General features: G+C 33.3%; 5 protein-coding genes, 1 long non-coding RNA gene and 1 pseudogene across 7 annotated transcripts; 2 read left to right on the top strand and 5 right to left on the bottom strand.

Moving 5' to 3' along the window:
• The first annotated feature begins 4,846 nt into the window (after positions 1-4,846).
• On the top strand, positions 4,847-12,252 carry LOC129921018 (uncharacterized). Its single transcript, XM_056002632.1, has 6 exons — positions 4,847-4,886; positions 10,138-10,179; positions 10,246-10,398; positions 11,383-11,619; positions 11,676-12,202; positions 12,244-12,252. The coding sequence occupies exons 1-6, from the start codon at positions 4,847-4,849 to the stop codon at positions 12,250-12,252; spliced, it is 1,008 nt and encodes a 335-aa protein (XP_055858607.1).
• A 2,779-nt stretch (positions 12,253-15,031) lies between these two features.
• Positions 15,032-15,732, bottom strand: LOC129920706 (uncharacterized). The gene is made up of 2 exons (XM_056002244.1): positions 15,346-15,732; positions 15,032-15,281 (listed from the first exon to the last, which is right to left on the bottom strand). The coding sequence occupies exons 1-2, from the start codon at positions 15,640-15,642 to the stop codon at positions 15,087-15,089; spliced, it is 492 nt and encodes a 163-aa protein (XP_055858219.1). The 5' UTR covers positions 15,643-15,732; the 3' UTR covers positions 15,032-15,086.
• A 3,192-nt stretch (positions 15,733-18,924) lies between these two features.
• Positions 18,925-22,410, bottom strand: LOC129920693 (homogentisate 1,2-dioxygenase). Its single transcript, XM_056002190.1, has 5 exons — positions 22,286-22,410; positions 20,001-20,451; positions 19,691-19,942; positions 19,170-19,633; positions 18,925-19,110 (listed from the first exon to the last, which is right to left on the bottom strand). Exons 1-5 carry the CDS (start codon positions 22,298-22,300, stop codon positions 18,982-18,984), a joined length of 1,311 nt encoding a protein of 436 aa, XP_055858165.1. The 5' UTR covers positions 22,301-22,410; the 3' UTR covers positions 18,925-18,981.
• Positions 22,411-30,951: 8,541 nt separating this feature from the next.
• On the bottom strand, positions 30,952-42,185 carry LOC129920678 (MPN domain-containing protein CG4751). The gene is made up of 6 exons (XM_056002146.1): positions 41,934-42,185; positions 41,499-41,850; positions 38,272-38,371; positions 38,014-38,183; positions 34,026-34,274; positions 30,952-33,968 (listed from the first exon to the last, which is right to left on the bottom strand). Exons 1-6 carry the CDS (start codon positions 42,054-42,056, stop codon positions 31,246-31,248), a joined length of 3,717 nt encoding a protein of 1,238 aa, XP_055858121.1. The 5' UTR covers positions 42,057-42,185; the 3' UTR covers positions 30,952-31,245.
• A 762-nt stretch (positions 42,186-42,947) lies between these two features.
• LOC129921010 (formin-1-like) lies at positions 42,948-43,560 on the top strand. Its single transcript, XM_056002618.1, has 2 exons — positions 42,948-43,265; positions 43,381-43,560. The coding sequence occupies exons 1-2, from the start codon at positions 42,948-42,950 to the stop codon at positions 43,558-43,560; spliced, it is 498 nt and encodes a 165-aa protein (XP_055858593.1).
• A 6,270-nt stretch (positions 43,561-49,830) lies between these two features.
• Positions 49,831-52,002, bottom strand: LOC129921005 (cyclin-G-associated kinase-like; annotated as a pseudogene).
• Positions 52,003-54,904: 2,902 nt separating this feature from the next.
• Positions 54,905-56,625, bottom strand: LOC129920718 (uncharacterized). 2 transcript variants are annotated; one of them, XR_008773297.1, is made up of 2 exons: positions 56,580-56,625; positions 54,905-55,212 (listed from the first exon to the last, which is right to left on the bottom strand). It is a non-coding gene; the product is annotated as an uncharacterized LOC129920718 (long non-coding RNA). The 2 variants fall into 2 exon arrangements; XR_008773296.1 differs by lacking the exon at positions 56,580-56,625 and adding an exon at positions 55,273-55,364.
• Between the last annotated feature and the right edge of the window lie 4,323 nt (positions 56,626-60,948).

Below are 60,948 nucleotides of genomic sequence, written 5' to 3'. Positions count from 1 at the left end.
CATTTTAAACTTTGTGAAAGTTGCTATAAACGAAACAAAAATGAAATATTATGCCTATTTTGTAGACAAATCGTTACTTGTGCCAATAAGCTTCATTTGTGAATTTTGTATACATTTTTTTTTAATTATTAGAAGAGATTTTGTTTACTTTACTTGTTGTTGATTTTGTTTACGTTTGTTAAAACGTATTTTCTCTGTATTTTCATTCCCTAATTAAACAAATAAATTCGTTGAAAAAATGTTTCGTTCCTTCATTGTTTAATTTATGTTTTATTTGTTTTTTTTTTTACTTTTAACCCACTTCCTTTTTGAAATTGGGAATTTATGGTTCACTTTTTTATTAACTTTTAACCCACTTGGGTGAGTTAAAAGTCCATAATTTAATTGTGGACTTTTAACCCAAATCTATAAAATTAAATATAAATCTTTCTGGAAAATTTTAAAAAGTTGAAAATTGTTATTATCACATTTGTTAACCCTACAAAGCAATGCTGCTGTGATAAGCAATGCTCTTGATAGACGTTTTTTTTTATACAGGAAAATACGTTAACAGTTTTTGCTAAAAATTTTGCGGCCTATAATACAAAACAAGCATTACTGAAGACAAAGAGGACCGGTTGGACCAACGTAAGTTGAATATCCTACACAATGGTATACAGTCTTCTTAAATCAAGAGTTTTGCAGACGGGTACTAGTAAATTTTGGGAAGAAGACATACCCAAAAACTAAGACCAATTTTTCAAAAAAAAAACTTTCGAACTACAAGCGAAATTTTGAAATTCTGGTTTCCATCTTCGAAACTTAAAAAAAATGATACCCAATTTAGGAAGTCCATACCACTTCCTAAAAGAATAGCGATAGCCTTGTATACACTCGGTTCTTCCGCAGAATACCGAAGCGTTGCAAATCTTTTTGGAGTGGGAAAGTGCACCGTCGTCGGCAACATTTTACATGAATTCTGTGAGGAGGTTTGGAAGGTACTACATCCAATCTATTTATCTGCATACCCACTCAAATAAAAGAAAACGTTGAGGGGTTTTCAAAGTTAGGCTTCCCACAATGCTTCGGGGCTATAGGTTTGTAGATTTATTTATAATTAAATTTTAAATACTAAGTTTTTTCTGACAGCAAAATAATCATATTCAGATGGTTGTCACATAGAGATTCGACCCGCCGCGCCGCCGAAAATGCAATAGACTACTACAACTACAAGGATTGGTATTCAGCCGTATTACTTGCTGTTGTTGACTAACAGGTTAAAACATTCCATTAAAGGTCTATTTTCTTTATTAACTTTTTGTAATGAAATTTAGATACAAATTTCTCTAAATCAGTGTTGGCAGCCCCGGGCGTTGTAACGACTCTTCAATTTTCGAAAACTGTTCTTTGACAGTGCACCACCAGGATTCAATACTCAAGGCAATGTCAAAAAAACTTATGCAATGTGAATATACCAGTCGTACTTATTGGAGATTCGGCTTTTAGATTTTTCGCCATTTTAATGAAACCGATATAGTACGTTTCTGACACCAAGGCAGAAAAATTTCAATTTTCATCTTTCCAAGAGAAGAAGAGTGATTGAAAATGCTTTCGGTCACCTGAAAGCCAGATTTCGACGAATTGGAAAGGTGTTGGACAGCCACATTATGAACACAAATCTTATTATAAAAGCCTGTTGTGTATTTCATAATTTTTTGAACTCGCATAGTGATGAAATTAATTATCAGTGGTTGCAACGCTCAACGGAAGATACAAAAAAGGAACAACCAGAGTTCAATTCCATCATAAACGATACAAACCCAACGGCAAATGACATCAGGAATGCAATAAGTAATTTCTCAGGTGAGTTTCGAAGTATACAAAATGAAACCAAGTCCGCATTTTATAAACAAATTCAATATTTATTTTGTACATGCACAAAGTGCATTTAAGGCACTCTTCATCCTTAAAAAAAAGATAATTTAAAAAAAATTATAGTAAAAAAATTAATTCTTATTTTTATTTTAGTGTATAAATTCCACTCCGATGGGGAACAACAAGAAGGTCCAATAATTTTTGTTTTCCTTTCTGCAAGTAAATATTTTCAAACAGCATTATAAATCTACATAATATGTATTTCAGGAACATATGGGAGATGGGACTTACTTGTAGCGATTGGTGAGGTTGTGTATTTTCACCCTGATTTCTCTGAGGAATGTCCTTTGAGGGCGAGAGCCATCTCTTTGAAAATGTGAGAGTTTTTTCGGCTCCCACGGAGCTGGCCAATTTTGTCGGCCCAAATCTCCACCAACAATTCCTCTTCTTCTTGCCGCCACGTCTTTTAAATGAATAATTTGTCAATCGTATAAACCCTGCATTACACTCATATCTTCATATATTACTTTATCTTTTGAAGGATCTTAGAAAATCTATGAGATTTTATCTCATCTTTTGCTTCTGTAGGGCTGTAAAAGTAACGACAAAATGAGTACCCGCATGTATACGTTACTTTTGATACTAGTACCCGCATCAATAATATCGTTACTCGTTACTTTCGTATGTTTCGCATTATTCGCATATTTCGTATGTTTCGGGTGTTTCGCATGTTTCGTTACTTTCGTTACTTTCGCATGCTTCGTGTGTTTCGTACATTTCGTATATTCCATGTCTTTCATACGTTTGGTATGTTTGGTATTTTAAGTAGGTATGTTTCGTACATTGGTATAAGGGTGTAAAAATTTTTTTTTTGAAAAAAACCAAAAACAATTTCTATAATCTAAGCTACATTTTAAGGTCATAAACATTAAAATTAGTTGCGGCATTCTCATGTAATAAGAGTTTAAAGGTAGCTATATTGAATTTTTTTCGTTTTTTTTTTAATCAAACGTGGAAACTTTTTTGATTTTTTTCCAAATTTTTAGACAAAACTTGAGTAATTTTTTGTTTATATTCTTTCAGTAATCTTATCACAGTTCTTTAGAGACCTTTATTTCAAAAGTGCAACGCGCAGATCTCGAAGTATTAACACTTCAATACAACCATGTCGAACAATTTTTCATTTATTTTTTCTATTGAGAGTGATTTTCAAACCTCGTTTTCTCTGCTTTTTTTTGTGTTGAAAATTTTGCACCGATAATAAACTAATTTTTCGAAAAACCAAAAAACTTTTGTACATTCTTAAGCTAAATATCAACTATTAACACAAAGGCCATAAACAGATTGGTTGCGTCGTGGTGATGAAGTGATGATACCGATATCGAACCGATACGAGATGCGATAAATGCTGTTCAATTCAGAATGTTCTACCGAGGGGAACCGCAAACGAATACGTAAAAAGCGTACTCAGTTTTAGGCAAAATTGCGGAACGCAAATTATCCTCATTCCCGAACACGCCCATGTTTCGTTTCCTCCCGGTCCAAACTTAAAAATTGTCATTGCAGCCAACCTAAAATAAAAAACCATTCAATCATTTCATTCAGTAAAATTCATTCCATATTCTCATTCAAAGTTGTCGTCACTCATGTCAGACACCACCTAACCACACACAAGCAAGAAAGTAGTACCTACTTGAAATCAAAAAAAAAAAAAAAAACAAAAACTTAAAACCACGAATAAAACCAAAATTGTAATTATTTGTTTGAATCAAACTAAAGAATAAAATAAATTAAACAAATCAAACAAAGGAAAAGAAAAATTCTTTTTATTAATTACAAAAGGAGAAAACAGAATACAAGTACGGCTACGCCCCAACAGATGCAGTGTACCATTTTGTTTTTGTTTCACATTTCGTATACCTATCCAAATTGGTATTCTAATTGGAATGTATCTACACTACACTCAAACACACTTTCACATATCTCACTCCCACATGTCCATAAAAAACAGGTACGAAAGAGAAAGAAACAGAATTCTTATTTACCCGTTTTGATATACATACACAAAAACAGAACAACAAAATGGTAAAATACATAAATGATGATACCGAACCGATACGAGATGCGAAATAATGCGCACACGACAAATGCAGTGTACCATTTTGTTTTCGTTTCGCATTTCGTATATCCAATCCAAATTGGTATTGGAATTGGAGTATCGTCGTTACTAGTATGTTCCGTATTTTTCGTATGTTTCGCACGTTTCGCACGTTTCGTATGTTTCGCATGTTTCGTTACTTGTTCAGTACTAGTAACGAAACATACGAGTAACGAAATTATTTGGGCAGTAACGTTTCGTTACTCGTTACTGAAGTGAATACCCGCATTTAAGTAACGAATACAAACGGTTTCCTACAGCTATACTTCTGGGGGCAAATCTTTCAACATGGAAAGTGCAGTCCGCAAAAACAATTCATCGTTTTCATCATCACCCGCTGCATCGCTTGTTTCATCTGCTCTTCAACTTTAGAAATGGTACATATTGCCGAATTTCTCACAGAGGCCATCAAATGGAGTTTTCTTTTTTTTAGGTGGCGTAGTTGATGCAGTTTCTTCGATAAGCATATCGGATATGACATCATCATCTGTGCAAGCACGAGGAGGAGATGACGAAGAAAGTGCTTCATTTTCATTCCAACGTGTTCTGTAATAAAAGAAACATCATGAGAAATTTTATTACGATCAGTTTCAGTTACAAAAAAAAGTATTTCCTGAAAAAAAAACCAAAGGGCATTTTACTGTGTTACTTTTTTAGCTCGGTCTCGGAGAGCTCTGAGCGCCAAAATTACATTTTTTTAGCTCTGAGCACGTTCAGGCTTCAGGGCTCGATCGCTGAGCTCGGAAAAAATTAACCGAGCACATCGAGCGAGCGCGGCTAAATTCAGTAAATTTTTGTAGAACTAGATTAAAAAAAAAACACAAAATCAAAACAATGGCGATAGCGGGTGAAACTGGTTGCTCGCCCAGCGAAGGTAAGGAAAATTACAAATTATTTTAAGGTGATTATATTTATTTTTATTAATCCTTTTATTGCTGGGGTGAAGTGGACAAAGGAAACGACTATCTTTTTAATCTATTTAGAAAAAAAGAACAAGTTCGGACAGATACCGGTGTAAAAAAATAGCGATCTCGGAAATTTCCCGGGAGGTGAATTTGGCATTTGGCATCAACTTATCTTATGACCAAATTCAGGGGCGGACTGGGACTTTTAGGAAAAGGGCCACAAAATACTTAGGTATATAATTATTTACTTACTCGAAATATTTAAAAATAAAAGTTGATATGCAGAAACAGTTTTTTGATATTTGTTTATTATTCTTTTCAACAATTTTCAATTTTATTTTTTCAGTAAATCGCTTTTTTCTGCCAGTAAGTTTAATTATGTAGTATCATTGGAAATATTTTTTAAAAACTGAAACTCTGCTGACATTAACATTGCTGTTAGATGATCTTGCATGATCTTGCGTCATAGTGTTTCTCAAACGATTTTTGATATATTTTAATTTTGAAAAGACCTCTCACATTCAACTTGCGTACATGATAAGGTCATTATCAATTTTTAATGCAAGAAAAACATGTTTGTATGTTTTTAAATTAAAAGAATAACGCTGCCAAACGTTTTTTGTTTTTAATTGTTGGTGTTCCTCCTTCCGAATACGTTGGTGCGTGTGTCGATAATCTTTCATGCCCTCCACGAAAGTGTGCCTTTCATTTTTTTTTCCAAACACTAAACGAACAGAACAGGTAATTGTTTGAATCCGAGTTCGTCAACCATTTTCTGGTTATGTTATACCAAAGATTTTGCTGGAAACTGGCAAATTATCGTCTCCAAATGGTTGATGTGGGTGAAATTCAAAGAAGCTCTCTAAAAAATTAGAATTGGGTGCCGATAAAAAGTTAAGTGTGGTGATGTGCATTGATTGAGATTAAGTTGATGTTTGGGATACTCGATTTGAACAAGAGGCGATTTCATCGCTAAAGTCGGTGTTTTCTTGAGTTGAGATTTGGGAAACGCGATGTGAACAAGAAGTGATATCATTGTAAGAGTGGGGATTTACTTGATTTGGTGATACACGATTTGAACGATTTGAAGGAGCGAATGCATTATTAGAGTCTGGGTTTTTTTTTTTGAGTTAATGTTTGGGACTCTCGATTGAACAAGGAGCGAACGCATAAACGCATTATTAGAGTCGGAACTTTCATGAGTTAATGTTTGGGATACCAGATTTGAGCAAGAAACGATCTCATCGATAGAGTTGGGATTTTCTTGAGTTGATGCTTGGGACACTCGATTTGAACAAGGAGAGAACAAATTACACGGTGTAACACTCAAAATATACGCGGGCGGAGACCTATCAGGTTTTGTAGAGCTAGTCGCACTGAATACGAAACGGTATTTGAAAATCCGCTAACACCCCCAAAATCTGGAGTTACGGGCAAAAAACGGTTTTTTGGGCCTTCACCCATTGAAAAAATTCTAGCTTCGACTATTTTTTACCCATTTTCGATTTTTTTTATAGTTTCTGATAGAAGATAAATATACCTTTTTAACAATGTATAAAACATGTAACTCGGTTAAACCACTTAGAATTTATAAGATGTCAAAGTTCAAAAATTCAATTTTTTTTGTCATTTGCCCAACTTCGGCATCAATTTAAAGTACATATATGTTTTCAAAACAACATGCTATTTAAAAAATATATTCTAAAACTATATCTATTTCCCAATTGATCGATGTATTTTTTATGAAAATCACTTCAAAATTGGCTTAGAAAAAAAAAAATTTTTCGATTTCAACCCAGATACAGAAATTCGAACTTTTAGGTATAGAACAAAAATGTTGTTTCGGCACGTAGAAGGATAAGTTGGACGCCAGGATTTGATGAAAGGTTTTTGTAGAGGAGCTCAATACAAAAATTTTTTTTTCTTTAAGAGGGGGGTCTATCTCCCCCCGTTTAGGTGGGAGGGGAGTTTTTCTAAAAAAAATTATCAAAATAAAAAAAAATTATTAAAAAACAACGGCAACACTTACAGTAATAAATGATACCATTTCCAAAAAGCAAAATTGTGCATTTGATTCTAATTTTTAAATCAATATAATATTACCAATAGTTTTTGAAATAATCGATTTCAAAGTTAAAAATAGGGGAAAAAAATTTTTTTAAACTCATTTTATACTATTTTTGTCCAGACTGCGAATTTTAGTAAAAAAAATTACTCACAAAGAAAACTGCCTCAATTGATTCTTTATCGAACAGTGAAAACTATATGTTTCTATGTTTTCTAGTTTTTGGGAAAATTGAAAAATTATTTTATCAGATTTTTCTTTTTTCAAAATATTTTTTGTTTTTATTTGTTTTTATCAATTTTCTCAAAAACTAGAAGACATAGAAACATATAGTTTTCACTGTTCGATAAGGAATTAATTGAGGCAGTTTTCTGTCTAAGTAATTTATTTACTAAAATTCACAGTCTGGACAAAAATAGTATAAAATGAGTTTTCAAAAATTTTTTTTCCCCTATTTATAACTTTGAAATCGATTATTTCAAAAACTATTGGTAATATTATATTGATTTAAAAATTAGAATCAAATGCACAATTTTGCCTTTTGGAAATGGTATCATTTATTACTGTAAGTGTTGCCGTTGTTTTTTAATAATTTTTTTTTATTTTGATAATTTTTTTTTAGAAAAATGCCCCTCCCACCTAAACGGGGGGAGATAGACCCCCCTCTTAAAGAAAAAAAATGTTTGTATTGAGGTCCTCTACAAAAACCCTTCATCAAATCCTGGCGTCCAACTTATCCTTCTACGTGCCGAAACAACATTTTTGTTCTATACCTAAAAGTTCGAATTTCTGTATCTGGGTTGAAATCGAAAAATTTTTTTTTCTAAGCCAATTTTGAAGTGATTTTCATAAAAAATACATCGATCAATTGGGAAATAGATATAGTTTTAGAATATATTTTTTAAATAGCATGTTGTTTTGAAAACATATACTTTAAATTGATGCCGAAGTTGGGCAAATGACAAAAAAAATTGAATTTTTGAACTTTGACATCTTATAAATTCTAAGTGGTTTAACCGAGTTACATGTTTTATACATTGTTAAAAAGGTATATTTATCTTCTATCAGAAACTATACAAAAATCGAAAATGGATAAAAAATTGTCAAAGCTAGAATTTTTTCAATGGGTGAAGGTCCAAAAAACCGTTTTTTGCCCGTAACTCCAGATTTTGGGGGTGTTAGGGGATTTTCAAATACCGTTTCGTATTCAGTGCGACTAGCTCTACAAAACCTGATAGGTCTCCGCCCGCGTATATTTTAAAACCTCATTTTTGTAACACCGTGTTATTAGAGTCGGCGTTTTCTTGAGTAGATGTTTTGGATATCAGATTTTGAGCATGAAGGGATTTCATCGTTAGAGTGGGGGTTTTCTTGAGTAAAGGTTTGGGATATCAGATTTGAGTAGGAAGAGATCTCATCGTTAGAGTCGGGATTTTCGTGATTTAATGTTTTGTATACCCCATTTGAGCAAGAAACGATATCATCGTTAGAGTTGGGGTTTTCTTGAGTTGATGTTTGGGACACTCGATTTGAACAAGGAGAGAACAAATTATTAGAGTCGGGGTTTTCTTAAGTAGATGTTTTGGATATCAAATTTGAGCAAGAAGGGATTTCATCGTTAGATTCGGGATTTTATTGAGTTGATGTTTGGGATACCCGATTTGGGCAAGAAGCGATCTCATAGTTAATATTTGGAAAATCTTTACACAGAGTTTTAAGTTTTGATGTCCAGGACTATTTTGTTCTACAAATTAATTTTCTGGGACGCTGATATCTTTTTCTTGATAAGAAGATTCTGATGTTATCTGCAATAAATAAATTCTTCCATATAATCAAGAAGTAAGTATATTTTTTAAATGAAACTTGACATTTTTTGAAGCACCTTACAAAAAAACTAAATGAAAAGATCATATCACTTTAATTTAATCCATCTACACTAATCAACCGTGTGATATTTTTTAATTCCAGCTGAAATGTAAGGTGGAAAAATTTAAAAAAAAATTGGAAATAATTCTTGAAAAAATCCCTTAATTTTTCAGATTTTTATTCTGACTCCTAACACCCGATGTAAGCACTTGAAGGTTTTTTCTTTTTGATACGGAAACTTCGGATAAACCGAGCTTTAGAGAGACCTGAAGAAAAAGCGAAGACGCCAAGACTCTTCTGTTGAAAGCCGTCACAGAGAAACGATGGCTTTGTCTGATAGGTGCCTGTGGATAAAATGTGATAGTGTAAATAGCGTTTTTTTTTTTCAAAGAAATCTATTCGGAATTTCGCTCAAATGTCACTGTCAAACGCAAAAAAAAAAAAGTGACGTTTCTAAACTCGGTGAAAAGGTAAACAAACCAAATTTTCAAAGACGCGCGCAAATTAAGAGAATTCTTTTGCTTGTGAAAATCGTTCTCGTGCTGTTAAAAAGTTTTTTTTTAAACTAAATTCTTTACTTTCTATTTCTCGAAAAGTGTTAAAATTATTCAAGAATAAAAATTCCTCACTATTGCTGCATTAATGAATGCAATAGCATAAGTTCCAATGTGCCAGGAGATAGTGTTGGATTCTTTATGTTTCCAAGCGTTCGGACACGAGGAACCAAACTGGCGGAATTGGCCAACGAAAGAAGAAATCGTTGGTTTAAAGCTATTAATAATAAAACATTGAACACAAAAAGTCTGTTCAGCGAGGATTTTTCTAGATCAGAACAGGACAGCACAGCACAGTTTCGTGCGAAACGTCAGATCAAGTTAGAACAGTCATTTGAACGTCAGATGTCAAAATAAAAAAAAAAAAACAAATTGTAAATTATATGAATTTTTTGCTTATCGGTTCTCGTTACTTTTATCTATTTTTTGAGTTTTTACTGCGGAAAATATAATTAAAAATTGTTTTTAGTTAGAAAAACCACGAGCACCAGAGAAATATTCGCACAATTAAATCAAAACAAAAACAAAAAATGACAGCTTTGCTTTTGACACTACTCTCGCATCTGTTCTAACCTGATCTGACTCAAAAGCAAGAACAGAAAATCCTGTTCTAAACTGTTCTAGTTTTGTCAATGAACAGGAAACTAGAACAGTTCAGCACAGAAAAAATCTCAATGAACAGCAAAAAGCTGTACTTTTCTGCCTAGAACAGTCCAGCACAGCGTCAGTGAACAGACATAAAAAGTGCTCGTATATGTTCAAAGCATTTTATTTCTGGTGACTAAACTTATTTGTTCAGTGGAATACTTGTAAGATTCAATTTTTTTTTTTTTTTATTAATAGGTAAGTGTGCCCGACTTAAGGATAACCAAAACCCTGACTGGGTTCCTAGCTTGAATCTAGGATACAAAACAGTTCCACTTGTTCCCGAAAATATTTTGAGGACCCAACCAAAAGGAAGTAAAAATGTGGATGTCAAAAGCGTAGAGACAAAAGGTAAGGTATTGAATCTATCTCAGCTCCATTTTAAATTTCAGAATCCATTCCTGGAAAGTAATTCAACAGTTTTATCTCCAAATTTGATAAGCTCTGCACTATAAGAGGAATTTAGGAGCTGATAAATGGTGATTCTTCTGATAAAGGAGAATGGGCATTTTGGACGTTGGGCGGCCATCAATGAAATTGGTATAAAATGAAAGAACTATAAATTAGGAAAAACTTTTGTTATTGTGGTTTTGCTCTACTGCATTAAGAATGTGAGATATTGCAATATTAGTATTGCTAATCCATCATTCAATATGTGAAGGCCAAATTGAATTAAATTTATATTTTTAATATAAAATATGATGCTCTGTCATTTTCCCTAAGAATTACGATAATTATCTTGAATATGCGACCAATAGAACTCATAATATAAGATTTTAAATCCAGCAACTTCGATATTTTGTTCAAGAGTTTTGAAACGATTCAAATTAAACAAAAAATTGAATAACAAAACTCAAAAAATTGTCTCGTATTGTTATTTAAAAAAGCTTACAGTTTGGGTTTTATTGGTTGGATACTCAAGATAATAGTCTTCAGGCTCAGGAAAAATGACAGAGCATCATATTTTGGACTTAAAATAAATATTTAAATTACAACATTGAGACAATCTGCATAAAGTGTTAAATGCAAAAATGCATTTTATCCGTTAATGAAGTACGTTCAGAAAAAACGCAACGCTCTCGTCTCGTCGTCTCGCAATATTGTAAATCAGGCATTATTCCGTTCTTACAACTTATGATTAAAATATATTTATAACTCCTTAAAAATTCAAAATTCGTTGTCGAAATTTTGTTATGAGTTGGGCATACGACATTCAGTTATAATTTCATCCCTCTAAACAATTATATAACTCCTTTAAGATTTAAAATTCGTTTTCGAAATTTTGTTATGAATTTTTCTCTGATATAATTTTAATTTTTGTTTCCTTAATTTTAGAAAATGTCTCGGCTAACATTATGGCTCCTGAGAACTATGGTGCATACCAAGATACCGCATCAGAGGAATTGGTTCTTGATAATGTTTTCGAAGAAAATGCTAGTGCCAAGAGGGGAGAAAACCAATGTTTGGACTTTTCTCATCAGGAAGACATGGATCAACTCATGTTAGTAACAGAAAACGAGGAAAATGGGAATGACGATTCATATGTAGAAGAGACTTCTTCTTATACTGTTGGTATGTACCTTAAAATAAAAAATAAAACAAATATAAGTAATACTTACGCTGTCCAGGAACTCAAACTGATCTGTGGATGATTGAGATAGATGACTCTCAATTAAAGTTAAAAGAAGTTCAATTCACTTTGGATCTGAGGGATGCCAAGATTGCTGCTTTACAAAAACAACTAGAGAACACTAAAATGGGAATCGAAAGTTTTAGAAACGATGATGTTAAAACAAATTACTTTACAGGCTTGCCCCTTTTCCTTACCCTTTTTACTTTATATAATGCTATAGAATCTAATATTCCTTTTTGTTTATTAAAAAATTTAAATAAATTTCAGGTACTTATCCTTACTCTTGTAAAGCTTCGTCTGAATCTGCCTTTTAAGTTGCTTGGGTACATTTTTGGAATTTCTACGCAAACTGCGTCAAAGAAATTCCATGAATGTATCCTGGTACTAAACATGGAGATGAATGCTTTTATAAGATGGCCAGATAGGAACGCCAGGACTTATTTTACACCAAATAGTTTTAAACAACTATTCGGTGATAGGCTTGCGGTGATCATCGATTGTTTTGAAATCCGTATTGAAATGGTAAGCTCATTTTTTTGTCGATCAAACTTTTTGTAATAAAGTCATATTAATCCGCAGGTGAGCCATTGGCAAGAGCAGCGTTCATCGTACAAGAGTTCTGAGACTATAAAATATCCTATCGGAATATCACCAAGTGGAAATATAAATTATATTTCCAATGGATTTGGTGGTAGGACGAGTGATAAATTTATAGCTGAGAACTCTGACTTCTTGAGTTACATTGGGCCTGGAGACATAGTTCTTTCGGATAGAGGATTCCTCATTAGAGAAGCTGTCGAAAGAAAAGGAGCAGAGTTGAAGACACCTGCATTTATGGAAGGAAAGCCGCAGTTAGGACCCGATTCAGTTGAGTATTCCAAAAATTTATCATTAGTTAGAATACATGTTGAAAGAGTTATAGGAAATCTGCGCCAAAAGTACACTATTTTATCTCATTTTCAGCCCATGACAACAATTTCCAAAAGGATCAACGAAGACGAAGTGTATTATGATGCTTGTGCGGACGTGTTGCGGATTAGTAAATCTTACCCCTTCGGTAATTCCTTCCACATTAAATGAATAAAAATATGTTTTTTTTTAAATTTTTTTTTATTGTATAAGAACTTTGTAAATAATTTTTTGTCAACTTTAGTATAAGTATATTTTTTAATTGTGTAACTTTGTAAATATTTATTTCTTTAACATAATTTTAAATAAAATATGGAAGTAAATAATATGTCTTAAATTAGTTAATAAAAAAAATATGCAAAATTAAATAAAATTAGCGTGTTAATTCATGGACGGAATAGATAATTAGAAAACATTAAAATAAGTTAAGTAAAAAAAGGAAATGTTAGCATATTATACAAAACAAAGAAAACTACAATGGAAAATACTAGTACATAAACAAAAATCAATACCAAAACATTAGTATATTTATATACAACTCAAAACAAATCCAAAACTAAACAACAATCTTAAAATACCTATAACTAAACAACCATAAATAAATAAAAATAAACAAAAACAATTCACCAAATATAAAGTAACAGTTAAACAATATTACAAACACACACAAAAAAAACAAACATTCATTCATTTGCAGACCTTGTATAGACAAATCCCATTAATTCGGGGAGTAAAATATTAAAAAAGTATCTATCGCTCTCCAGCATATTGATTTTCATAAAATTTTCATCTCTTTCTACCTTAATGACAATTTTTGATTTTGGTGAAAAAATGCTAAAATAGCCAAACCTAACATTTAAAATATGAATTTGCAATTGCATTTGGAAATAGTATTGGTGGTCAACATTCATTAAATAATCACAGCCATTTTTTAATATGCATGCGCCTTTCTTCAAAACGGAGTCGATGTCCTCTCCGTTGCGTAAATTGAACGGACATTTCACTTCGACTGGGATTTTGCCACAACACTCACATTCAAAAATGGAGTCCGGAGTCGCAGCGTAAAAGCTCTTTTCCTTTAGTATGAAGATTCCGCAGGCAGTCATTTTTGAATTTAAATGCGTTTTCCTAAGAAAAGCTTCTACATACTTAACTGCCTGCTTTTCTGTGCGTTTGCCATAAGCTGTTGCGGCTGTCGAAAAAGTTTTCGGTTCGCAGATCTTCGACAACAGACTCATGGCAGGAATATTTTTATTTGTTCTACACACTTCCTTGAACACTGACGCAGTCACTCTCCCGATTCGAAGTTTTTGCCAAATATTATCGGGAGATTGGCTTTGTAGCCTGGTCAGCTTCTCAATTCTATCTGCAGATTGAGGTGAAATTGAAAAATTTAAATTTTTCCCTAACTCCAACAGACTTTCTTTTGAATATTGTCTATATTCTACTTTAAACAAATTCGCAAAGTAAAACTGGACTAAAAAAAAGTTGTTTCAGAATTGTCCAGGACGAATTCATCATAGCAAGTGGCCGCTGCAGGTAGGTATGCGCTATTAATACTTTTTAGCATTTCTAGAGCCTTTTTGTCGTCGATGTTGGGACGACAATTTGGCAATGGGTTTGATGGCGGTTGCTTCTTGAAGTCAATGGCGCGAATTTCAGATTGAAGCATATTTTTTACTGGGGCTTTGCGCCAATAACAAGCCACATCTGTTACTGATATCTATAATATAATCTTTTATTAGACCTACTTTAAATGAGAACATTTCACATAACAAAATTCTATTGTGTGTATTGTGTTCTGTGTGAAAATGTATGTACGGTTTCGATGTGTTATTTTGTATAGTTATAGTTATTTTATATAGTTATATATGTTATATATATACATATATATGTTTTTCATATCACCTCACAAGTTTTGAAGTTGTGAATACAAAATTAAAGTTTTTTACTTGTTCAAAAAAAGTAAGAATTTATTGTTTCAAAATGAAAAATTAATTAAATTTATTCTTAAACTTTTCTTTGATTAAAACGGAATCGTTTTCGTTTTTGCGGGGAAAAAATTAATTCAAATTAAAGAATTATATAACAAGCATACTAGACTTTAAAGATTAGCATAGAATATTTATTTATGAGGCGATAATAATGAGTTAGATCTTTTAAATTAAGTGATCGTTTTTGTAAAACATCATTAAAGGCAGAACTATAATTGGCGGATGGAGTCGGATGCTAATGTCAATTGTTGTTGTTTTCCATAAGTTTTCATCCGACGAGTGCGGTGTCGAGCGCACTCGTCGGATGAAAACTTATGGAAAACAACAACAATTGACAGTAGCTCCCGACTCCATCCGCCAATTATAGTTTTGGCTTAAAAGTTGCTTTAGTTCTATAAATACTTATTTATTAATACTTATTTTCAAAGAGATTAGAAAATTGTGTAGTTATGAATTTTAGTATTAATTGGTTGTTGTTTGTTAGTGTTAATTGTTAATAAAATTTAACTATTTCTTACGCTTTCTGACGAACAACCACTGGCAATGCTCTGGAGACCAAATAAAATTACACCGATGTGGGTGCAAGTCTCGTACAACCCTGCTTTGCATTGGCAATGAGCAGAATCAACTGTTCCGTCATTGTCAATTATGACCCACGCTTCAAGGGGTTTTTCGTTCAGTCGCTGAGAGTGAAGTACCTGCAGAATTTATTTAAAATTTTAGTTGGAAAATTAATTACATTTTATAGATTTTATTAATTACCTTTCCTAATACTACATATAAGCTAGATTTTATTGTGCCGCCAAGTTCCTTCAGCCATCCTCCTCTGAACAGTTCGTCCGCTTTTGTAAGGCTGTTGCTGTTTTTATGAAAGTTTCCAGTATATGCCGATGTACCTGTAATTAGAAATTCATATATTTTAGAAAAAGTAACATTAAGAGGAAATTCTTTCGATTTGAAAGAAAACAAATATGGATCCTTCCCAACGTCTTCTATTTTGTAGATATAACGAGTTTTCGTTAATGGATCCAAATTTTTAGCATATTGGGAAAGCTCCATTTTTGTCAAAAAACTTATCCGTATATATCAGTTGGTTTTTGGTTATGAAGATATATAATATTGGTGGTTGTCTGAAAAGAAATGTTTAACATTATGTCATATAACGCCAATCTTAAATTAATTCTTTACAAAAATTAATATAATAATAAATAATAATTTTTTAGAGCAGTTCTGATTATCGTAGAATCTTGAAACTTGGTAGAATAGTAAAGCTAGCAAGTTATACCAAATACAAAATTTTAAATTTGAGAATTTTGGATAGGGGGTGTGGCAATTGCCCATTTCTGCTGAATTTTCATCAAATATTATAGAGCATTTCTAACTGTCGTAGAACCTTAAAACTTGGTAGAATGGTAGACCTTAAATTGCAAAATTTGGTTAATTTTTTTTTTTGTTGATAATACTGTTGCAGTTTAGCATTTTTCTGACTTGCTAAACAATAAGCAAACACAAAAAAATACAACAAATAATTTAGAAGCCATTTTAAATAAGATGCAGAGGAATGACTAAAGAAGAAAAAAGTGTGCGTTAATTTTGAGCAGGGGTTTATATATATATATAAACAATTTTAGCTCGTTTCAAGTTATTAGATTAGATAGATAGATAGATTAGATATGTTGACTTATAGGGTCAGTTTTTTAGATATAGCTTCTTATGAAAAAAGTTTGATTAGATTATTACATCTATCAAACACAGTTTCTAAAAAGGTATAATACATCTTCCTAGAACAAGATGTTCAGTCAGAACATTCAAGCTTTTTGTTGTTTGTTTTAAAACCCAAAAAATAGGACGCTTGCCCTGACTGAACCCTTGATCTTAGATAGATGTATTATATCTTTTTGGAAACTGTGTTTGATGGAGGAAATAACCTAATCGCATTTTTTTCTAAAGAAACTATATCTAAAAAACTGACCCCATAAGTCAACAAAAACATCCTTATTTCACAAACGAAAATACATAAAGATGTATGTATTGACTTATAGGTCAGTTTTTTAGATATATAGTTTTTTAGATATTATCTCTATTAAACACAGTTTCCAAAAAGGTATAATACATCTTCCTAGAACAAGATGTTCAGTCAGAACATTCAAGCTTTTTGTTGTTTGTTTTAAAACCCAAAAAATAGGACGCTTGCCCTGACTGAACCCTTGATCTTAGATAGATGTATTATATCTTTTTGGAAACTGTGTTTGATGGAGGAAATAACCTAATCGCATTTTTTTCTAAAGAAACTATATCTAAAAAACTGACCCCATAAGTCAACAAAAACATCCTTATTTCACAAACGAAAATACATAAAGATGTATGTATTGACTTATAGGTCAGTTTTTTAGATATATAGTTTTTTAGATATTATCTCTATTAAACACAGTTTCCAAAAAGGTATAATACATCTTCCTAGAACAAGATGTTCAGTCAGAACATTCAAGCTTTTTGTTGTTTATTTTTAAACCCAAAAACAGAGGACGCTTGCCCTGACTGAACCCTTGATCTTAGATAGATGTATTATATCTCTTTGGAAACTGTGTTTGATGGAGGAAATAACCTAATCACACTTTTTTCTTAAGAAGATATATCTAAAAAAACTGACCCTATAAGTCAATACATACATCATAGATATTTCTCTTTGTTGGGGCAGTAGGGATATCAATGTCATTCAATTCGGCATCAAAGCCAAACAAAATTCTGGAAAGAAACAAATTTTATAAACAAAGTTTGACAGTTTTGACAGTTTATTAAGAAAAATTATAATAGGTCTGTTTGGGGTACTGCCTAAAATAGAAATATTATGTATTTCTACTTATTTCAACATTTCAGTCCAATTCCTGATTGGGTACTCTGGAATGGTGTAGTTTTGTACATTATTTTTGACCAAAAAAGAAATACATACATATTTCTGTTTTAGGCAGCACCCAAACAGACCTATTATGACATTATGTATTATGTATTTCTGAAACAGTTGGGGGCGCTCAGGTAACGCTCAGGCCTCACTTTGTGCCCTGCTCGGGGCTAAAAAAAAACGCCTATTATGGCCATGGTATAAAAAGACAAGGTATGATCATTAGAGTCGCCATTTTACAAAATGGAGTAATAAGTTGTTGACGTTTAATTTGGCAAAGTCAAAAGCAATAACAATTTCCAAGAAATTTTTTTTACAACAACAATTTCAAAAACTTAGGAAGCCATATTTTTTTTCTTTCATCTGACAGTTCTCGATACAGACTTTTTCTAATGATCATACATTCTCTTTTTATACAATGGGCACGTTCAGGAAATATTAGGGACTAGATATTTAGGCAACGTCATTTTCTGAACGGAAATTTGAGGAAATTGGCTAAATTAGTTTGGATATGATGCTATTGTCAAATTTCAAAATTTACTTGAGAATTTTAGAGATCGCGTGGGGCAGACACCAAATTTCACTTAACTTTAATGAATAAATAATATTAATTATAACCGATAATGCACTTTTTACTCGTTTTTCACACAAATAAATTTAATTTTGCCAAATTAATTCTTTAACTCAAAACAATCTGCTGTCATGTTGACAAAAAAAACTTTCCTAAATTTTTAGGGAAAATTTTCTTGCCTTACTTTCCAGTTAGCTTTCCAATAAAATTACCTTAATTGGAAAGATTTTTTTTGACAGCTGACCAATCAGAGACCGAGAAATTACCTAAATATTTAGTGCCTAACCTTTCTGAACCTGCCCAATGTATTATGGCTGTGACATCCGATTTGCCTGTATTTCAGGATTTTTGTACGTCAACGTCCCGACGTTCAATCGATTGCGACATAATCCCATGCGAGCTCATGCCTATTATAGTTACCTAAACCTTTAGAAAAAGCCCCTTTGTATGAAACAATTAAATATTGCGTCACAAACAAATCTTTATTAAGTAAGGATAATAATTAACTGAAAAACATGCTTGTAAGGTTGAAACTTTTGACACGAGGATAATCTCGCACTAAAAAACTGAACCTACATTTCTTACGCATAATTTTTTAAAAATCATCATGTAGATACACTGAGGGAAAAGCCACCATAAAACAACGTGAAATCAATGAAAACCACATTGATTTAACTATTATTCGGAATGATTTTGCGTTGAAGATGAACACTTTAAAATCAACGTGGAAAAAAGGTTAATTCTTGATGGTTTCGTATCTTAAAGTCACATAGATCAAAGTAGTTCATCTTTGAAACAACGACGTTTCAACTTCAATTTATTTTTTCCTTCAGTGTAGAGGTTAAAATAAATTTAAAGAATAGAAACAATTAAATTAAAAACAAGTAAATTTAATATCAGCAATTGAATATCTAGCCTAGCAACAATTTTATTTTGGCATTTTAAAATGCTTCTCCAATGATTGCCAGCATTCGTAATATTTCGCCTCCAGTTTTTGACAAGTAACTTCACCCCACCTCGTTACAGACATGCTCAGTGAAGATTCAAACATAAATGCCTGTAAAGGTAATTCCATTGATTATTGAAAAAAAAACACTTAAATTCTGTTAAACAAACCTGAGTTCCATCAGCTATCCTTTCCGACTTGAGTAATGCATTAGAAGCTCCTTCGAAGCACTTCTTATCGGGTCCATGTGGTGTCATCATTGAATGTAAAGAAGCTCCACCCGGCATGAATCCGTCTTCTTTAGCTTCATATTTTCCCAATATGAGTCCCATAAATTCGCTCATGCAGTTTCGGTGATAGTAAGGAGGTCTAAAGGTATTCTCCTGAACCGACCATCTTGGAGGGAAAATAACAAAGTCTGCTATAGCAGTTCCCGGTCTTTCACTGGGGCATGTTAAAACCGTGAAAATACTTGGATCGCAATGATCAAAACTAACAGAATTTATGACCATAAATTTAGAAAGGTCATATTTGTAGGGCACATAGTTTCCATGCCAAGCGACTACATCGAATGGTGAATGCCTTTGTTTTGCCAAAAATAAAGCGCCTTGGAATTTGGTAATTATCTTGTATTCTAGAAGTACAAATATAATTAATCCGTGAAGGATGTAGATAAAATTAATATTCTTACCATTTATTTCAATATCTTCAAAAAATGCTACTGGTGTTTGAAAATCTCTCGGATTGGCTAATCCATTAGCTCCAATTGGCCCAAGATCAGGTAGCTTAAAGTGATTGTCGAATACTTCCAAAATGTATCCTCTAGTTGGTCCTTCTACTTGCACTGAAAACTTCATTCCTTGTTGTAGAACACCAATTTCATTTGGACCCACTTTCATTTTTCCAAATTCGGTAATGATATTTAGAGTTCCTTGCTGTGGTACTAAAATGGAAAATAATATTATATCTTAATACAATTGCCCGAAACAAAAACATCATACCAATAAGAAAATCTCCATCGCTGTTATAAAATGCTGTGTTTTCCATTGAGGAATTACACAAATACACATGAATGGCAATACCGTGCCGGGTTCTTGCATCACCAGCTCCACAAATTGTATGCAACCCTTCCACAAAATTTACTTTCTCAGTTGCAGGAATATCAAATGGGCGCCATCTCATCTGGTTGGGATTTGGATGCTGTTTATTCCAATCACTGGTCAAATTTGGTACATTTTCAAATTTTTCAAATGGATAATGAATTACACTTGGTCTGATTCGATAAAACCATGTTCTGGTATTCTCCGCACGAGGAGCTGTAAATGCTGAACCAGACAATTGTTCAGCATATAAGCCGTAAGCACATTTTTGTGGTGAATTCTGGCCCTCGGGTAAAGCATTTGGACAACGAGGATCTTCTGATGAGAAGTGGGATCCGAAACCCGTAAGGTACTGTAAAAAGAAAATATTGATTTTGTATACATCAATATTATAAATTGAAATATTTTCCAAATTCAAAGTGAATTGTAAAGAGATTGTCTTGGTACCATGACCATGGGCAAATTAAAATCGCAGTTTATTGTGAATAAGTGTGCTAAGGCAGCACAAATAAAAATAGAACGGACAGAGAAAAGGAGTTGGTTAGTTTTCACACAAGCTGCCTGTTGCCGAACCAAGTTTTCTCTGGTGATCTAACAGTGAAAAAAAAGGACTTTTAAAATAATGCATCTATTTAAGTGGTTATAATAATACCATAGACATGAAATCGAGTCTTATTTTTATCAGCGTATAAAACAAAGGAGAACATTTTTTCTTTTTAATTTTTATGAAGCTTTATTTGGTAAGTCAAGTATCAAAATAGGCTAGTTCTCTTTTCTCGTAAATAACTTAACCGATTTCCACGAAAATTTCTTTTTATTTTCAATTTTAAATTTTCAACTAATCCATTTTTGGATTTGGATTGAACAAAAATAAACAGTGAAGTAATTTTAGTTTGAAATCGCCCCGGAAAAGTGTTACAATTTATACCGCATGACATTTTATACAAAAAATAAGTTTACGAAAAATCCAAATGCACACGTGCATATGTCACATGAACTCACAATTGTAGTCGAAACAGATTGCAGGAAGAAACCCACATTTTCAATCTTGATCAACCGTCTTCTCCTGCCATTGCATATGCAAGCCATTAAACAAAAGAGCACGTATACACCGCAGTGTACAATGTACACTGTACATGGATAATGCGCAAATAATGTGAATTTCAACTTTTGCCTAGACGCTAACACACCCTAATAAAAAATAAATGAATACTTGCACTCAATAATTGAACAAAATCTTCATTCATTTTAATACAATAAATGGAATTGATTCAAAAAGGAATCAAAAACTTACATAGTTACTTAGTAACCAAAAAGTCCTTTTAAAATTAATTAACAATTCAAAGTTTTATAAAAACTCAATTTCTTACTTTTATTTTAGAACAACACGCTGAAAAAAAATCGTATGGTGTGACACTGGTTTATTATTTTAAAAACTTGTCCCGGTATTGCAGTTTTCGAGAAAGTATAAGGCTACGCGCACACATGCGATTTTGATCGTGCGATTATTCAGTCGCAAATTAGATGACAACAATTTCAATGACTGTAGACACAATTTTCAAATTTTTAATCGCGGGAAGCATGTGTGTGCACAGCCATTGAAATCCTTGTGATCCATTTTTGCGACTGAATAATCGCGCGACTAAAATCGCATGTGTGCGCCTAGCCTAAAAGTTTCCAAAGCTGAAGTTATATAAAAAAATATTACAATTTGAATTCAACAAAACAGGGTTTTTCGGTGCTCTATCTCTTAATACAATCCTACCCATAAAATGAATTTTCTTTTTAAATCGACTATAACCAGTTATAAATCCAACACGAGTTGTTGTTTTGTATTAAACTGCCATTTGAGCATTACTTTCAAAGATCCTCATAAACGAAGTCACAACACTTTCATATCTATTTGTAGAATCAACATTTCAACTTTTCATCAACAGTTGTTGTTTACCAATTAAGTTGTTTACTGATTTCTATAACATATTCACCAAGCACGAGAAACAAAACGTTAAAAATAATAAATGAAGCTTACAAATGGATTTATTAAAACAAGAATCAATCAGTACTTAACCGAGACTCATAGGGTTTACCTAAGAGCGTTATTAAAATATTCAATTTATCAGAAAAAAAAAACAGACCAAGAACAATTTTAAACTTCTTTGGACTCAGTTATTTGGTTATTTGTTTACCTTTAAATCACTCATATCTTTTTTATAAAATTTATTTGAACCGATTACAACAAAATTCTCAAGCAAACTGATTAAAAAACTAGCTCAGTTTACTTTTATAAACTCTGAGAAGATATCATGCCAAGTAAACAAATTCTACTTTGAGTACTAGGTGAAACCTGTATGGAAAACAAGAATTTAAATTATTTGAATATTTTGATTAAACTTCAAATAAAAATAACATCAACTTTTTTTTATTTGTGGACAACTTAGATAAATACAAAAAAAAATTGGTGTTTTTGAAGAAAAGTAGGTATATGCATTTTATTAATAAAGCCAGTAGAGGTGAGCCCCTTGTACTTTACATAATCATTATGTCTCAAGTCTATTAATTTGCTATAAATTTTAAGACATCTGCAAGTCAGATATTAGTTGAGTTGAGTTTACTCAAGGAGCTGCCACATTTGGTAAGTCATTTCATAGCCCCAAACTTTTACAAAAATGTTTCAAAACCGCCGATCAGTTATGTCGGTGATAGTAATGGAACCATGGTTATTTAGGGTCTGTTAGTTGGGGAGCGCTATAGAATACGAACCAAATTAAATTTCACCACTATCTTAAAAAAAAAAGCTTATTTTTATAAAATTGCTCAACTAAGTTTTAAAACCCAAAAGTACCTTTTTATTATTATTTTCATAGTGAGTGCTTGCCTTGCTAATTCCGTATAGCTGGCGATTACTTTACCATTATTATTTCTATTTTATGAACAGTACAAACTACCTGAAAACATAAAAAAAAATTGGGGGAAAATAAGCTGGCGCTGAGTTTTTTGTTTGTGTTTTTCTGACGTTCTATACGAACAGCCCCGTCCCCGTCCCCACACTTCACCGTTCACCATTTCACTGTGTAGGTCTATTCACGCAGCGTCAGACTGGGGCAAAAGGGCCCGGGTGTCAAATTGAAAAACGGGCCCGTCACCGCTGCATACAAAAAAAATTACAATACTACAAAAATTTAAATTTTTTTTTGTCTCATAAAAGGAAAGTATACTTTTATTGAGATTTTTGGTGCTTCTTAACCGAATTTTTGCACAAATTTTTCCAACATTTCATTCTTTTGGCGTTTCTAATTTTAAAAATTACATCTTAAAAATAAAAAAATCGAAAATGAGAGCAGAGCCCCAAGAGGCATGCTTGAAAGCTCCTTGGGCCTCGGACAAAACTTTAGTTTGGGGCCTTTGTTGTCTTTATTTTTCCTTTAGAGAAAATGTATGAAGTTTATTTTTTTTTTATTTTTGATAAGTATTATTCAAAATTTCTATATAGAAATATTGGAAAAAAAACAGACAGTCGAATAATTTTAAATTTAAAAAAAAGTTCTTCACAAACTAAGTTGCAAAAATTTATTAAAAAGCGGGATTCCTAACAATTTGTATAATGATTTTGAAATTTTTGAACATGTAGCTGCAAACAGGGAATGACTTATAAACAAAAAAAAAATTAATTAAAATAATCCTGTATTAATTTTCTATAAGGATTTTCGACAAATTGTATTGAGCTTATAAGATTTTTTCTTTCTATATTTTAAAAACTTTTTTTTTGAACTTCGAAAAGTTCTGAATTTCTGTTCTGATTGTTTACATTCATTCAGAGTAAAATTCGGACTTTTCTGAAGCTGGAAACATTCACTGTCATTTTCTTTATTAATATGTTTGGTGAGAAAAAAATGATGCAGATATCCAACAGGATATTTATTTTGGGGGCCCCTGTATTTGGTATTTACAAAACCCATTTAATTTTTACAGAGGAACCAGGCAGGACCCGAGGACTAGTACGGCTTGCCAACCAAGCAGTACGCGAAAAACCCCATAATTTGTATCTACTCTGTTTCAGTTGATTGAAGTCCTTAAGATGGATATCTTAGACGAAAATGACGAAACGGAGTGCACATCCTGTTTCTTCCCTACACATACAACCTAACGTGGGGCCCTGGTATGCGTGGGGGCCCCGGGGCACTGCCCCGACTGCTCACAGGGTACATACTCGTGCACTCCTGGGGCCGGAAAACTTTACACTTCTTATACAATTATAAATATAATATAGTCAAATAGTCCGATTTAGAGCCTGTACTTGTTAAACGGGCACGTTTAATGCTTGAAATTTTTATTTTCACTTGTTCTTCATGTATTTTTATTTTGTAACTAGGGCCCAGGTGGCAATCGCCAAGTCGGTTATATGGCTAGTCCGACCTTGTACTCACGTGAAAGTCTAATATAAGGTGCGTTTAAATGGGGGTTAAAATTAAACTTTAACAATTTTTTTTCTTTAAAATTTCTAAAACACACGGAAACAACGCACACTGGGGTCTACTATATGGGAGAGATGCCCAAAAGTCAATTTCTTAAATTATAACTTTTACGTTTTTTTTGTTTCATTTCATAAGTATATGTTCTTCCCTACCTATTTCTAAGCTTTATATTATGAATTGAGCATAACAGGTGGAAAAGTGAAGCATCAAAGTGCAAAGTTTGATACCATTGATTTCATCCAGTTTTAGTGATTATCATGGATATAGTTTTTTTTCTTCGTATTAAGTGAAAATAAAAATAACTTAAAATTATAAGCTATGGGCCAAGGTAAGAAGAGTTCACTGAAGTGTTTTTTAGAATTATACATTTTAAAATATCAGAGTTATTTGAGGTTAAAGTAGGAGGTCTTTTTTCGAGAAATTATCGATTTTCATGGAAATGCTTAGCGGGCTTTTACTTTTGAGTTTAGTTTTATGTTAAGAGTACCACTATACATTATAAACAGGCAATAGTTTCAAAAGAACTTTGCGCATTTCCAAGAAAATCGATAATTTCTCGAAAAAAGACCTCCTACTTTCTTCTTCTTCTTCTCCATTATCGACGATAGTCATGATCCCGGATGGGGTCACAACTCTCCCACTCTACTGCTGCTCCGCGTGTGGGGTTCGCCTCTACTTTAACCTCAAATATCTCTGATATTTTAAAAAGTATAATTCTAAAAAACATTTCCACATATTGGCTGTTTTTGAAAGCGTAATAGCGTTTTCGTTTGGTAATTCTTAGAACTGTCCGGGACTGTCCGATCCGGAATGCCAAACGATCAGACGTGGATTCTTTTTTTTGATTCTGAAGTTTGGTTTTCTTTGTATATGTGAAACCTCAAATGCGAACGTTTGATGAAAGTTTTGTTTTGTTTGTTTTTTTTTTTATTATTAGTTATTTATTTTTTTTTTTGTTTTCTTCACTTTGTTTTAATATAATTTAAAGTTTGTGCATAATTAAAAATCTTAAAATTTAAAAATGAACAACAAACAATGACATTTCATTACTAAGTGTGAACATGTGTGCGTGATTCTCGTTTTGATTCTGCCTCAAAATTCAGAATCGATTTTCTCTTCTTTTCAGAATTAGAACTGTCATTGAGTGCCAAACGAACAGTTTCAGAATCGTTCGGAAGAATTCCGGACAGTCCCGGACGACCAAACGAAAACGCTATAAGTGTTAGAAGGGAAATGTAGTTTTGATACGATTACCAAGAACCAAAAACGTAGTAGGGTTTTTTTTCGAAAAAAATTAAAAGTTAGATTCCATAATCCAAATTTGATTTCAGAGTAACAGTACAGAACTATTATTGTGCATGATTTAAAGTTGTTTTTTAAAATTGAATTTTATAAAAATATCCATTTAAAATTTTCAGGTTTATTTTTTTTTAGATTCGGGTTGCAAGATACGCTATTTATAATATGCTGCAATTGCTCCGAAATATAATTTTAGTTATAAATTCTAACTTTTCATTCCTCATAAAATCTCGTTTTTCAAAATATTGTTTCTCATTCATTTAATTTCTTAGAAAGCAAAAGAATGTTTTTTATTCATTATTATTATTAGTATTAAAGCCTTAAGGCCCTTAGAGCTAGAATCCTTGGGTGGCGGGCGCCCCAGACATAGTAACAAAAATTCTCAGCTAAGTTTTCAGGTGTTATCAATGGAAAAAGTTGATCAATTCAGGGTTAATCCACTGAATGTTTAAAAGATAATAGACGAATGGTTAATGATTTATAAATTAATGTATCTACAAGTCTACGTGGCTGGAAAAAAATAAAGGGGTTTCTAAGAAAAAGAGTTTTGGTTTTTTGTTAATTTCTCGAAAATGACAAGATATTTTTGGATCCAGTTTTCTGTTATTATTTAAAAACAAATAAGAGCATCGAATTTTAAATACTGAATTAGTACTTAAGTGGGTTGATTTAAAAGACTAGGTTTTTGGCTTTACAAAAAAGTATAACACCATATTGTAGGTATAGTCGTTGATTTTTAATAATTTTTAAATTAAAAAAAAATAGAACTTGAGATAATAATCAGACATGACATTACGATGATGGCGAATGTGAAAAAAGTGGGCCCCGCAATTTTGTATGTCTCTCTGTCACTATCTTGAGCAACAGCCCAAGCCACTGAAGCGATTTAGTTCAAACATAGAAGTAAAGTGTTTTGAAAGATTCTCTTAAGGGGAAATTTTAATTTTTTTGATACCGTAACATGGGATTACTTTGCCCCGGCGGGGGTAACTTTGCGCCACTGACGAAAAAAGTTAGTTTCTTGATTCACGCTCAGAAATGTTAGATTCTCTATATCGAAGCTACTGTAATATACACACACACATATATACATCTGCCACGTGTTGCAAAGGACCATCTGCCGGCAGTTTTTAAGAAGCAGTTGGCCTGTGAATTTGAGGTAGGAAATTCGTGTTTTGTTTGTGGTGAAAAATTTGGTTTGTAAAACCAGTTGTGTGATAATTTACAAAGTAAGTACAAATATTCTAGTTATGATATTATTTTGTTAATACTCTGCGCTTGTCATTTGTTTGTTTAATTAATAAATAATAATTATTGCATTTTTTTTATGTGACTAAGCAGTTTTTTTTTTTGTTTTGGGGTTACTTTGCCCCAGGAGCAATTTATTTTTATAATTAAATGTGTTTTTAATTCTATGTATGTTTTTATTGTGAACTATTTTTTCGTTTGTTAATTGTTATTCATGTTTATTTTAAACTTATTTTGGTTAAATTAATGAAGTTTTCTGTTTTTTTCTTTAAATTCGTATTTATTTATAATCAATTAATGAAATAAAAGAGGCTGTTTTGTTTTTTGTAAAAAAAAGAGTTGTGTGTGTACCTACCAGAGAACCAAACGAGTCGAGCATTGTTTACGAACATCGAGTACCTACTTACTCGAAAAAAACGATCTCGAACAAACAGAATCAACACAACTCGAAAATGTTCGAGCTTTCCTGTTTAGGAGTATGATGACTCGTAAGTAATCCTACTTTTCAAACGAGTTCAAACGATCATTTTTCTTTTCGAGTATAATCGAGTAAAATGATCGTGAACAAAATGTTTATGATCAATGTGATCGAAATTACTCGAACTGGAAAGGAAATGTTCATAGTGTTCGAGGGTGGTTTTTCTTGTAGAATAAAAAAAAGAGAATCAGTTTGGTACACAAAAGCAAGTTACATTTATTTTATTTAAATTAATTAATTTGACAAGATAATGAAATGAAGAAAAACATATTAGAATAAAATTAAATTAAATACAGAAAAAAAAGAAAAATTAAATAAAACTTAATGCTAGATACAAAAAATTGAATAAATTAAACTAAGTTAAAAATGATGACACTTGTATTTATGAAAAAAAAATATTTATATTGGATTTATCTTTTAGTTTAAATTCGCAATCATCAAATTATTTACAGTTTCTGGGTTCAACCTCGATCGTTTTTCTGTAATTATATTTCCAGCCTGTGAAAATGCTCGTTCTGATGTTGCGGGAATACAATTCAAGATTTTATGTGCTTCATAAAGGTTTTTGAATTGGCCTTTATTTTCTCACCACCATTGAAGAATATCCACAGGGCCTTTCGAATTAAACTGAGTGTATCTTTCTATTTGTAATTGATTTGTAGTTTCCCCAATATACCAACCCGAAAAAATAGTAATTTGTTTTAAAAACAATCATCCCAAATCGCATTATTGCATATTTTTTAGGGATATGTTTCTACTACGCACCTACCTGCACAAATTAACTGAGCATTCCCCACTACCCCAATTGTATTGTTACCTAACGACTAATTACTTTTTTATTTACTCAGTCATTGAAAATCCTTTTCTAAAACCACAATTATAAAATTAAAATAACCTGCTTTAATTGCAGTTGTACCGCAAACAACCAACCCTCAAAACCTAAATAAAAAAAAAAACATATGCAACAGGTACCTATAGGACGTAGAAATTGGAAGTGGTTGTTTTCATTGTTCAAACCAGAGATGAGTATTTACTTCATATGTAGTAGATCTACTTCATTAATTTATATTTGTGTATCTGCTACGTAGCAACGTATTTCTACTTCGTTTGACTAATTTTTTCTAACGAACAAAATTTCATTTAAGATGTGTTGTATTGATTCATTTTTTGTTAATCGAAAAATTCATTTAAGAAAATGCATTGTTGGTGCACTTTATTTTGGAATAAACTCACTAGGATCAGCAAAAATTTCTTATTTTATACATCCAAATCATGGAACTAAGAGCAAGTCAATCTGACTTTCCTGAAAATAGTTTTGCAATAAAAAACACTTCAAAATTTGAAATTAAAAATGATTACAGCAACTTCCGAGGATGTTTTTTTTAAGGAAAAAAATCATATTTGTTATCTACGATTGATGCGCTTTCAACCAATGTAGGTCTCATATTTTGTTTTATTTGTATATTTTTTGTTTTTCATTATCTGCTACATATTTTCCAAATCTACTTCGTTTTTTTGGGCAATATGCTTCACTTTCCGGGCTAAGCATTCTCATCCCTGGTTCAAACTGTTCATGATTTTTCGATCACGTTCGAACATTTCAATCACTTTGTCTGCTTTTACATGAAGACGCAAGGCGCAGAAATTATCTTCGAATTTTCTTTTGATTTTCCCTTCGGTAAGTCCCGCGCTTCTACACGTAGTAATTTTTATAAGACGCAAATTTGACAGCTATTTTTTTTATTTTATCTTGTTCTCGTTTTCGTATCTATTTTTATTTAAAAAAAAGCACCAAAATATACAAAAAACAACATCAGGGGGCTCTATGTGCAACAAAAACATTTAAATAAATTAATAAAAGTTAGTATACACCCAAATAATATACATCCGACGAAGCGAACTCTGCCACCGACGAAATCAATTAAAGCAAAACAGCAAAAAAAAGAACAAGATCAAAGAGAGACGTCAAAATGAATCTCAAAATTTTCGACCGGAGACTCACAGGGTAAAAAATCTTCCATCCCTCTTTTTCGAACTTTCTTTCTCCCTTACTCTTCATTGAATCTTGACTCTTGCGTCTTCATGTAAAAGCAGACTTTCGATCATTTCGAGTAAAGCCTAGTGTTTATGAACAGTTAATGTGTTTACGAGTAATTTTGTTCGTGGGTATTGAGGATCGAGTATACTCATGAGTTCAAACAATTTGTGTGGTTTTGTTTGTGAGTATTTTTGTTTATGAGTAAGATGATTTACGAGTATAGAGAGAAAACGATCGAGCACGAACGATCATTTTAAAAAATTGAAATTGTTCGAACACGTTCGAACATACTCATTTGGATCTCTGGTACCTACCTATAAATTTTTTTCTGACACATTTGAAGCTTTGATCCAGGGCTATTAAAATACAATATTGACTTTGCTCCAGCTCTTTAAATACAGGCAGTATAGTTAAAAACTTCAGGTGGAGCAAAGTAACCCCGTCCCTTGGACTACTTTGCCCCACTTTTCAACTTAAAAAACAAAATATTTTTACTGTTATTTGAATGTTTTTTTTAGAATTAATGCATTATTTCATGTCTTATCAATGAATTAAAAGAAAAAAACAAATAGATACAAAAATGTCTCTACCATTTTTAAGAGGTTTTCTAAAAATAGTGCAAAAAACGGAGCAAAGTAACCCCATGTTACGGTACCAAATTTAACAGTACTTGCTATACAACATAAATGGAAAAAGTTGTTTTTTCTCAAAAACGGTTCTAACGATTTTGATTCAAAAAAATCCTTGCAATGTGGCAAAATAGGTCCTACTTTTGTTATAAAAAATAAATTTTGGACCGTTATAAATGGAACGTGCATATAACCGTTTTCTTAATTTCTGACTTTCTCCTAAATGACTTAATCGATTTAGACCACAATTTTTATGCAAATGCGTGGGTTTCAACTATTTAAATATAAAATAAAATAAAAAAAATAAATATAGGCACAAGACATTAGATGACATACCTACTTTTCCTAATTAGATTTCAAAGCCAATTTCATGTTATAAAGGAAGGGAATCTTTCGATTCACGTGAACCGAATAGCAGAATAGTGCCGACAGTATGTGTTCTGCTGTTTCTTCGTCTTCGTCCCACATTCTGCAGGTATCGTTTTGTGTAATGCCCATGGTCTTGAGGTGCAATTGAAGATAACAAAATCAAAAATCAATGAAAAAAAAAAATTGATCCCACTTGAGATTTGAACCAGACCAAAAAAGATTGCAAAGTACACCACACTACTTCAACAACATGATTAGCTTACCGTAATGTAATGAAGTGTGCATTAAAGGCATCGCATTAAAAAGAAAAGAAAAAAATTTTACTTTCATTTTACTCTTAAATATTTGATAATTTATTTTTCATGTTATATTATAATTGATGACATAAATATAACACAAATACATGAACAAAATATATCCATATGTATATATATTTTTTGTTTAAATATAGGGTATGATTGATTCCTAAGTTAATCTGTAAAATGCAAATGAGAAAATACTGGTACAAATTTTAAATGATTAGAAGAATAGTTCGAGGGAGGGGCGCTTAAGGGGAAATTAAGACAAGAAAGATGAGAGGGTAATAGAGAATAGAGCATTAAGAAGATACGTTTTACTCGTTTGATGAAAGATTCAGGATATCATCTCTGTCCTGGCTGTTTTTGGGTATTTTCGGTGGCGGAGCTGCCAGGTCAGCAATCGATGAGAATTCCATGCGTTTCTTTGTCGGTGGTGCGAGTTCCGAATACAGCCGACTTAAGTCTACAGGTGGGGTGTTAGATGGACGCCTGGACGATCCACTTCCATCCGATGGAGCCGGTGATGGCGTATTGCTTGACACACTCGATATAGCTAAATCTACAGCACTAAAGTTGTATTTTATGCCAGACTGTGAACCACCGCCACCACCACTGCCACCACCTCCACCGCCGGAATTATCACGAACGCTCTTAGTCGGCGTGAGACGTTCCTGTGCTGGCGAAGCAGAAGATTCACGAGCCCTAGAGGACGAAGAAGACGAAGAAGTTGATTTAGGAGGTTTCATCATCATAGCATTTAGAGATTCCTGTTGTAGCTTAAGTAGAGCCGATGGCGACATGAAGAGGTTATTAGCAGCTAAGGTGGATTTCGATAATGGATCTGGAATCCCGTATTTGCCATGATGTTGCTGAAAGAATGCGGCATAGTCTTGCATTTTCTCTTGAGCCAACTGATTGTAATAAGCTGCTGGATCGTTTGCAGCATTTTTTGAAGACGATGAAACGCTGCCACTCGCGGACGGAGCAGCAAAGAGAGCATTTAAGTCGGCCGCAGCCTTATTTTGATGATAGAGCAGAGCATTGAGGTCCGATTGGTTTTTCTCAGACTGAAGCAACTGGTTAAGCATATCGTTTTGTTGTTGCTGTTGCTGCTGCTGTTCTTGTTTCTTTTTGCTGCTGTTTGACGACGAACCTGAGCTACTCCCCATTCCAGTCATTCCACCAACACCTGCAGCTAGAAGAGCCGACAGTTCATGATGAGCGCTAGTCGGTTTTCCAGATCCATACTGGTTGCTAGCATCAAAAAGTTTCGAGTATGTTTGAAGAAGTGTGGTATAATCTGGGTGTGGCGGCTGTTGTTGAGCTTGCTGCGATTGCTGCTGCTGTTGTTGCTGTTGTTTTTTTGAAGACGACGAAGAAGAAGAGGAAGAAGTGGCTGCTGAAACTCCTGCCATTTGTTGTTGCAGAAATGCATTTAAGTCATTGCTAGTTTTAGCTTGTTGCATGTAAGAGTCATAGCCGAGTAGCTTAGAAGCCTGCAACAGATTATTATAGTCAGCTGTAAGTGGAGCACTTTGTTGTTGCTGCTGCTGCTGTTGCTTCTTCGAACTGCCACTGCTACTTGCACCAGTCAGATAAGAAAAATCAGCACCAAATCCAAGTGTGCCCAATGTTGTGGCACCCAATGCTTCGGCCTGCTGAAGCAAAAGTGCAGCATATTCTGGAGAGCGCATTAATTCACTCATCTTCAATGGATCGTTCTTGAGATCATCTAGTTCCTTCATGAGTTTCGTCTTGTATGAATTGCTTGCTGATGATTTCGATGCGCGGGACTCGGCGCGTTCTTGCTTGGACATTGACTTCGAAGATGCCGTTGATGAGCATGACGAAGAAGACTGATCTATAGCAGCACGTGATGGACCAGGGATGTTAAAACTATTTCCACTGGCATATAAGTTGGGGTCTAATTGAATGGGATTGGAATGATCAGGATTAGATTTATTTCCAACTTTTGCAGCTGCCGCGGCTAATTGATTAAGAGATGAACTTCCGTAATCTTTTGAGTGCTGTCCTCTGAACAAAGCTGCGATGTCTGTTTGGAGGAAATTCGGTGGCAGTTGACCAGCTAATGATGCTAAACTGGCAGCCATTAAGTCGTTAGCGGATGATGCAGCTGTAGCTAATGGTGATGGTTGTGGCTCATATTTATTCGGGGTAATGCTTGGGCTATTCCTGGATATATCGCTGACACTAAACTTTCCAGGACTTGGTGCCGGTGAGTTGCGAGTACGGCTGGAAGATGTATCCGATTTAGCTGGCGAAGGGCTTGCTCGTACCGGTATTTCAAACTTGGCCGGACTCGCAGAATTCGATGGAATAGTTATGGGACTGTCTCGTGGTGATGAAGTTGCTGTTGGAGTAGTACTATTCGTGGATGAGATTGGTGCCGGAACCAGCGGCGGAATGGGAGTAGTGCTTGGAATTGGTATAGCTGGTGGGTTTGGTGTGGCCAAAGGAGAACACAATCTTGTCGGATTCATATTTAAGCCAGGAGGAAGACCAAGTTGCTCTTGCAATGACATAACCTTCAATTCACCAGCTGCGTTTTTATCTACCTTTACCTCTGATGACTCCTCCTTGATATTTTCAATCTTCAGCTGTACTGGCTCTGGCTTGAGTTCTTCTTTAATTCTGTCATACTTTGCAATCGCTGGTGGCACAAACTCCTCCTCTTCATCACACCCAAGAGCATTAAGTATGGTGTTCCAAAAAGTCTTTTCATTGGTGTCGCGTGGAAATTTCGGATACATTGAGTTCTTCAACTTTTCAACATATGTTATATCATCTTTAAAGATAGCTCCAAACTTAACTAGTTCATTGCGAAATCTCTGGTAGTAATCAACGCAGGCGGTAACTTCGTAACGAATTTGATCGGGAAATTCCTTTTCAGGAAGTACAGAGTACTGCATCAGCATTGGACGGCCGTATTCCATGGTTTGACGATTCTCTTGTGGGGGAACTACCCAAATTGATTTAGCTACAGACTCTAGAGTAGCATTTTCGTCAAAGTATGGAGCTGAAAATGAATCAAAAAAGATAAATATTCCTTCTTATATAATAAAGAGATACTTACAGATAATCAGACCTACACATGGAGTGTAAGTCACCTCGGAGGGACCACGCATTTTAATTTGATAGTCTAACTGAGAGTCACAATCTCGGAGTGTGGGTTCGGCTTGGAATTTAGGATGAGAATGATACCAACCGACAAGGATCAATTGATCTTTCATTATAGACTTTTGAATTTCAAGTTCAACGTCAGCAGCTTTATGTCTATCGAAGCGGCTATTTTTGCAAGGATAAGCTTTTGTAATGGCCAAAGCTGAAAAAAAAACACATAAGTATTTGAAATAAGATAAAATTAAAATTTTTGTGTTCAAGTATTCAAAATAATGGTAACCAAAACATATTTCGATGCCTGTTTTACGCTGAGTTTAGGGATAATAACACCTTGTAGGCACAAAACCAAGTGTCATTTTTATCAGGCGTATAAAACAAAGAAACATTATATTCTTTTGCTTTTTTTTAAGCTTTATTTGGCATGTAAACAGGTCTAATGATAAAATGACGGTTGTAGTTTTGGATGATCGCAAATTTCTTTTTTTATCGGGCGACCAACTAAATCCCTTATATATAAGCTGACATTTTTTGAGTAGCTTTAGGGCCATTTTGTTCACTATTGCTCAGCTTCAAGCAAACTCTTAAGTTGACGAACTTGAGAGTTGACTTCAACAAGTTTTTTTCATTAAAAGATGGATATTGTCCTTTAACTTTCATTTGAATTGTTTTAACAAAATCGTTGGAGCCGTTTTTCAGAAATTTCAACTTTACTAAAATCGGCATATGTCAAGTACTGTTTTGATCCAAAAAAATTAATTCCAAAAACCCGTCTGGAGAGTCGCCAAATAACGCTACATAACAAGTTTGACCTTAATCGGTCCATCCGTTAAGGCTTTAACTTCGTATACAGACAGACAGACTTATAGACTGACGGACTTCCGAGACCCACTTTTTTGGCATTCTCTATCATCGTAATGTCATGTCTGTACGAATGCATAATTTGATATGTTATATCGCAAGTAAAAAAAAGTAATTTTTATCAAAGAAGAGTGAATATTTGGAACATTAGACAGTAGAGCTCAACAATCGCCCTTTCTTAAACTCAAATCCGAATTATGTAATGATTGAATTCTCATGCCATTCAACCCTACATACAATGATGGTCATATTTTTAAGGACAGTATAAGATCTCAGTATCATCGTAATTTTATGAAAGTGCTATTTTTCCTAAAAATCAGCCTTTTCAAATTGGTGGCTCTCAGTTAAGAAGAATTAAATTAGGTAATTTATGTCAAAATAAACTACCGTTATCTGTACATTAATTATGGAATTCTACCTTAAAATGAGGAACGCATTTTTCTTTACTGGAGAAGGTTCATTATTTTTATAAAAGATACAATGGCTGTAAAATTTTACGTCGGTGGCATATGGCGGAGTGTCTTGTTGCAGTATGCCAAGAACGATTTGCCTTTTAGATATATTTTACAAAAGGATAATGATCCAAAGCATATGGCAACGATTTTAAACAGCTTTGTTCAGTCTGACAAAATAAATATTATATTTTTTTTGGTACATCCACTGTATTAAAATTCCACCAAAAGCTTGTGGAAGAATGTAAAAGATCGTATTGGAAAAGAAAAAAAAAAGAAGTCAAAACGAGTTTCAGAAAACAAGGGAAGAAAATATTAGTTTAAATCTGTGGAGGGTCTATGTCTGGTAGGTATTAAGCTAATTACTTAGCACGTATAAAACATTAAAAACAGAAACATTCAAAAACTAGCAACAATTTTGATCATTTTCCAGGAAACTAAAACTGTGTCTCTATAAATTTGACCAGATGAAAAAGATTCAATTTTGATTTCTTAATTTTTTTGTCGTTCTTTATACCGATGCTAGTCCTTGCTGTATAGCTGCTGTTTTCAGTCCACTATTAATGGAATTGAATACCCACCCAAAGCATTTTTTTCCTGTTTTATTGATTTCAAATTGTAATATCCTTCGTTTTAAGCTCAACTTTGGAAACTTTGATACTTTTTTAAAACAGCAATAATAATGAAAGTAAAAGTTGGAAATCTAGTTTTATGAATACTTAGAACTGTTAATTAAATGGTAGCAGAATGGCGTACGAGAAAAAGAAATAATAAATAATCAGCCCTATTTTGAATTAAAACTTCCTAATATGTCCGGGAGAAGGGATCCCAATTGAAGAACTCGCAGAATATCGTTCTTTTTCTATTTTTATCGTGATCCAGATCGGATCATTGTATGAATTTATTGCATTACAACAAAATCAGGTTTTCTTTTTGTTGTTGTAACACAATTAAATATAATAATCTGATCTGGATCACTATAAAAATAAAAAACGACTAATGATGAAAAAGCGAAAAGAGAGTCCTTCTCCCGAATACATTTCCCCGGGAGTTTTCATTCAAAATAGGGCTGAATAAATAAATTTTTCCTAAATATTGACCAATTTTTAAATGAAAAAAATTACACTGGACAACATTACTTTTGTGCTTGGAAAAAGAATAGTCGATTGGGCTTCCCGTTGGTTTATAAGCGTACAAACGAACATTTAGATTTTATATATATATTTTTACTTGCGATATAGGTATTATATATCAAGTTATGCATTCGTACAAAAAAAAAAGTTGAGATAACATTTTTCCATGACATTACGATGGTAGACAATGCCAAAAAAGTGGGTCCCGGAAGTCCGTCTGTCTGTCTGTCAGTCTGTCTGTCTGTCTGTCTGTATAAGGTCCTACAGCCTAAACGGATGGACCGATTAATGTCAAACTTGGTATGTAGCGTTATTTGGCGGCTCTCCAGAGGGGTTTTTGGAATTAATTTTTTTTGGACCAAAAATAACGGTACCTCTCATATAACGATTTTAGTAAAATTAAAATATCTCAAAAACGGCTCAAACGATTTTGTTTAAAAAATTCAAATGTTAGTTTTAAGCTAAGGTCTATCTTTCGATGAAAAATTTTTTTTTTGAAAATCATTATTAACGGTACCTGCCATAGAACCGTTTTTTTCAAATCCGATTATCTCCGAAACTGCTTATTCGATTTCAACGAAACTTTTTTTGAAGAAGCATTTATAGATTTCCAATATAAGCCAAAAACAAAATTTCAAAAAAAATAATTTTTGGATTTTTAAAAAAATTTTGAAATTTTTTTTTTGAAAAATCAAATTTTCGAAAACGAGACATTGAATTTTTTTGAAATTTTGTTTTTAGATGTTGATTAGTGATTTCTACAAAATGGCATACCAATTTTATTTTAAAACTTTTTTTCCAAAAAATTATTTATAAAAAATTAGTTTTTTAAAATACGGCTCTAACGATTTTGCAATTTTTTTTTCTAAAAATGCACTTTAATATATCAATCAAAACTGCATACTTGTTTTTGAGGGCAATTCGGTTTCAGATTTTATTTTATTTTTTTAAAATGCGAATTTTTTTAAAATCGTGCGACCCAGTCGTGCATTTTATTTTATATATTTTTAACAAAAACCATGTATTATCCGTAGTGTTAATGTAAATCTTAAAATCTATTTGTACTTTGAAAATTAAATTAATTGAAAAACGTTATAAATGCTGCATTTTACTAAGTATAAGAAAAAACTAGAAAATACGGGTTTGCTGACAGGTCACTGAGAGTTGAGGAAATATCTCAACAATATAGCTTTAACAAACAGCGCAATCTTAAGGTTCTGCAAAGAGCATTATGAAACAACGGATTATATATTTGGTAACTGTGTAGCAGTGTAGCACTCATTTACCAACCATACTATGAAATACTTCGGACATTATCAGGTTGCTGAGAGTACCTACCCCTCTCTAAGTACTCCAACTATTAAAACTCTTCAAATGAATTGCTTGGGTTTAGAGGTGTAAAAACGAATAATTTTCCAATTTTCAAGTTTGACGACGTAATGCAATTCAACTATATAAATCTTTCATTTTAGTTAAGCATCGGTTACAAACCACTTACTGTGTGAATTTACATCCCAAGTTCCACCAAAGTATCCACACACTTCATGCATAGTCAAATGGCAATGGAAGTCGGCCAAGAACAATGCAGACGAGCTGATTGTTAATAGGAATGGTTGCAGTTTGTTAAGTGCAGAAAATGGTACAGCTTCAATCAAAGCATTTGCATCACTGAAAAAAAAGAATTAAAAAAAATCATTAAGAACAAACTCTCAAACCAACAATCAAATGTTTTCAATGAATCAATCATTTTACTCACTGCATTACGTTCCGATTGCTTATGGCATTGTGCGGAAATACTGTACGCTTAATAACGGGCTGTGGGGATTCTGGCTTTTTATCACCATCAGCATCGAGGTCTGCAATAAAGTTACAAGTTTTATAATTTCAATAAAAGGACAATGGTAATTTTTGTATGGGAGCTGGCCCTGAGACAAATAACGATGAGTGATATGTCATAGTACAGGTATTTTTGCGTAGATCAATTGTTTATATGGTGCCAAGACTCAATTCGCTGTGGGCAAATAGTTATGGCCATATATGTAGAACAGGGTAAAAAAAGATAATAAACGGAGAGGCTACCGTCGAGTTACTTAGCTCAAAGGGATAGATGTTAAAACTGGTGTCAAATGAAATATAAATGGGGTTGCCACTTTTAAAATTGGAACTTCTATGTGGCAACCCTATTTCAAAGGAAAAATTGACACATAACTAATACTGTTATATATTTGTAGTACTATCAAATAAGACCATTTTTGAAATGCCAAACAAAAGCCTAAATATTGAAACAAATTAATTACATAATATGAGGGCTATAAATATGGCAACCCTATTCAAATAAAAAAAAAAATACATCAAAATATCTTCTTTGAACAAAAGAGTACAATTTTGTATGCACTTAAAGGCTAATATACAAAACTTTGGCTGATATATTCTTAAAATTATCGGGCTGCGCTCGGCAACAATACGGAAATGCTAAGAAACACTAAAAATGTATGATGTTATGTATATGATATGTTATGGCCTATTAATTTTATCATACATTTCGATTGAAATAAATAGTATTTTTAGAGCGGAATTCATAGTCGTTACTCGATTTAAGATTTTTCTCAACTCCAGTAAGTTGATTAATGTTTCAAGCAATTGCTCAAGGGAATTGAAAATAGGACTGTTACTTTGAGTAAAGAATAATCTTGTCTTGAGGAAAATTGTTTCTCAAACTCGAAAATTTGACTGATTTGAATTAACTGTCATCAAAAAAACATTTTTTTTAATAATTCGCCATTGGTTTGATTTGTCGCGATTAAAAAATATTTAAAAATAAATAAATACAAACAATTCAAATGCTAAAAAACAAATTGGCAACTCTATTTTTTTCATATTCACAATCAACTAATCTCTCATTTGACACCAATTTCAACCTCTAACCTAATGAGCTTAGTAACTCCTTCTCCTTCAAATAATTTTTGTAAATTATGAAAGATTTGACTTTCGTACGTACCATTTTTTTTTTAAATTATTTTTGAAAAATATGAATAGTTTGTAGAAAATAACACTTGATTCGGTTAACCTTGTACAAAAATAAAACTAATATTCGCATTGAGCTCAAATTTGGAGGACTTATTTTTCATAACATGATCTATCATATGACACCAAATTTGTATTTATTAATCAAATTTTACATACATTTTAAGATACTAATTGACAAAAACAGCAAAAATATTGAAATCCTGCAGTTTTTAGTAAATCCCACATTAACAAAAATACCATAATTAAGGAAAATGTAAAATCTCAACTCACGTTATATATAAAAAGTCAAATATATAAAGAAAACTATAATAATATAAATTAAAACAAATTTGTACCTGTTTTGTAATTTTATATAATATTTTTCTATTTGGGTAATTCCATGAAAAAGTGGACACGAATTTTGAACAAATTATGCAGTCTTTTTTACTTTTTTTATTAGCAAATTTCTATTTACAAACGTCAACTCTTTTTGCAAGTTGCAAGAAGAGATTCTTTGTTGTATTCCCTTATGGATAGACATCAAATTCAGGGAGTTTAAATAATCTTAAAGCATTTTTATAGCATAAGCTTGCCAACAACAGAAGAATTTCAGATGAAAATGACGGAAAAACAAGGAAACTAAAAACATGATGAGTCTAATAGTGACGATGACAACACCCCCTCGTTATTGGTAAAATAAATTAACATTTAAGCAAGCTTCGTTACACAATATTCGATTTAAAAAAAAATTGAGTGAAAATGCATCTTTTCTTTACATTTACAACTACAAATCAAAGGTAACATGAGTTACCTAAATAATGTAACGTGAGTTATCTAAATATTTTAAAATTTGTCCTCGAAATATTGAAAAAATGTTTGGTTTTGTCACTAATATTAAAAGCTTGTAATTTTTTATGTATGGAATCTTCATTAAAAACAAATAAAGATTCTTAATGTCACATAAAAACTTCATACTGTCGGACTCTTAAAATTCGTGTCCGATTTTTGTAACGTGAGTTACCATCGAACTTTTATTTTTCCCAAGCAAATGTTAAAAATAAAGTAAATTTTTTTAGTTAATGATGAAAGTAATAGTTATGCTCTATTCATGGATAGTAATTTCGTATCAATTTACATTAAAATTGACAAAAAAAAAATTATTTATGTGTTGGAAATTTTTGTGAATGTAACGTGAGTAACCATGGAATTGCCCATTTAGAAATATCTTATCTGTGATAAACCATTCGAAACACTGCCTTCTAAAGCTTCAAATTTGTCTCTCCTAGGAACAAAAGTATACTTTTTTTAGGGTTTTTGATGTGCTGAGTTCGAATCCGAAGTCAAAAAGAATCTAGCACGTCAGGATTTTGAGATATACGTGTTAGAGAACCACAAAATCAAGTTTTTGGTTTAAAAAATCTCAAAAAAAAACTACTATATCCCAAGCAGCATACTAAAATCTATTAGAAAAATATACTTTTTTTCTTGGGAGAAAGAAATATGAATTTAAAATGATCAGTTTTTTTTTATGGTAAGAAATGCCAAACCTACTTAACTTACTTAAATTTAGATATCTCGAATAAGAAAAGAGATATTGAAGGGATTGAAACTGAATTTGAAAGAAAAAAATAAGTTCTTTTATAAACCGTGACTAGTTTAGTAGAAAAAGTTTACATTACGCCAAAATATTGCTTCGAAAACAGCAAAAAAATGGGTTTTCGAGATTTTCTAACGAAAATATCCTTAAAACGTGACGTACTAGGCCAATTTTGAATTCGGATTCAGAATCAGCACACAAAAATCCTTTAGAAAAGTATAGTTCCATAAAAAAGAGGATTTCCTTGCAGACCAGTGTTATTTGCGCCATACAAACAATTGATCTACGCTAAAATACCTTTCCAATGGCATATGACCGATCTTTATTGGTCTCAGGGCCAATATTACCATCGTTTTTTTTGATTGAAATAGTTAACATACCATCGTCCGCAGTGGAGTCCTTTTGAAGAGCGCATTTGCGCAACCAAGTCGCCTTGTAGACATCTAGTTTCTTGCCCTTGTACTTGACCGAAGCCCACCCACAACCCGACTTCTTTTCCGGATTGATTATTCGCTTGCAGTGCATCGCCCATGCACTGGGCGTCAAGAATATCGTTTCAGTTTCTTGTGATTTGATTTTCCCATCTGCCAGCAGATCGCCTACAAATTTCTGGCCAAGATATTCAATGGTCATAGCTGATTTGCCCGGCTGAAGAACATTTGCCGCCATTAGCATTTGTAGAGTGACGGTACGTCCGGTTCCATTGAATCCTTCAAAGTTTTCACTTTTGGTCTATTGAATTGATTGAATGGTTGGCGTTTATTGGCGGGGTTGCTTATATGTTAATTGTGTGATAAAATGTGTATTGTACTCACCTCGTCGTCGTTGTCCTCTTCCATGCCATCGCTTTCAGGATCTTTTTCACAGGTTTCTTCGGGTTTTAAAATCGCCTCGGATGTTTGATCGGGGATGATAATTGTTTCTTCGGGTTCTTGCATTGGGACTAGTTATTTGAAAAAAGACGATTTAATTTAATTAAAATCACAATTTTATGCAAATGTTTTGCACTTTTTGTTTTATAAAGCGTTAGCAAATTGGTTTTTCGTTTTATTTCTGTCAAATAAGAGTCAAAATCAAAACTCAAAATAAAAAAGGGACAACAGCATTGCGGTTTAGATGTGCGTCTTTTTCTTTTTGACGTTAAGTGATGCCAAAATTAACTTTTTTGTCCTACTGAATTCCACACGATGCTCTGCTAGGAAATGGATGGATGACCGACGACAAAAAACACTGCCAAATTGCAGACTGCGTTTTTTTCCATAGCGACTTTTTGCGAAAGCCTGGTACGCTGCTCGCGCTAAATTTTAGCTGAGATAAAATTCCCATACAAGTTATCGATAACTTGTATGGGATCCATTTTATCTCGGCTAAAAATTTTCGATAATTTGTATGGGAGCTAAAATTTAGCGCAAGCAGCGTACCAGGCTGAAAGTCTCATTCATTTTAGCTCGGCTAAAATTTTTTGATAATTTGTATGGAAGCTAAAATTTAGCGCGGTACGCTACCAGGCTTGAGCTAAAATCGATCCCATACAAATTATCGATAACTTGTATGAGAATTTTATCTTGGCTAAAATTGGAGCAACAAGTAACATCGCGGCTAACTTTAATCCGCAATTAATTTATACATCAGTAGAGCAAAAGTGAAATTAAATAGTCCAATCAATTCAAAATTAAATTGTCTTACCAACCACGCTACAATTTTGGTAATTTTAACAAAAAAAATAAAAATAAAATAACAATTTCTCAACGGCACATGTGCGAACCGCCATAACCATAAAGCCACATACAAAAAACATCCAAGGACCCGGTGAGGTGGACTGCCCCCACATGGGGAGCTCCTCGAAATCCTGTAGCAGCTCAAGTAGCACTAAAAATAAAAAAGAAGAATCAGCAACCATAACGAAGAAAAAACCTAACGCTAAAAACGCTGCGTTATTAAACAGCCCTAACCAGATGCGTGCAGCACATTTGCTCATGCAGCTGAAAAACGATGGATTTTCAAACATCCTAACGGATCAGCCTCTTAACAAAAGGGCTAAACCTAGCAACGATGTCGATATGGATTTCATCGAGGAATTCAACGAAAGTTGGAAGGAGGCGAAAAGAAGCGCCAAATCGCCAACCCCAATTGCCCCAGCAACAGAGGCAATAAATAACAGTAACCGCTTCTCAACCTTGAGCGACATAAAATTTTTAAAGAGTTCGTCTACCAATAGACGCAACTTTAAAATACCATCTCAAACAACAGACGAGTCAGTAGCTCACACTACCAACGAAGAAATCGCCACCAACCCGCAAGCTAACACCAACACCGCCACTACCAACACCGCCACCACCAACACCGCCACCACCAGCACCGCCACCACCAACAACGCCACCACTCCAGCTTCCACCGAAACCAGCACCAGCGCTGCTGCAACACCAGGAGAAGTCATCGTAGGAGGTTCCAGCCATCGTAAAATTAATTCAAGTAAGTTTTGCCCAGCCATAATTTTAGAAAATACAAATGTAAAACAATTAGAATTAGATCTAAGTAGTCTATCAAAATCAGGTGATTTTAAATTTTATTTTAAAAACCATAAAAATGGTACGTCCAAGCTCTATTTAAACAATCCCAAAGTCCACCAGGAGCTGATGGACAAAATTAGAGAGAGTGGAGAGATTCAGGGATATTCATACACCCTTAAAGAAAATAAAACACTTAACTTAATCCTCAGGGGTTTAACATCCGACTTCAATGAATCGGATATCCATAGTTATCTAGAAAGCGTCCTGCCGGGAACGGTAGAAAAAGTCTCGGTCTTCTCAACGGAGAGATCCAGAAGCTTAGGTTTCAATACCAACCTCTTCCTTGTTAGACTCAACAAGGGAATACTCTCAAATGAGATTATAAAAATAAACTTTGTACTAAACACAAAAATTAGTTGGGAAAGACCCAGAGGTAATACAGGGGTATTGCAATGCAGACGTTGCCAAAGTTTTGGCCACTTGGCTAAAAACTGTGGCAAAAATTATAAATGTGTTAAATGTATCCATACCCACCAGCCAGGCAATTGTCCAGTGAAGTCGACCCCTGAGTCGAAAGCACACTGCGTCAATTGTGACAAAGAACACCCAGCCAATTATCGTGGCTGTCAAAAATATAAAGAATACATCAACTCCAGAAAAAAATCCATCCTTGAAGCTAACCAAAAGAAATCGGAAGGCATAAGCCTTGCCAAAAATCTATCAAACGCAATACTTCCACAAAAATCTTTCGCTAGCCTCTTTAGGCAAGAATCAAGTGCACCTCTGGGTCTCTCCCAACCAAAAACCACAAACAGTAATTACCTGAACCAATTTCTAGACCTCTCCAAAGATCTCTTTGGAATCAGTGTTTCCGAACTTTTGACTAAGATTGAAAATTTCGTAAAAAACATCAATAAAAGTGGATCCCTCCAACAAAAAAGATTAGAATATTTAAACCTCCTCAATGAGGTAATGATAAGCACACCATAATGATATTAAAAACTCTAAGCTATAACATTTCGTCCTTAATAGAACAGAGCAGGAGAATCGAACTTCTTAAAATTCTCCTTGCTCACAATATCACGGTTGCGTTCATCCAGGAAACACACCTTAAACACAGACACAAAGTATTTTTAGACAATTATAATTTTCTTTCCAATCCTTTTAACCAAGGCGTAGCTATAGCTATAAAAAACAACATAAGTTATACAAATGTGCAACTAATAAATCCAATCTTCCCAAGTAACTTCTGTTACATAAGCCTCACTATTAATAACATCTCAAAAAAAATTTTACTGGGTTCTCTATACTTCCCCTCTAACTGCCAATCCAATCTTATGATAGAAGAACTAGAGAAAATAAATACCTTATCCGAAGCATTTGACGGGGCCATCCTGGGTGGCGACTTAAACGCTAGACACCCTAATTGGGGAGACTCTAAAATCAACCAAAATGGTAGAAACCTAGAACACTGGTTCAATACTAACAACCCTCAGCTAATAAACATCACCCCCCCAGATCCAACATTCCCAAGAAGCTCGGCTTACCTCGACCACTTTTTAGTTTCTCCCAATTTGATCAATGTATTTGATAATAACTACATAATCAAAACAATTCCAACTTTCAGTGACCATTTCCCAGCTATACTGCAACTGACTATATCGGATGCAATGCTGCCCCTAGTTGAACATTATGTAGGTAAATCCTACAAAAATACCAACTGGCCCAGATTTAGGGAAGACCTAGATTTAACCTTAAGCACTGTTCTTCCATCTCCCTTTATTTCCCTCTCGAATGCACAAATAGATCGGAAAATAAGTACTTTCAACGAAACCATTTCTGACACTTTAGAGCTTCACTCCTCCAGTTCTGTATGTAATACTAAAAAATATAAAGATCTTCCAAGTGACATTAACAATCTATACAAAATTAAACACCTTTGGCAAAAAGATCTCAAAAAAATCTTCCACAGATCATACAACAAAGTAAACTGTGAGTACAAAGCCCTTTCAAGTAAAATTTCCCTACTCAAAATAATCATAAAAGAAAAAGTTAGTATTTGGCTAAATAACCAACTCAGCCTAAAACTCAGTAACATCAAACCAGGTCCACAAGCTTTTAAAGAAGCAGCTAAACTAACAGGTAAAAAGAAACGATTCATATGCGACCAAATCTCAATCGGAAACCGTATAATTACAAACGAATCCGAGAAAGTTAACACCTTTAAAGAACACTTTAAGGAACTCTACAGTGAAAAAATTCCTTCTTATGACCCCAATGTTGTTGTTTCAGTACAGGCAGAAATGATTCGCTTAGCCGAATCTATGCCAGAAAGAATATTCATCTTTTCAAATGAAAACTCCGCCATCAACCAAAATAACCAGTTTTTCACTTCTATCCCGGAAGTGACAAACATAATCAAAAATCTTAAAGCTAAAAAATCGACAGGCCCGGACAATATTTCCAATTTTATTCTTAAAAAAATTTCACCAGAAGCAATCAAATACCTAACAATTATATACAACAACTGTATAAATAACGGATACTTTCCAACAGAATGGAAAACCGCGAAAATTGTACCATTATTAAAAAAACCCAACATCTTCACTCTAGACAATTTTAGACCTATTTCGATGCTCTCGAATGTAGGAAAAATTCTTGAAAAAATCCTAATGAATAAAATTGAAATGCACACTGACGATCACATAGACTTTATTCCAGACCACCAATTTGGTTTTAAAAGGTCCCACTCTACAGTACACTCACTACTTAAAATCCACAATGAAGTTACAATCAACTTACGAGAGAAAAAATGCACCGTAGCCTGTTCGCTCGATATCGAGAAAGCCTTCGATAGTGTGTGGAGAGACGGCCTTCTTTTTAAAATCAGCCAGATGGATTTCCCACCACACATAACCAACATGATTCGCAGTTTCCTCAACAACAGATTTTTCTTCATCCAACTTCAACAGACAAAGTCAGAAAATTGTTTGACATACAGGGGAGTCCCCCAAGGCTCCATTTTCGGCCCAAAGCTATACAACTTTTTCATACACGACTTTCCACATACTGTATTTTCCAACAACACCATCACATCAGAAGCAATCCTTTTTGCTGACGACACCTTTGTCTATGCTCCCTCTGAGCAGCCAACAGAAGCACTCATTAATCTCAAAGTCCATCTAGATATAATCAACAAATACTACAAAACATGGGGCATTCATATTAATAAAGACAAATCGGAAGCTATCTGCTTTCGAAATGCCAGCGGAAAAGGTAAACCTGGCGTAGTAAGCGAAAGTAAAAACCTGAAACTATCCCTTGACAACATCAACACCCAACTAACATTTTTGCTTACGGGTTGCAAGTCTAAAGGGCTATTCGCACCTATAAGGCTGGTATACTACCCACGGTAAAAAAATTATCAGTAAACGCTGATATTTATACTTCTAAAAAACTTTTTAGGAGTATCTTATAGTGGGATTATAGGTGTGATGAGAAAATTATCTATAAGCACACTATAACGATGTCGAGAAGCATTTAATCCTATAGGAATCCACGACAGAGGTCATTAAAAGCTTCTTATCATCATAACAATTTTATTCTTATAAAGCTTTACAGGTGTACAAAATGTAGCATCTGGAAGGGTTTATAGAAGGCATGATACTCAGCTTCTCGATTGTTCTATAAAGGACGCCAAAGAACGGGTTGTAACTTTACCTTTTCAAGTACAATATTGAAATAGCTACATTTTGATTCATGAAAACAAATTAAAAAAATAAATACTTTCATAAAAATATACATGTAAAGCCTGAACTACATCAAAACACAAAGTCAGAAAAGTACAAAAAAGTAAACACGATGTTTTTTCTTGTTCCCCCTAGTAACTTATTTGTATATCTTTCTTTCATTTTTAAAAAAGTATTCGAGTCAAAAAGCTTGAACATGACCAAGCTTTCAATTTCCACAAAGTTTCAAAAACAAATACACTCAAACAATATTCACATAGTTCCTGTCATTTTCGAAGAAAAGCTCTTTTGACAAATAAATATTTTTTTTCAAATACAGTTGATTCCCTATAAGTCGAACTTCATCAAGTCGAATTTCCCTCTTAATCGAACTTTTTCACCATTTTTAATGAAACCGCCTGCAGCAAAAAGGTTGAATAGATGCCTCCTACTCGAATTTCCTAGAAACTCGAACCAATTTTCGTGTCCTGTGAAAATTCGACTTAGATAGAGTCGACTGTATTTTGTTTACTTTTTCAAATTTTTTTTTATTTGAAATTTAAAACTTCAAAAAACAAAAGAGCTTTTTTAGTTATTTTTTTTCCAATAGATGTCAGGTAAATATACATGTGATTTCTATATTTTGAGCTTTGTGTACTTTTTTGTACTTTTTCGACTTTGTGTTTTGATGTAGTTCAGGCTTAAAAGTCTACGTGTTTTTAATAATCGCTACATGTTTTTCAATTGACTGCGAACATCGAGCATTTTTAGTGGGTTTGTTCTTTTGCATGACCGCAATCTCTGGATTCTTCTGTCCCGATTGTTCTACTCCCAAGAGAGCTTTAACAGCACCATTTTCCTCAGCTACTTAATGCGTTGTTTGTACTTGAGGAAATCTTGAACTGTTTTTGCCGAGCGACCAGTTGCATTGGTTTTCAATTCGTAATAAATACCAGACGGTTCTGTCTGATACAGATGTGGGGTTCCGTCGGAGTCAAAACCCATAATCTGGGCAGGTAATGTGAAAGGGAAGGCGTCCTTTGCTCTGTGTTTATTTTTGTTTCAATTAATAATGTATAAATCTTTTGTGTTATTTGTCTATGGATCAGCTCATCTGTCATCTGTGAAACATTTTTTTAGCTTTTGCTATAAAAATTAAATTATTTATTTCAAAAATAGGTACTTATCAACATTTAACAAAATGTCCAACAAAAAATTTACTCAACAAGTTACAACACGTTTGAGTGAAGTTATTTTGTTCTTTTCAACAATAGAAAATTCTATTTTAAATTCCTTTCATTTGTGAACATTGTAGAATATCTTGGCAACTTAAGCATTAAAAGCAAAAAAAAACGTAAAATCAAAGGAATGCAAGAGAGAAATTCCATATGCCGAACACCTCCAAGAGCTGTGAGAAGAACTGGCCAAGGACCCAATTTGTTTTGGGTGCTACGAAGAGAATGTATCTTGATCTATACTAGAATTTCTCTTTAATACTTGTTTATAATCTCGGTTAGACTGAAAATAAAGATCAATTCGATTTAAAAGCAGCTTCCAAAAGGGTCGACAAAGAAGGCAAATATTGAAAAGAACTTCCCATGATGATTAATTGATGATTATTTGGACTCGAATTCCGATTTAAATGTAAATCCATCTAACCAAAATTAATAATTTTGTTTAATAAATTCATTTACAGGTATGGTCAGAGAAGAGGAAAGTTCTTCAACCGAAGTTAAATGCCTTAGTTGAAATTCGACTGATGATAAGACTTCTATGATCAAATAGCCCACCTGTTGGAAACGTCAAAAAAAAATTATCATTTGAACGATTTGATTGTCGCAAGTCCAGAACACTCATTGCTTAGAGAAATCATCTAGATGCTTAACTCGCTTCAAAATTCTTCAAAGCAGTTGACAACGATGTCCAAGTACAAGGGATTGGGTTCGATTCCCAGCTTAAGTGTGGTATGTAACTTAGTTATTGACTAGTTAATTTTTATTTTCGGGTCAGGAAATTTATTCAATTCAAAGTTTATTGAGACTTTCATTTAAATACATTTTTTTTAAAGTAATAATACTAAGACTAGGTTCATTGCTGACTTGGACTAATCTAGCTTATGCATAAATATTCATAAAATGATTTAGATATCCTGTGTACAAAGTAATAGATAACTTTACTAGTTAGTAACATATATATTTAAGTGTTGTTCAAGGCACTTTTCAGAGTGTACATATTGTGATAAGGTAACTACTTAAAACTAGATAAAAATTTAAAATCATTATTCAAAAATTATGAATTTTGAAAAATTAAAAAAAAAACTTACCCAAAATATCAGGGGTCGAATTACATCATACGATTACGATCATTCGTTAACGTTTTTACTATTTGTGTCTCTATTTATTTAGTAGAAACAGATAGGGATACATAGCAACCATACGTTAACGAACGTATGCCGTAATTCGACCCCTGGTATTAGAGCTGAACGCAAATCACCTGAATCAAATGATCCCAACAAATCAAAGCTAGCCTCTTTTGTCGATGCAATATCAGGCTGACTTTAAGATGTTGTTGGATTTTGAGTCATTGATTGGCTTCCTCCTCCGTAATTCAGCAAATCGATTGGTGGAGCTGGCAATGTGCTTGCATAAGGATGCTCTTTGCTATTCTCTGTAATGTCTGGCATTACCAAAGGTGCTTCTGTTTGTTGCTCAGATACTTCTGAAACCGGATTGGTTGTAGTTTCTATATGGGGTATGGGTGGTGCTGGCCTTGATCGTGGCGGCTGCTGTGGGCGATCGGGCACGGATCCCGCAGTTGGTTTGGTAACTACAAAAGAACGAACAATTTATTCGAGACTCGGGAATAATATATTTTTGTTTGATTACCAAAATTATCAACCATTTCTACATATTCCAATTATTATGAACTAAATAGATTGATTGGATTATGTTTTGGTTTAGCCGGTAACCAAGGTGGATTCTTTGACGGGCGGCTTTCATTGTCAGTAACGACAATCGAGAGAGACACAGTGACGTTAGATGGAACATGTTCCTGGTCAGTTAGCTCGTCCAAATCGTTGGTTGTGAATAAGGGTTTCCTGAAGCCAGTATTTAATTTTAATTTTCAAGCCTTGAGGGCGACCCATTCCCTTGAGAGCATTGCGTGCATGATAGAGAACAACTGTAAGATCTCCACAAACAGTAAGGTTAATTGGTAGCATGATTTTTCCAGGTCCAGATAAATATAATCTAAAATAATCAAAATGAATTTCAATTTGTACAAAAAATCTTCTAAAACTCACTTCATTTTTTCATAATCCTGAACTGTATTCATAAGAAGTCTTTCATTGCAATAGACTTCGATCGACAACCATCACGAGCTTTTGTCATACGTGGAACTGGTTGGCATACTAACGAAACCACATTAAGAGTCTTGTAGTGCGGCAGAAGTGGTGTTGTCCTCAGAATATCATCCAAATAATACAAATAGCGAAACTCTGAAGGTCTAATTGGATGTCTTTTGACAGCAAACACTTGAACAGCATCTTCGGGTTCATGAATAAGACCACTGTACATGAGAAGGGCACAAACCATTGTGGCTGCACTGCAGCCACCACTATCACTTGTCTGAATGATAATACTTTTTGGATATGCAGTCAAGAAACCATACATACATATCTTTAGCAACGGAAAACATTCCATGTAAATGCGGTGCTTTGGATTGAGGACATGTGTAGATGGAGCCGTCTCCGACTGTCCGGCGTACCGGTGGAGGTAGACGTAGACAGTTTCGATTGCCAAAATTGTAGACGCTTACTTTTGCTGGTGGATAACGACTTTCGATGGACAACCGGACGTCTTCAATGTTTGTTTTGTAGGCCGATTCGAAGCCTTCAGAGGGACATGGCATCATTAGAATACTTGATGTAATGTAACTTATCTCGATGTCAACTCGACAGGAGGTGTCCTTGAGATTCTTGAGAAAACTGCTAGCACCACCTCGGATTGAGGAGAAAAGACTTCCTGTTTGTGCGGCACCTGCTGCTTTGGGTGGCTGTGGTAGATTTTGTCCTTGGTAGTTGTATTGTTGCATGTTGTTGGTGGCAGCAGCTGGTGGTGGTCTTGCTGGACGCTGCTGTTGATGTTGGGGAAAACTATCTGAGACATTGTTGTCTGAATAGGCCGATAGGTTGGGAGAATGTGTAGGCCTTCGTGGTGTAGGTCGTGAGGGAAGTGGAGAGAGCACAGGTGCATTTGTTGTTGCTGGACTGTTTTCCGGTGAACCACTTGGTGGTATTACTAATGGTTTTTCCCTTTTAATTAAACAAACATGTAAGTCATTTTTTGCTTTTCAGAAAAAATTACTTACCACCAATTCAATTGGTCTCTTTAATGACCAATTTTTCGTTTAAGATATCCCAGCCAAACGATCTAAAATTGTTGAAATGTTAAACCTATTTGAGGGGTTCACAGTTATTCACTATTTGATGACATCATGGAAACAATTAAATCCGGCATCTGATGGCTTTGTATAATTTCCGTTTGTAATTCGTAGCTTGGCTGAAACTTCAAATGGATGTTTTTGGAAACATAAACAATAAAGAACACATCCTTAAGCACAGATATCCAATTTGGGGTCTTTAACATAATTGTTCCAGGTGGCAACCATTTCTGGAGATCTATACATCGGGGTGGTCACGGTTGTGAGCTGTTTGTAAAAAAATAAATAAATTTAATATAAAGTTGGGAACCATGAAACTGACAAATGAAAATTAATATTCTTGGAAGATGAATTTAAAAAAATATTTTTATTTGAAATGAATACTCTAGACACTCGTTTTTCAGCCCCGGTTGAATCGAATTAAAAAATAAGTTTCTTTCGCTTCTTGAAAATTTAGAGTGCAATATCGGTTCAAGACTTTTGAATTATTGGATTAAAATCGTTTGAAGTCCAATGCAACTAAAAAAATCTTTTCTTCAGATACGTCTGGTCGTTGGATAGGAAACCAGCGGTGTGGGTGCTCTTATTGTGATCACCATGGCGTGTCTGAACGGCATACGATGCTAATAGAACTGGCGGGCAATAGATTTCATAAGACAATATGGCATTTTTTACTTGCAAGTAAAACAGACACAGAGTTATGTCTTGGATGAGTTATTCGGCAACATCCTCTGGATAAAATTTGCCTCTTAGGCGGAACTGTATCTTTTTTCTTTACATCTTGGTTCATTACCTTTTTATATAATTTTATCCATGTTAGGTTACCCCTCGAATCGGTATATTGCAATCGAAAGAAGCAAACTTCACGTAGGCCAATTGTCTTAACAACTTAATTGAAGAGATGTTTGCCGCTGTTAGTCATCTGTATAACGAACTCCCCGAAACATAATAATTGTTTGTTCAGTATTGTTATTCACAGGGTGATAAAATAAGATAATTTTGATCAGATCAATAGGCGTTTTTCTTCTTAAGTTTAGAACAGAGCCTGAACTGACAAACAAATAATTAAGTTTCTTTTTTTCCTCTGAACGTTCAGAGCTTCAAATTGTATTTCTTTTTTCATTCCGAACATTTTAAGGAACATGGTCAGAGCGCGCTCAGCGAGATCAGAATAAAATGAATGAATGCAAAACCTTACAAAATATGAAAAGTAGTGGATGAGAGTAGTCGCTGCAGTACTGAATTTAACCAACATATTTTTTATTACATCTTGAAAGAGGCAGACTAACAAAACTGAAAAAGTTACATGAAAGACTTAAACTTGAATAAAATGGAAAACCTTTTTTTTTTGGTCTGAACTTTCTTTAAATTTATATTTTTAACCATTAATTTTGTAAAATTGTTTTGCAGGCAACGGATGATTCGCAAAAAGACTACAAAAGCATCCCGAAACTATTCCAGCCAGATCGTTGTTTCATCAAAGAAACCTAAAATCCAATATTCGGCTGTTTTGTCGGAAAAGCGTTTTGGAAAACTACGCAATTGGAAAATATTCCACCCGAGCAATAATTGGAGTAAGAATAAAAATGCAATTTTCTTCCCCTATATAATATTCTTTCATTTTTGTATTAATTTACAGGATTAAACAATGAATGCTCAATGCATTTATCCAGGAGCAAGAAAAATCCGTTCGCAATGCCATTGCGCAGCTTATTGGTGTTTCGATTCATTATGAAAAGAAGGGATAATGGATCCAAGAGGTCTTGCAATTTGTATACAGCAATTGCAGTTCGGTTGATCGAAAACAAAGTGAATTGGGATCATCGATCTTTGCTCAATAACCGATGTAGCACCAGAACAATTTGTCGCTCTCATGAAATCTATTATGGTGATATTTTGACCGCTGCTTTAACTGCTACCAAAACCAGTGGAAATATGGCTACTCTTCTAACAATCAAAGTGGAGATGAATCTATCAGCAGTATGGAGGAAATCCAAAGGCAACTAAATGAACAACAGCGTAAGTAAATTGGTTATCTTTCTGCAAAATAAGGTTCCCAATCGTATAACTCTAAAAGAATCATCTTTGTTCAGTTCTATTCTTATTTTAATTATTTTGTTTTTAGATACAATCTTTGAGATAAATGCTGCTAGCTGAATAAAATGCAAAATTCGTTGGAGAAATTGCATCACTTCAACAAGAAAACGATAAGCTAGAAGGCGAAAAGAATTTTCTCAAATCGAAATTAGATCAAATGAAGGCTGAGTTCCATTTGGACATAATCAAAGCCCTGGAAGGTAAAAATGCTGAAATAAAACGTCTGCAGACTGTTAGTATGGGCCTTCGAACTAAGTGTGATGAAGGGCATAGAAAATGTGCTATTGCGGGTAAATTTGAAGTGTATTTGTTTATAAAAATAAAATATTGTATAAATAATTTCTCGTTTTTTATTTCATTCGGTTTTATTTTTTTCCTCCCTCCTGGTGAGTATTGAATAGCCCTATTATGCTTCCAATAAGAATTCTGTGGTAGGCTTATAGGATCGAATACCACTTTCGGCTACTGATGAGAAACCTTACAGTAGTCTTACAGTGTACTTCTTCGCACATTTATAGGATCGAATACCACATTCGGCTACTGATGAAAAACTTTACAGGAGTATTTCATCGTACTTCTTATAGGTTTAATAGGAGTAAAAAAAGGGGGCCTTTTTGATGATAAACAGGGTTATATGAGTCTTTTAGGTGTGAAATTAGTGATGACAAAAAGCTTCTCACCATCGTTATATCATCGAAATTGTTAGTTGGGCATTCCGTTTAAAAACAAGCTTAAGTACCTAGGGGTTCAATTTACTAACCTGCTCAAATTCAACCCTCACGCTAGGGAGAATAAATCCAAAGCTAGTAAACTTTCCAACATGCTAATGCCTTTCCTAAGGCACTCTATGCTAAGCAAAAAATCTAAACTTCTATTCTACAAAACGTTGATAAGGCCGACACTGATTTACGCATTCCCGGTATGGTTCAGCGTTTCACCAACGGTCCTTAATGAATTCGAAATCTTCGAAAGAAAGATGTTACGCCTCTGTGTAAGTAAAAACTTCAAAACTAGAAATAAAAGATATTCAAACAACTTTATTTATAATGAAGCAAACATAACTCCATTGATCAAATATACAGTCGAACTCATGTTTAAAAACATTGAAAAAATGAAATATTCAGACAATGATTTGATCAAGGGAATTTACTTCTCTCAAAATAATAATTCATGGACTGAATCTCTCTATCCATCACCAATCAGCATAAGCAACGAAAACCTCCAATCAACTCCTGATGGAATTCTTGAATTCTTCTTGACCTCAATCAGAGGAAATAACAGAGGCTAAATCAGCCAAAAGAATAATCAGATCTTTCAATCTAAAATAGACAAAAAGAAAAATGTTAAATAAATCAATCAAACGTAAAATCAAAAATCACCTGAAATTAAAATTTAAAAAGTATATAAAGAAAATACAAACAAATCATAAGATAAATAAAAACATTTCAACATTAATCATTAAAAACAAAAAAAAAAAAACAAAAAAAAACAAAACAAAAACATATTCTCAAAAAAAAAAAAAAGATCTCTAGCTGGGTCAAAACTATACTACCATTGTTTGCTTTGCTACTTAATATTGTATTAGTTTTAAGAAAATAAAATATGTGTAAACAACCTATGATACGATTAATACTAATCAAGTTAAATAAAAAAAAAAAACAAAAATCAAAACGAAATGCTCTCAAAATTATCAAAGTAATCACAAATTGTATTAACATAACATAAATATACTCAAAACCCAATCACAAATGTAAAAAAAAAAACAACAAACAACAAACAATAACAAAACATAGAAAAAAAAACTCGAAAACAACAATAAAAATAAACAATCTAAACTTCCTATCGGAACAAAACTATATTTATGAAAATAAACATATTGGGCGCATTCACAAACCTAGGTGCTACGTAGCGACTCGTTCTGATTGGCTGAAAATAGCTAAGAAATTAGTTGAAATTTCCCCTCCGACGTAGGTGAAAAATTTTCAGCTTCAAAGCTAGCTGACATTTCTCAGTCAGCTGTTTGATGGAAACAAATTCTATTTGAATTTTAAATTTGGTGGAATTGATGAAAAAAGCATATAAAATAAAATTAATTGTGTAGTATGTGAATATAAATCAGGAAATTGAAGAATTTCAAAGAAAAAAAGCCATTTAAACCACTCAAAACACATTTTTTTTTTATTGCATCTGTCACCTAGCTTTGTAGTGCAAATTCGCATTCCAAAAGCTAGTTGAAACTCGACTACGTAGCACCTAGGTTTGTGAATGCGCCCATTAAAATGTAAAAATATGAAAATACAAACAATAACCAAAAATAAGAAAAGAAAGAATATAAACCTATCAAAGAAACTGACATTTCATAGGTAATGTCAATAAATGTCAGAAAAGAAAACATATGTTCGTTTATGTAAAATATCTATACATCTCACTTTCTGTATTTATAGCGTACCTATTTTATCTAATTGTATATATATGTATAAATATCTTAGTCATTAGTAGTAGTATAAAGACAATCGTCTACAGAAACTATTTTATAGCTCCGAGAGCAAGAACTATTATATTCCTAAAAAAGAAAAAGACAAGCCATGTTGGCATTCGACACTAAAACAACAGAACAGGATGGCCATACATTACAGCCTCCGCTTATTCTACTTATAATAAGAAAGAAAGAACTAAATATACTTACTCATGTATTCATGTAACATTATTTTCAAGTCTCAATAAAAATACAAATACAAATACAAATACTTGGCTAAAATTTAGCGCGAACAGCGTACCAGGCTTGAAAAACGAAAAGCAAAACGAAATTTTGTATGGAAAATTTCTTTTCGCTTCAAGCCTGGTACGCAGCTCGCGCTAAATTTTAGCCGAGATAAAGCTCCCATACAAGTTATCGATAATTTGTATGGGACTCATTTTAGCTCGGCTAAAATTTTTCGATAATTTGTATGGAAGCTAAAATTTAGCGCGAGCAGCGTACCAGGCTTGAGATAAAATTCCCATACAAGTTATCGATAACTTGTATGGGATCCATTTTATCTTGGCTAAAACTCTCATTTTAGCTCGGCTAAAATTTTTCGATAATTTGTATGGGAGCTAAAATTTAGCGCGAGCAGCGTACCAGGCTTTAGCCAAGATAAAATTTCCATACAACTTATCGATAATTTGTATGGGAATCATTTTAACCCAGCTAAAATTTTTCGATAATTTGTATAAGCCTGGTACGCTGCTCGCGCTAAATTTTAGCTCCCATACAAATTATCGAAAATTTTTAGCCGAGATAAAATGGATCCCATACAAGTTATCGATAACTTGTATGGGAGCTTTATCTCGGCTAAAATTTAGCGCGAGCTGCGTACCAGGCTTTAACTCATTTTCTTAGGTTTTTTTCTTGCACATCACTAATCAAAATTGTAATAGAACAATACTGGCCAGCTGCTTGTATGTATATATATATATATATTTGACGCCACCATGTACGACGCCCATATATACCACAAAGAGAAATGTCAAATAATTGTAATTTTGCTTTGAACACTTCCTCTTTTGGTCTGCAAAAAATAAAAAAAAAACCAACAACCACTTTTTTTTTTTTTAATTATAACGTTTCTATTTCCACTGTGTATTTCGTCTTGAAGTGATTCAGTGCGAGAAAAATATTATAATAATTGTTTGTTCTTCATTCAACAAATTCAATTGTCTTTTTCGTGTGAATTAAAATTTATAAAAAAAAACAGTGAACAAAAATTCATTTTGAGTGTTAATTTTTCAACAAATAAAACCAAAAAAAAATCAAGGTAAGAACAAAGAAAATTCCTATTTAAAAAAATATTGGTCTACGAAAAATTTGCACAAAAGCAAAAAAGTTCAAAGAAAATTCAATTTAACCCGTAGCCATGGCAATTTTCTACTTTCTTTTCCAATTCTTTTTTTTTATTGTATTTGTCTTGTTTATAAATACACAAACCTATAAGACAGGAAATGAAAAAAGAAGAAACCCAGCCCATATCCCTTTTAAAATGTTTTTTAGAAAAGCCGGCATAATCAAATTAAGCCTTTTTCTAGTGGAGATTACGTGAAAACAAAAAATTACTCATACATTTCCAGAAGAGTAATCAAATATATATAAAAAAAAAGTTGTTAAACAAAATCTTGCATGAGTCATGAACCAAAAAAAAAAAAAAAGAATTATAAAATATAAACTCGAAACTTTGTTGAATGATATCTAAAAAGTTTTATTTTTAGGTTGTTTTTTTGTTTTATGTTTTTTTTTTTTTTATAAACCCATTTCGCTTATATCAATTCTACCAATTTTTTTTTATTAATTTTTGAATCATTAACCATTCCATGTTCTGCATTTTAAAGTAAAACAATGATAGATAGGTACTTTTTGAGCTTAATTAGGTAAGCACAAAAAAAAATGAAAGAACAAAAAAACAGTTGGCATTTTGTATACATATACAATTCATAATAAATGCTCCTGTTCATTGATTTCTCTGGTCTCTGCTGTTTCTAGCTCACTTCTTAAAAGCGGACATCACTGCTGGTGGCTAGTGCATCAAACTGACTTGTGTGCGAAATAGGTATTATTTTTAGAACAGGAGAAAATTCTAAATCACACAAAAAGTCGTATCTATGGATCTTCTCAATATCAAGGTTGCGTTTTGTTGCAATGCCTTTAACGCAGATATATATTTTTTTTGTTTTCTTTTTTTATTTAATTTCTTTTTGTCGTGTTTCTCAGAGTTTTTATCATGTAGGTAGTTACGTATGTACTCGGTTAAATGACCTATACAACATAGAGTTACCATTCCTAGAATATGGAATTGTTGATGCTAAGCGATCAGTGAAGATGTACGTATATGGCAATTTTTTGTATTATTTCATATCGTACCTACAGCGTTCTGAATCATTAAATAAATTGTAAGGAATCTTGAGAAATATAAGCTCCTGCACACTTTTTTCTTTGTTAGTTACACCCCTGTATCTCATTTAAAATGGCTTTAAAATTCTGTGGTGTATTTTTTTGTGTTTGCTTATAGTTTAGCAAGTTGAAAATATTAGTATATCGATCAATTTAGTTCAAATCGCGTTACTGAACTAGGTCATTTTAGTTCAATTTATTTTAATCACTCCGTTTTTGTTAAAAATAAAAAAAATAAAAAACAAAATTATTTTTTAAAAATGCATCCAAAATTGTGTAAAATTTAAGTACTCTACATACAGTGGCGACAAAATAAATAGCACATGTACCCTAAAATTTCTAAAATGAAAGTTCTTCGCACTTTTTTAACTTAAAAGAGCTGTTTTATTAATGAGGAAGTAAGAACACAGATATATTTGATTTATTAAAAAAGAAATTAAGTACATTGAATTCCTTAACAAGAAATAACAACAAAATCATTAATACAGCTCAAGTTTTTTAGGACAAAATAAATAGCACACTTCCTAAAAACAAAAACAAATTAACAAAAATTTTAACACAGTTAAAAGAAAATAACTAGTATTTGGTTGGGTAACCCTTATTATTTATCACAGCATAAAACCAGCGTTTAATAGACGTAACAAGACTCCGAAATCGTTCAAAAGGTACTGAGTACCAAGCTCGTCGAAATTCCTGCCAAAGTTTGTCCAAATTTGAGATATCAGACCTGTTAATCGCTTTTCCCACGTCACTCTACAAGTCCTTAGTAGGATTCAAATCTGGGGACTGGCTTGGCAATTCCATAACACCGATTTTTTGGACGGATAGCAATTGTTTCACAGACTTAGTCTTATGTTTTGGGTCGTTATCCTGTAGAAATGTCCACTTTAAAGGCATTTCCTTTACAGTAAAAGGTAGAATAGTGTCCCTTAGGATCTCCTTGTACTTAAGGTGGTCCATATGGGGCATTTCAAAATGCCCCATACGGAAATTCCCCGCGTGGAACAGTTGAAATGTGACCCGCAGTATAAAATATAGACTGTTAAGGATGGTGGGGCCAGTATTCTTGTTTGGGGTTGTTTTTCTTGGCATGGTGTGGGGCCATTTCATCGGATAGAGGGTATTATGGACCACCTTAAGTACAAGGAGATCCTAAGGGACACTATTCTACCTTTTACTGTAAAGGAAATGCCTTTAAAGTGGACATTTCTACAGGATAACGACCCAAAACATAAGACTAAGTCTGTGAAACAATTGCTATCCGTCCAAAAAATCGGTGTTATGGAATTGCCAAGCCAGTCCCCAGATTTGAATCCTACTGAGGACTTGTAGAGTGACGTGGGAAAAGCGATTAACAGGTCTGATATCTCAAATTTGGACAAACTTTGGCAGGAATTTCGACGAGCTTGGTACTCAGTACCTTTTGAACGATTTCGGAGTCTTGTTACGTCTATTAAACGCTGGTTTTATGCTGTGATAAATAATAAGGGTTACCCAACCAAATACTAGTTATTTTCTTTTAACTGTGTTAAAATTTTTGTTAATTTGTTTTTGTTTTTAGGAAGTGTGCTATTTATTTTGTCCTAAAAAACTTGAGCTGTATTAATGATTTTGTTGTTATTTCTTGTTAAGGAATTCAATGTACTTAATTTCTTTTTTAATAAATCAAATATATCTGTGTTCTTACTTCCTCATTAATAAAACAGCTCTTTTAAGTTAAAAAAGTGCGAAGAACTTTCATTTTAGAAATTTTAGGGTACATGTGCTATTTATTTTGTCGCCACTGTATAATACAAACATCAAGTTAAAAATAATAAATAAACATTTTATTCTTATAAAAATTCTTAATTTCGTTCATAATTTGTCAAGCTTTCTGATATCTGCTGGACTGGAAGTCTAGGAGAAGGTCGTTTTGCTTTTATCAAATCGGAATTATAGTATTCGAAGATGCTACTTGTTTTTTGTTTTTACTCAGAAATTAGAGTAGTGGTGCTTGAAGAAGAAACGCTGAAAGCTGAAACTTGCACAAGCAACTTTGTGCACTTTTACATCTAAATCTTGAAGTAGGGCAGAAGAACCGATTTAGCTCCGCAAATTCGGTTTCAGAACCCCTATTCTCTAAACACATGGG

The sequence above is a fragment of the Episyrphus balteatus genome, chromosome 1 (assembly GCF_945859705.1).
Source record: "Episyrphus balteatus chromosome 1, idEpiBalt1.1, whole genome shotgun sequence".
Taxonomy (NCBI): domain Eukaryota; kingdom Metazoa; phylum Arthropoda; class Insecta; order Diptera; family Syrphidae; genus Episyrphus; species Episyrphus balteatus.
Note: the sequence above shows the minus strand (reverse complement) of the source record. Positions and strands in the feature narration are given on the sequence as shown.

Excerpts from the sequence above, each read along its gene's own strand:
- LOC129921018 (XM_056002632.1), top strand. The coding sequence starts at position 4,847 with ATGGCGATAGCGGGTGAAACTGGTTGCTCGCCCAGCGAAG. Across the intron at positions 4,887-10,137 it reads TGGTTGCTCGCCCAGCGAAG|ACATAAAAAGTGCTCGTATA; the intron begins GTAAGGAAAATT and ends GTCAGTGAACAG. Across the intron at positions 10,180-10,245 it reads TTCAAAGCATTTTATTTCTG|GTAAGTGTGCCCGACTTAAG; the intron begins GTGACTAAACTT and ends TTTTATTAATAG.
- LOC129920706 (XM_056002244.1), bottom strand. The coding sequence starts at position 15,642 with ATGGAGCTTTCCCAATATGCTAAAAATTTGGATCCATTAACGAAAACT. Across the intron at positions 15,282-15,345 it reads TATATGTAGTATTAGGAAAG|GTACTTCACTCTCAGCGACT; the intron begins GTAATTAATAAA and ends TAAATTCTGCAG.
- LOC129920693 (XM_056002190.1), bottom strand. Across the intron at positions 19,634-19,690 it reads TGAAGATATTGAAATAAATG|AATACAAGATAATTACCAAA; the intron begins GTAAGAATATTA and ends TTGTACTTCTAG. Across the intron at positions 19,111-19,169 it reads GGATAGCTGATGGAACTCAG|GCATTTATGTTTGAATCTTC; the intron begins GTTTGTTTAACA and ends TTACCTTTACAG.
- LOC129920678 (XM_056002146.1), bottom strand. The coding sequence starts at position 42,056 with ATGCAAGAACCCGAAGAAACAATTATCATCCCCGATCAAACATCCGAG. Across the intron at positions 34,275-38,013 it reads TTGGGATGTAAATTCACACA|CTTTGGCCATTACAAAAGCT; the intron begins GTAAGTGGTTTG and ends TTTTTTTTTCAG. Across the intron at positions 33,969-34,025 it reads ATGTGTAGGTCTGATTATCT|CTCCATACTTTGACGAAAAT; the intron begins GTAAGTATCTCT and ends ATTCATTTTCAG.
- LOC129921010 (XM_056002618.1), top strand. The coding sequence starts at position 42,948 with ATGGGGAGCTCCTCGAAATCCTGTAGCAGCTCAAGTAGCACTAAAAAT. Across the intron at positions 43,266-43,380 it reads CAATTGCCCCAGCAACAGAG|CTCACACTACCAACGAAGAA; the intron begins GCAATAAATAAC and ends ACGAGTCAGTAG.